Raw genomic sequence first — 72,089 nt, 5'->3', positions numbered from 1 at the left:
TTGCAAAGTGCTGCAGTACAGAGAGACCTGGGTGTCCTTGTGCATGAAACACAAAATGTCAGTATGCAGGTACAGCAAGTGATCAGGAAGGCAAATGGAATGTTGGCCTTTATTGCAAGGGGGATAGAGTATAAAAGCAGAGAAGTCCTGCTACAACTGTACAGGGTATTGGTGAGACCACACCTGGAGTACTGCATACAGTTTTGGTCTCCGTATTTTAGGAAGGAGAAACTTGCATTGGAGGCTGTTCAGAGAAGGTTCACCAGCTTGATTCCGGAGATGAGGGGGTTAACTTATGAAGATAGGTTGAGTAGGTTAGGCCTATATACATTGTTCAGAAGAATGAGAAGTGATCTTATCGAAACATATAAGATAATGAGGGGGCTCGGCAAGTTGGATGCAGAGAGGATATTTCCACTGATAGGGGAAACTAAAACTAGGGGACATAGTCTCAGAATAAGGGATCGCCCATTTAAAACTGAGTTGAGGAGGAATTTCTTCTCTCAGAGGGTTGTAAATCTGTGGAATTCTCTGCCTCACAGAGCTGTGGAAGCTGGGTCATTGAATATATTTAAGGTGGAGATAGACGGATTTTTAAGCAATAAGGGAGTAAAGGGTTTTAGGGAGCGGGCAGGGAAAAGGAGCTGAGTCCATGATCAGATCAGCCATGATCTTATTGAATGGCAGAGCAGGCTCGAAGAGCCAAATGGCCGACTCCTGCTCCTATTTCTTATGTTCTTATGAAAGCAAGAGGCGCATGTTTACACCTTGTACATCAGAAGTGATTGTGGGATTATGGGAAGTGGCATGTGAGACAGAGGATAATGTATGAGGATATAAGCATCTTATATTCTTTCAGCCCCACTGCTGGCCAAGGGCTCAGCCATGCCTCTGCCTAAAATAACCAGCACCATCTCCTCCAAGGGGGTGAGGTGAAGCGAGGAATATCAGGTGCCTCATATTTGGTGGGGATTGTTTGTCGGTGAGTGATGAAGGAGGGTTGTACATTGAGCAGAGGGTGAGGCTAGTGGTGCAGTTGGTAGGAGACGGCTTTTGAAGATGCATTTACTGACCTTGACCACTGGTCTGAGATCATGAAATCTCTTTGGGCATGAGAGCCAGGTTGTGGGAGTGACACTGGTGCCAGTGATAGCCTCGGTGATCCGATCCCACATCTTTCTTTTTGGAGGACCTCCTGCCCCCCTGTGTTGACCCCCAGCACAAAGCTTGAGTGCCGCTTCAGAGACCCTGGGTGCCATTTTTCCTGTCCTGTTAAGCCATTTGTGCTAGTGCTGAAGCATGTTTCGCAGTTTTTACATGCAGAAGGCTGTTCAGTTTTAAGAGCTGCAGACTGCCTAGTTCGGAGTGAATTTTTATTTTATTTTTTCAGAAGCCAGTTCAGCTTTTAGGGGTAGAGAATTCCTTGAAAAGGAGCAGCCTAGCTTTGATGAAAGGCAGTCTTGCTCCAGCGACATTAAATTGGACCCCCTGGTGAGCACAGCCAATCAGCAGTGTGATAGTCACTGGGCTGTGCACTACAATCTTTTAACTTAGCAGGGCAGCCCCACATTGAGATGCTGCAAGCGATTTCTGTACGGGCGTGGGCATATCTTATATTGCGGTCCATATTCTGGCCTTATCGAATTTCAACTCTCATAACTTTTGAAATAATTTTGTTAAAGATTTATTTAAATTTAGTTAGCTAGAGTAAGAAGTGATTTGAAAGATGAGAGATAATTTTTCAAATGTATGGAAAATCACGGTGAGCATTTCTGCAATTTCCTGTCCAGCAAGCAATGTTCAAAGTGGCAGTATGTCAGAGTTGGACAGGCATGTCACACAACGAAGGTTGTTTCCATGAAAAGTGAGTTAGCTTCACATCGATGAAACTATATCGAACAATTCAGCTGGTACCATCAGCAAAAATAGATTTACAGGAGCAACTCACAGTTATGTAGCATGTTTAATGTGGAAAATCTCCCAGGGAACATCACAGAGGCATAATTAGAAAAGAATGGATGTGGAGCCAAAGAAGGAGCTATTGACAAGAGTGCCCAAAAGCTTGTCAAAGAAGTAGAAAGATAGGCACAAAATTGCGGGGTGACAGCACAACGAAGAACCTTGGTGACGAAAGGGAGGTTGGAGTTCGGCAGCAGTTTACAATGTCAGAGAAAGTCCTGCTACAACTGTACAGGGTATTGGTGAGGCCACACCTGGAGTACTGCGTGTAGTTTTGATCTCCGTATTTAAGGAAAGATATACTTGCACTGGAGGCTGTTCAGAGAAGGTTCACTCGGTTGATAGAAACATAGAACCATAGAACCATAGAAAAGAGGTGCAGGAGTAGGCCATTCTGCCCTTCGAGCCTGCACCACCATTCAATGTGATCATGGCTGATCATTCCCTCAGTACCCCAGCCCCGCTTTCTCTCCATACCCCCTGATCCCTTTAGCCGTAAGGGCCACATCTAACTCCCTTTTGAATATGTCCAACAAACTGGAATCAACAATTTTCTGTGGTAGAGAATTCCACAGGTTCACAACTCTCTGAGTGAAACGTTTCTCCTCATCTCGGTCCTATATGGCTTACCCGTTATCTTCAGTCTGTGACCCCTGGTTCTGGACTTCCCCAACATCGGGAACACTCTTCCTGTATCTAACCTGTCCAATTCCCTTAAGAATTTTATAAGTTTCTATGAGATCCCCTCTCATTCTTCAAAATTCCAGTGAATATAAGCCTAGCCGATCCAATCTTTCCTCATATGTCAGTCCTGCCATCCCGGGAATCGTCTGGTGAACCTTTGCTGCACTCCCTTAATAGCAAGCATGTCCTTCCTCAGATTAGGAGACCAAAACTGAACACAATATTCCAGGTGTGGCCTCATCAAGGCCCTGTACAACTGCACTAAGACCTCCCTGCTCCTATACTCAAATCCCCTCGCTATGAAGGCCAACATGCCATTTGCTTTCTTTACCTCCTGCTGTACCTGCATGCCAACTTTCAATGACTGATGTACCATGACACCCAGGTCTCATTGCACTTCCTCTTTTACTGATCTGTCACCATTCAGATAATAATCTGCCTTCCTGTTTTTGCCATCAAAGTGGATAACCTCATATTTATCCACATTATATTGCATCTGCCATGCATTTGCCCATTGACCTAACCTGTCCAAGTCACCCTGCAGCCTCTTAGCATGCTCCTCGCAGCTCGCACTGCCACCCAACTCAGTATCATCTGCAAACTTGGAGATATTACATTCAATTCCTTCATCTAAATCATTAATGTATATTGTAAACAGCTGGGGTCCCAGCACTGAACCTTGCGGCACCCCACTAGTCACTGCCTGCCATTCTGAAAAGGACTCATTTATTCCCACTCTTTGCTTCCTGAGGTTATCCACTTTGGTGGTAAAAACAGAGAGACAGACTATTATCTGAATGGTGACAGATTAGGAAAAGGAGAGGTGCAACGAGCCCTGGGTGTCATGGTACATCAGTCATTGAAGGTTGGCATGTAGGTACAGCAGGCGGTTAAGAAAGCAAATGGCATGTTGGCCTTCATAGCGAGGGGATTTGAGTACAGGGGCAGGGAGGTGTTGCTACAGTTGTACAGGGCCTTGGTGAGGCCACACCTGGAGTATTGTGTACAGTTTTGGTCTCCTAACTTGAGGAAGGACATTCTTGCTATTGAGGGAGTGTAGCGAAGGTTCACCAGACTGATTCCCGGAATGGTGGGACTGGCCTATCAAGCAAGACTGGATCAACTGGGCTTGTATTCACTGGAGTTCATAAGAATGAGAGGGGACCTCATAGAAACGTTTAAAATTCTGATGGGTTTAGACAGGTTGGATGCACTTGGACCAAATCAAACTCAGATTCATGGACTACCTGAGCAACCCACCTTGGACCCTACCTTTTTTGATCCCCCAACACACACACCAGAGGCAACCGACACCACGGTTGACCACGAAGCAGAACCCAACATCCACAGCACCCCTGCAGGGCCCAACACACCAGGCAGCCCAGCAAGGCCAGTTGCATAGCAGCCCAGCGAGGGCCCAACAAATGGCTCAACAACACCAGCCTTCACACCGAGATGATCAACCAGGGCAAGAAGGGCCCCAGATTGACTCACATTGTAAATAGTTACACTATTGACTTTGGGAGTGGGAATGTTGTTATGTTTCTGGACTTGTATTTACTCTGTACAGCCACCAGAGGGCTCATTCCCTGGAGTCCCAAGGGATCTCTTGGGAGCACAGGTATTTAAGCAGGCTTCACAGGTTGGAGAGGCACTCTGGAGACCTGCAATAAAAGACTACGGTCACACTTTACTTTGAGCTCACATTGTTCAGTCTGACTCTTTCTCCATACACTACAGAATCATAGAACGGTTACAGCACAGAAGGAGGCCATTCAGCCCATCGAGCCCACGCCAGCTCTCTGCAAGAGCACCTCAGCCAGTCCCACTCCCCTGCCCTTTCCCCGTAGCCCTGCACATGTTTTTCCTTCAGGTACTTATCTAACTCACTGTAAGGTTTTTGCTTTCCTTGTCCTTACTACAGTTCTTTGACTCTGGGATTTGCAGGAACAAAATATGCACGACACAAAGGCTTAGGCTCAACCCAAACTTTTAGTTTATTAAAAGCAACAAAACGCGAACAAAACCCCTTAGAGATTTGGTTGCAACATGCAATCCCCCAATCCGGCTGGTCGTCACCGATGTGGATTGTAGGCCCTGAAGCTGGGAATGACCGGTCCCCGTCCATCTTCACCTGACTGCTGCAGTCCTCAAGAGCGAGAGAGTGTCTCCCTTTGTGTTTCCCTGTCGATGTCCTTCCATCTTAAACATCTTTTTGTCACAAAGGCGTCCCCCAACCATAGTTTCAGTTGCTGGGCTTCTGAATGGCCAACCTTCACACATCATCAACCGGGAATTCAAGCAGCAGACATATGCAGAGTCTGTCAGATTGACGATGACTCCTCATCATTGTTTCCTGCTCCCTGAAATACACATTTAGTGTGGTTTCCTCTTACTGTTGATGGGCGTGTCTGGTCGTCGGCTCGCGTATCGACGTTTTTCTGATTCCACCCATGAAGTTAATCTTGTTATGTATTTAACCCCTTGTAACCTATATTACACTATCACCAGAGGGCCTAGCTGTTGGAGTCTCAAGGGATCCCAGCAAGGGATCACAGTACTCAGTTTCATCCTTTATTGTGAACGTATCAATTGGCGACGAGGTAAAGAACAACCGCACGAAAATGCAAAGAACAATTGGTATCCTGAAGAAGTTCTCAGAAGGGGACAATTGGGAGGCCTTTGTGGAGAGACTCGACCAATACTTTGTGGCCAATGAGCTGGAAGGAGATGAAAACGCTGCCAAACAAAGGGTGATCCTCCTAACTGTCTGTGGGGCAACAACCTATGACCTCATGAAGAATCTCCTAGCTCCGGCATAACCAACAACAAAATCATATGAAGAATTGTATACGCTGGTCCGGGAGCACCTAAATCCTAAGGAAAGCATTTTGATGGCGAGATATCGGTTCTACACGTGTCAACAGTCGGAGGACCAGAAAGTGGCGAGCTATTTCGCCGAACTAAGGCGCCTTGCAGGACATTATGAATTTGAGGGATTCCTAGAACAAATGCTCAGAGACTTTTTTGTACTGGGCATTGGCCATGAGGTAATTCTTTGCAAACTGTTGATTGTTGAAACTCCGAATCTAAGTAAAGCCATAACAATAGCCCAGGCATTTATGTCCACCAGCGACAACACCAAGCAGATTTCACAGAGTAAAGATGTTTCGGCCAGTGCTGTGCTCAAAGTAACATCGTTTTCGAGCAGGAATATACATGGCAGAATGTACACACCGGCTGCTGCTGCCTGACCTCAGATGACCCAAAGTCCGCCATCAATCATTAATGCGAGGCAGTTAACATCTTGTTGGCGCTGTGGAGGTGATCATCGGCCCCATCAATGCCGCTTTAAGCACTATGCGTGCAACGGTTGCAAAACAATGGGACACCTCCAGCGAATGTGCAGGCGAGCTGTAAACCCTGCAAACCACCACGTTGCAGAGGAAGATGGTTCCACTGTGGATCAGGCTGAATTGGAGACTCGCACCGAGGAGGCAGAAGTGTACGGGGTACACACATTCATCACGAAATGTCCACCAATAATGTTGAAAGTTGAACTGAATGGAATTCCAGTATCTATGGAACTGGACACGTGTGCAAGTCAGTCCATAATGAGTAAATAAAAAGGCATTCGACAGGCTGTGGGGCAAAAAGGCACACAGGCCCAAGCTCAGTCCCATTCACACCAAACTAACGGCTTACACCAAGGAACTGATCCCTGTAATTGGCAGTGCAGAAGTCAAAGTCTCCTATGATGGAGCAATACACAAACTCCCACTATGGATCGTGCCAGGGGATGGGCCCACACTGTTTGGCAGAAGCTGGCTGGGAAAAATCTGCTGGAACTGGGACGATATCTGAGCGCTTTCGTCCATCGACGATGCCTTATGTACCCAAGTTCTGAGCAGGTTTCCATCGTTGTTCGAGCCAGGCATTGGAAGCTTCTTGGGGGCGAAAGTGCAGATCTATTTGGTTCCCGGTACACGACCCATCCACCACAAGGCACGTGCGGTACCATATATGATGTGAGAGAAAGTGGAAATTGAGCTGGACAGGCTGCAGCGAGAGGGCATCATCGCGCCGGTGGAATTCAACGAGTGGGCCAATCCGATTGTCCCGGTTCTTAAAGAGGATAGCACGGTCAGAATTTGCGGGGACTATAAAGTAACGATTAACCGTTTTTCGCTACAGGACCAGTACCCGCTACCCAAGGCAGTTGACCTATTTGCGACCCTGGCTGGAGGGAAGACATTCATCAAGTTGGACCTGACCTTGGCCGACATGACGCAGAGGCTGGAGGAGTCTTCGAAAGGCCTCACCTGCATCAACACGCACAAAGGTCTGTTTATCTATAACAGATGCCCGTTAGGGATTCTGTCGGCCGCGGCAATCTTCCAACGGAACATGGAGAGCCTGCTAAAGTCGGTTCCTCGCACCATGGTTTTCCAGGAAGACATACTGGTTACAGGTCGGGACACCATTGAGCACTTGAAGAATCTGGAAGAGGTTCTCAGTAGGTTGGATCGTGTGGGGCTCAGATTGAAATGCTCGAAGTGTGTTTTCCTGGCGCAGGAGGTCGAGTTCTCGGGAAGCAGAATCACAGCAGACAGCATCAGACCCACCGACGCCAAGATGGAGGTCATCAAGAACGCGCCGAGACCACAGAATGCAATGGAACTGCGGTCGTTCCTGGGACTCCTTAACTATTTCAGTAATTTCCTACCTGGATTAAGCACCCTGCTACAACCCCTACATGCGTTACTGTGCAAGGGTGACGACTGGGTATGGGGGAATTCACAAGAGGCTGCCTTTAAGAAAGCCAGAAATCTGTTGTGTTCAAACAAACTGCTTGTCCTATGTAACCCTTGTAAAAGATTAGTGCTAGCTTGTGATGCGTCGTCATACGGGGTCGGGTGTGTGTTACAACAGGCTAACGAATCGGGGATCTTGCAACCAGTCGCTTATGCGTCCAGGAGTTTGTCCAAGGTCGAAAGGGCCTACAGCATGATTGAAAATGAGGCTCTGGCGTGTGTTTATGAGGTAAAGAAAATGCACCAGTACTTATTTGGCCTCAAGTTTGAGCTTGAAACTGACCACAAGGCGTTCATATCGCTATTCTCTACGAGCAAAGGGATTAATACCAATGCCTCTGTCCGCATCCAAAGGTGGGCACTCAAGCTGTCGGCATACAACTATGTAATCCCCCACAGACCGGGCACAGAGAACTGCACAGATGCTCTCAGTCGCCTGCCATTGCCCACCACCGGGGTGGAAATGGCACAGCCAGCTGAATTGCTCATGGTAATGGATGCATTCGAAAATGAAAAGTCCCCCGTTACGATCCGCCAGATCAGGACCTGGACCAGTCAGGATCCTTTACTGTCCATGTAAAAAACTGTGTCCTCCATGGGAGCTGGTCCAGCATCCCAGCGGTGATGCAGGAGGCAATTAAGCCATTCCACAGGCGCAAAGATAAATTGTCCCTGCAGGCGGACAGTCTGTTGTGGGGCAATCGCGTGGTCTTGCCCAAGAAAGCAGAGATACGTTCATTTCTGAACTGCACAGTACCCACCCAGGTATTGTAATGATGAAAACCATAGCCAGATCCCATGTGCAGTGGCCCGGCATCGACTCAGATTTGGAGTCATGCGTGCACCAGTGCAACACTTGCGCTCAGCTGAGCAATGCACCCAGAGAGGTACCACTAAGTTTGTGGTAGTGGCCCTCCAAACCGTGGTCGAGGATCCATGTAGACTATGCGGGCCCATTTCTAGGCAAAATGTTTTTGGTTGTCGTGGGCGCTTACTCAAAATGGATTGAATGTGCAATAATGTCTGTAAGCACATCCACGGCCATTATTGAAAGCCTACAAGCCATGTTTGTCAGCACAGCCTGCCTGATGTCCTAGTCAGCGACAATGGGCCGTGCTTCACCAGTGCTGAATTCAAGGAATTCATGATCCGCAATGGGATCAAGCACGTCACTTCTGCCCCGTTCAAGCCCGCATCCAATGGTCAGGCAGAACGGGCAGTTCAGACCATCAAGCAAAGCCTGAAACATGTGTCGGAAGGCTCCCTGCAGACCCGACTATCCCGTGTGCTGCTCAGCTACCGCACCAGACCCCACTCATTTACCAGAGTTCCCTCAGCCGAGCTGCTCATGAAAAGGGCGCTTAAAACAAGGTTCTCTCTTGTCCATCCTTATCTCCATGATCACGTCGAGGGCAGGCAACATCAACAAAGTGTGTACCATGACCGCACAAATTGGTCACGCGATATTGAGATCAATGATCCTGTGTTTGTTCTCAATTATGGACATGGTCCCAAATGGCTCGCTGGCACGATCACAGCCAAAGAGGGGAGTAGGGTGTTTCAGGTCAAATTGGCCAATGGACTAACGTGCAGAAAACATTTGGACCAAATCAAATTGCGTTTCACCAACAGCTACGAAAAACCCGAAGAAGACACCACCAACTTTGACCCTCCAACACTCACACAAGTGGCAACTGACATCACAGTTGACCACAAAGCCGAACTCACCATCCCCAGCAGCCCAGCAAGGCCGGCTACCCAACAGCCCAGTGAAGAACGAACCAACTGACCCACACCCGCATTTGTACCGAGACGATCGACAAGGGAGCGAAAAGCCCCAGATCATCTCACCTTGTAAATAAGTGTACTATTCACGGGGGAGTGATGTTATGTATTTAACCCCTTGTAACCTGTATTATACTACCACTAGAGGGCCTACCTGTTGGAGTCCCAAGGGATCCCGAACGGGGCGATACACAACTTTATCCCCTTCGGATCCGTCTTCACGGTAGAAGATACAAATACATTCCGGAAATAGTGGGGAACCATGAGTCTAGTGAGAATGAGGAACTTAAAGAAATTAGTATTAGTAAAGAAATATAACTGGAGAATTCATGGGACTAAAAGCTGACGAATTCCATGGATCTGATGACCTACATCCTAGGGTTTTAAAAGAGGTAGCTATAGAGATAATAGATGCATTAATTTTGATCTTCCAAATTCCCTAGATTTTAGAATGATCCCTGTGGATTGGAAGGTAGCAAATGTAACCCCACTATTCAAGAAAGGAGGGAGAGAGAAAACAGAATTATAGGCCAGTTAGCCTGACGTTAGTAGGGAAAATGTGAGAATCTATTATTAGGGACATGATAACAGGGCACCGAGAAAACCATAGCATGATTGGGCAGAGTCAACATAGATTATGAAAGGGAAATGATGTTTGACAAATCTGTTGGAGGTTTTTGAGGTTGTAGAAACAGGGGAACCAATGGATGTAGTGTATTTGGATTTTCAAAAGGCATTCGATAAGGTGCCAGACAAGAGGTTATTACACAAAATTAGGGCTCATCCACATAACATATTAACATGGATTGAGGATTGGTTAACGGACAGAAGACAGAGAATAGGAATAAACAGATCATATCCGGGTTGTCAGGCTGTAACTAGTGGGGTGCCACAAGGATCGATGCTTGGGCCCCAGCTATTCACAATCTATATCAATGACGTAGATAAGGGGACTAATATATCCAAGTTTGCTGATGAAATAAAGCTAGGTGGGAAAGAAAATTGTGAGGTAGATGCAAAGGGGCTGCAAAGGGATAACGACAGGTTCAGTTCGTGGGCAAGAACGCGGCAGATGGAGTATTACGCGGAAAAATGTGAAGTTATCCACTTTGATCGGAAATATAGAAAAACAGAATATTTTTTAAATGGTGAGAGATTGGGAAATGTTGGTGTTCAGAGGGACCTTCGTGTCCTTGTACACCAATCGCAGAAAGTTCACATGCAGGTACAGCAAGCAATTAGGAAAGCAAATGGCATGTTGGCCTTGTTTACAAAAGTATTGGAGTATAAGAGTAAAGAAGTCTTACTACAATTGTATAGGGCCCTGGTGAGACCACACCTGGAGTACTGTGTACAATTTTGGTCTCCTTACCTAAGGAAGGATATACTTGCCTTCGAGGGAGTGAAACGAAGGTTCACTAGACTGATTCCTGGGATGGGGGGATTGTCCTATGAGGAGTGATTGAGTAGATTCAATTTATGTTCCCTGGAGTTTAGAAGAGTAAGAGGTGATCTCATTGAAAGGTATACATTCTGAAGGAGCTTAACAGGATAGATTTCCCCCCTAGAGATCTCAGACTAAGGGGTTGGCCATTTAGGACTTAGATGACGAGAAATTTCTTCACTCAAGGGGATATACTTCTTTGGAATTCTCTACTCCAGTTGGCTGTGGATGCTCAGTCGTTGAGTATATTCAAGACTAAGATCGGTAGATTTTTGGATATAAATGGTATCAAGGGATATGGGGATAGGACATGTAGGTGGAGTTGAGGTAGAAGATCAACCATGATCTCATTGAATGGCAGAGCAGGCTCGAGGGGCCGAATGGCCTACTCATGCTACTATTTCTTATGTTCTTATGAAGGAGTATAAAAGCAGGGAGCCTTGCTACAGTTATACAGGGTATTGGTGAGGCCACACCTGGAATACTGGGTACAGTTTCGGTTTCCATATTTAAGAAATTATATAATTGCTTTGGAGGCAGTTCAGAGAAGGTTCACAAGGTTGATTCCGGAGATGACGGGGTTGACTTATGAGGAAAGGTTGACTAGGTTGGGCCTCTACTCATTGGAATTCAGAAGAATGAGAGGTGATCTTATTGAAACGTATAAGATTATGAGGGGGCTTGACAAGGTGGATGCAGAGAGGATGTTTCCACTGATGGTGGAGACTAGAACTAGGGGGCATAATCTTCGAATAAGGGGCCTCCCATTTAAAACTGAGATGAGGAGGAATTTATACTCTCAGAGGGTTGTAAATCTGTGGAATTCGCTGCCTCAGAGAACTGTGGAACTGGGTCATTGAATAAATTTAAAACAGAGATAGACAGTTTTTTAAACGATCAGTGAATAAGGGGTTATGGGGAGCGGGCAGGGAAGTGGAGCTGAGTCCATGATCGGATCAGCCATGATCATATTGAATGGCGGAGCAGGCTCGAGGGGCAGTGTGGCCGACTCCTGCTCCTATTTCTTAAGTTCTTATTGTAAAGTCCTGGCCCCTCAGTACAGATTCACACGAGGCATGTAGTGAAGTCAAGGTCACTCTGGACCTGCACCTTTATTTCACAGCTCTGGAATGCTGCACTTGCCTGAGACCTGTCCTTATATACCTGTCTCTTGCAAGTGCACCCCTGGTGGTAAGGTATGCTGGTGGTTACAGGTCATATCTTATTACAGTCATGTATAGCATGTTAGGATACAGTTATATATAATAATGTAAGAAACATGACACTTATGTTCTTTTGTCCTGATGTCATCGCAACATTCCCCCCTCAACCCACACCATGAGAAAAATTCATTCAGTTTCATGCTGAGTATAAGAGGTGACTGGTGCAGAAAGCCGACCACTTTTGTCTATGTAACTGAAGTAATTCAAGGTACAAAGACACATTGAGACACTTCAGCATGTTAAAGCACAAGTACTTCCTCATTCATAAACCTGTACTCTGCTATTTCACGGCACAGAGCAGACTACTGTAAATTGTTCTGAAAATTGTGTGATTTTGAACAATTTCTTTATGAAATTGTTCAAATTTCCACTGGCTACAAACGACCCAGTAAATGTAACCTCAGAATAATTTCAGCCGCTAACTAGCTCCTATCAATTTGACAGCGTTTCCAAGAACAACAGATTGCGGCTTCCTCCACCAGCTCCAAACCGTGCTTATCGCAGCTTGTCCCTGCCCACGAGGGAGCTTTGGGCATGATTGCATTCAGTTTGGTCACATCAAATTTGTACCGGCAATGCAACGTACCACTGACCCCTTCCAGAATAAAATTAGCATTTTGGGAGCATATGTACAAGTTCGATTATTCTCAGGCCGAGAATTCTGGCTGCTGCACAGTTTTCATTTTAATATAATTGCTCATGCAGACATTTTACATTTTATACCAAGCCTAGTCCCTGTATTTTGCCCTTTAATTTATTTCCCTCTTTCCATGTTCTGTTGCTGTCCATAGGTTTAATTTACTTTTAAATTATTCCCTCAATTTCAGACATTTCATCCAAATCTCATTCCACCTTAGTCATTACAGCAACAACAACAACTTGAATTTATATCACACCTTTAATGTAGTAAAATGTCCCAGGGACGTTATCAAACACAATTTGACAACAAGACACATAAGGAAATATTAGGACAGATGACCAACAGCTTGGTCAAGAAGGAGGATCCCAAATGACACAAATAAAGACTTATGTTTATATAGCTCCATGACACCGGAAGTTCCAAAGCACTTTCCAATCAGTGAAGTACTTTTTGAAGTTTAGTCACTGTTGTAATGTAGGAAACGCGGCAGCCAATTTGTGCACAGCAAGCTCCCACAACAGCAATGTGATAATGACCCAGATTATCTGTTTAGTTATGTTGATTCAGAAATAAATACTGGCCAGGACACAGGGATTAACTCCCCTGCTCCTCTTCGAAATAGTGCCACAAGATCTTTAACTTCCACTCCCTCAGCACTGCACTGGAGTATCACCCGACATATTTGTGCTCAAGTCGCTGGAGTGGGACTTGAATCCACAACCAGGAGGAGGAAGAGGTAGAGAGGCGGAGAGGTTTAGTGAAGGAATTCTAGAGTTTAGGGCCTAGGCAGCTGAAAGCAAGGCCACCAATGGTGGAGCAATTAAAATAGGAGAGGCGCAAGAGACCACAATTTGAGGAGTGCAGAGATCTCAGAGGGTTGTTGGGCTGGAGGAGGCTACAAAGATATATAAAGGCGTAAAAATAGTAAATAAAATATAAAGTAGTAAGAGGAGGGGCGGGAACAATTAGGGACCAAAAAAAGACCTACACATGGAGGCAGAGGGTATGGCTGAGGTAGGCAGTGAGTACTTCGCATCTGTCTTCACCAAGGACGAAGATGCTGCCATCGACATAGTAAAGGAGGAGGTAGTAGCAATACTGGATGGGATAAGAATTGATGAAGATGAGGTACTAGAAAGACTGGCTGTACTTAAAGTAGATAAGTCACCAGGACCGGATGGGATGCATCCTAAGACGCTGAGGGAAGTGAAGGAAGAAATCATGGAGGTACTGTCCATAATCTACCAATCCTCCTTAGATACAGGGGTGGTGTCAGAGAACTGGCGAATTGCAAATGTTACACCTTTGTTCAAAAAACGGTGTAAGGATAAATCCAGCAACTACAGGCTGGTCAGTTTAATCTCGGAGTGGGGAAGCTTTTAGGAAAAGTCATCAGGTACAAAATTAACAGTCACTTGGATAAGTGCAGATTAATTAAGGAAAGTCATCACGGATTTGTTAAGGGCAAATTGTGTTTAACCCAGTTTTTTGACGAGGTAACATAGAGGGTTGATGAGGGCAACGCAGTTGACGTGGTGTACATGGATTTCCAAAAGGTGTTTGATAAAGTGCCACATAATAGGCCAACCAGCAAAGTTGGAGCCCATGGAATAAAAGGGCCAGTGGCAGCATGGATACAGAATTGGCTCAGTGACAGGAAACAGAGAGTAGTGGTGAACGGTTGTTTTTCGGACTAGTGGAAGGTATACAGTGGTGTTCCCCAGGGGTCGGTACTGGGCCCACTGCTTGATATATATTAATAACTTGGATGTGGGTGTAAAGGACACTTTTTCAAAATTTTCAAATGCCACAAAACTTGGAAGTAGTGTGAACAGTGAGGAGGGTAGTGATAGACAGGCTGGTGGAATGGGCGTGACAGATGAAATTTAACTCAGTAAAGTGTGAAGTGATACATTTTTGTAGAAAGAATGAGGAGAGGAAATATAAAGTAAAGGGTACAATCCTAAAGGGGGCGCACAACTCGTTGAAGGTGGCAGGGCAGGTTGAGAAATCGGTTAAAAAAGCTTACGGGATCCTGGGCTTCATAAATAGAGGCATAGAGTACAAAAGTATGGAAATTATGATGAACCTTTAGACCTTTAGAAAACACTGGTTTGGCCTCAACTGGCGTATTGTGTCCAATTCTGGGCACTGCACTTTAGGAAGGATGTGAAGGCCTTAGAGAGGGTGCAGAAACGATTTTGAGAATGATTCCAGGGATGAAGCACTTCAGTTACATTGTCGGACTGGAGAAGTTGGGGTTGTTCTCCTTGGAGCAGAGAAGGTTGAGAGGAGAATTGATCGTGGTGTTCAAAATCATGAGGGGTCTGGACAGAGTAGATCGAGAGAGAATGTTCCCATTGGCAGAAGGGTCGAGAACTAGAGGGCACAGATTTAAGGTGATTGGCAAAAGAACCAAAGGCGACATCAGAAAAACTTTTTTTACGCAGCGAGTGGTTAGGATCTGGAATGCACTGCCTGAAAGGATGGTGGAGGCGGATTAATTGTGGCTTTCAAAAGGGAGTTGGATAAGTAACTGAAAGAAAAAAACAGGTGCAGGGCTATGGGGAAAGGGCGGGGGAATGGGACTGGCTGAGGTGCTCTTGCAGAGAGCCGGCATGGGCTCGACGGGCCGAATGGCCTCCTTCTGTGCTGTAACCGTTCTATGATGCTATGATTCTAAGGCACATATGGAAAGCATAGGAATAACTGCTTGATTCAAACCAGACCACATCTATTTATATATAAAAATAGTGAACCTGTTTTGCTCAATAATTCTCTCCCTGTGCCATTGTCTCGTGGTTGTGTCTGAATCTGAATCAGGACTAATGTTTAAATGCAAATTGAGAGGAGCGAACCCTGATTTACTAATATGTGCTCCAAATGGGCACGGCTCTCTGGTGGGAGTGCACACTCATTAAATCATTCTTATATACCAAGAGCAGAGCTTCAACCTACATTTCAGTTATCTGTGGATTAAAATGGACTCCCTGCATGGATTAAAGATGTTTGCACCATTGACAGGAAAATAAAAACCTCCCAACATTATCAGCCACTTATTTATTGTTCTCCCTTTTGTGTTGTTTTTGGTAATCATGACATGATTTTTTGTTGTATTTATCTGTATAATTTATCTGGACATACTACAGGTAACATGCATGTACTTTTATTTCCCATTGCCATTCTGAGCCTTTTAGCTCACACAGTGTAAAATGGTTGTGATATATTTAAATTACTGAACAAAATAATTGTCTTTTCTCTATTTTACCTGACACAGCATAAAATGATGATATTTTTGTCTCCCGTTGGTCGCTGAATTGCTTAAAAATAATAGGATGTAGCAATAATCAGTGACATAATGAATAATGGACACGCGATTCTCGTTAGATATTTAGTTACACCTTGTGTTTAGGGTTCTCTCCCAGCAACTCATTGCTGAGAAACATTTTCTATAACCATAAACTGATTTGGACTTGGGTGTAAGGGGCACAATCTCAAAATATGTGACAGTTTAGCGAGCAACGATGAGTACTGTAAAAGACTTGAGGAAGACAGACAGGGTGGCGGAACGGGCAGAAGTTGTTGGAGGCAGTTTAATGTGAACAAGTGTGAGGTTATGGCCCAGAAATTCCTGTTTCTTCATCCCGCGGGCGATCGACTAAAAATAGGAGAAAAGATGGCACTTACCTTTTGGTCGAACGCCCGCCCGAGATCCCGGACTCGAGGCCTCCTCTTCTTGCGCAACGGAGCGCGTTCACGTCGGGACGTCCACAGGAGTCATGTGGGCCTGGACACCCAATCACGGTAAAGTATTTTCTCATTCATAGTAATCGGAGTTTCATTACTATGAATGAGAAACACCCCCAAATACACAAACACTACATAAAACATTTAAAAAACACCTCACATAAATACACTAATAGAAATTAAAGTTGTTAAAAATGTTTTTTTAAAAAAAAAATTTGCAGATTTTTAAAAAAAGTTTTAATTATAGTTAAAAATAAATGTAACGTATTGGGCAGGGTTTTAAAAAATAATATGTGTTTTTTACTTTAATTTATTTATATTTGTGTATGTTTTTAGACTCTTAAGCCTGTAACAGTAGGCTATGCGCCTGCTTTTATCAGGCGCAAGAGTTTTGAGGACATTTGCTGGGCAAGATGTGGATAAATCCCGCAATCTTGCCCGTGCAAATGTCCTCGCTCCCGAGATGCGGAGGATCTGTCAAGCCAGAAACTTGACAGATCGGAAAAGCCGCTTTTCAGCGCATGCGCATTGCGTGCTGAAAACCGGCTTTTGCGATGCCTCCCCGGGTCCGTACACACTCCGTACACACTCCGTACGGACCTGGGAGGCAGGAATTTCTGGGTCAATGTATTTTGGGAGAAAAATAAACAAGGAATGGGAAAATACACTCAATGGAAAGACCATGGGGCCAGAAATTGGTCAGGACATAAGGTCCGCCCATTTCTCGCCGGTATGTCGGCGGTGCGTACTTTCAAACCGCCAGCATACCGCCGAGACCGAAGAGCGCAATTTTGGTGGATTATTTTTCGGCGGTATGTCAGCGGTGTGCAGCAGGCAGAATGCGGCATTGTAGTCGGTCCAGATCGACTTTCTTGTCGATGGATGGTGCGGCACTGCACTGCGCATGCGCAAATTTTTTTTTTTCCTTTTTTTCAGAGATGCTTTTTACTGGCGATTTTGGGGTTCAAGGGTCACCTGCGCATGTGCAGTGAGTTGAAGTCAAGAGAGAGAGAGAGTGAGAAGGAGCAGCAAGCTATTCTAGGGTCAGTTGATTGAATCACAGATTGCAGAGTTAAAAAATATTAACAAATAATAATGATACAATATCAACAATAATAATACATATTTTGGAAATCAAAAATCATCATAATATAAATATAATGGAAATGCTGAAAACGAAGTCAAAGCGCAGGAACGTCGAGAGGGACGGGACGTTAAGGGCACCCGCCTTCGACGAGACGGAGTTACCTGCCCTGCTGGAGAATATCACAGAGAGGTTCTCCGAGCTAACGACGGGTGGTCATGGAAAGACCCCCCAAAGGAGTACAACAGAATATGGGACGAGATCGGGGAGGCTGTGTCCTCCACAAGTACCATGGTACTCACCAGGGAAAGGTGCCGTAAGGTGGAATGACCTGGTGAGGGTAGGAAAAGTAAGTAATGATTTTATTTATGCACTCCCCGTGTGCCATGTACCATGTAAATGTAGGTTCAGTGTCGCACAGATGATGTTATTTATCTTAAGGATTCGGTGATGTATTCGTGCTTTCAGGCCATGACAAGAGGTTCAACGCAGTGTTTTGGTGTGTGTGTGTGTGTGTGTGTGTGTGTGTGTGACCCTGGGTGTCTGCGATGTTAAATGGATTGAAGATTTTTACTTTCATTTACTTCACTTTCTGCAGAAGAAGACACCTGCAATAGCAGCGGATCAGCGGCGAACGGGGGGGAGGACCCACAACCCAAGAGCCATTGACGGAGATAGAGATCCGTGCCCTGTTGCTGGTCGGGGATAGCAACCGTGCCACCACTGGCATTGGAGCTGACCCACCCACACAGGATGGTCAGTTGAATACAATCCCCAGTCTGTGTTGCGGTCCTCTCGTCATGTAATGTAACTGTAATGTTGGCCTGATGTAATTAATGTAAGTTTATTGCATTGCATATGCATATATGTATTGTCTGTCTGTGATATGTAATGCAGTAATGCAGCAGTGGTGGACATTTAAGTAAGACTGCGTTAAGTCACTGTACTATGTACTCATGTAACCCTGACCCCTCCCCTGGTGCCAAGCATGTTTAAATGTTGTTTTGTACTTCCAGACTCAGACGATTCAGACCAGACCTCCACAGAGAGACCAGACGACAGACCCACTGCCTCCACCTCTGGTGTTACCCAGCCCTCTCCTGACTTCACCCCTGGCAGAGATGATGAAGAGGAAGAGGAAGAGCCGCTGATCCTGGAGCCAGTGGAGGAGGGGGTGGAGATGGAGGAGGATACACCAGCTCCATGTGGGCCAGCTGGAACATCCTCCACCACCGAGTCTATATTCAGGAGATTTCCGCATGCCTCCTCTGATTCTGCGGGACCAAGCGTTGCCCAGCAACACGCCCCCAGTGTTGCAGCGCCTTTCCTGCAGCGACGGAGATTGGTTCAGAAAAGGTTGGATGCTGCAAGACAGATAGGCGTGTACCAGGACATGGTGCGTCTGTTATAGGCCAGCATCGAAATAGGTCGAGAGCTGCTCAGGGCCATGGCTACGATAGCCGGAAACATCGCGGCGCTATCAGAACGACAATCAGAGGATATGTCGTGTCTGATCACCGTGATGGAGCGAACCGGCGACTTATCGATGCCGTGCAGCAATCGACAGAATTGGGGACATGGTGCGGAACCCCTCGTGCCACAGTGGACGGGTCGACAGCACCTGAGGGTGAGGAGCTGCCTGCATTGTTTAGCCCTGCAGCCATGCCTTTCACATCACGAGCTTCTCCTGAGGCTCCATTTAATGCGCCTGCAATGTCTGAGCCCCAACAACAACAACAGCACTCGGGGTGCAGTGCTACACGCCGGCTTGGTACCACCGCGGGGAGGTCCGGGCTCAGGGGCAGTGGGACAGGGAAGGGCAGGAGTAAGAAAAGGGGAGAATAGTCCCAAGGGTGGTGGAGCACGCAGTCGAGGTCAAGGACAAAAAAGGGTCTTTTGTTGCAGTTGTTCATTTAATAACTGAAGTTTGATTTTTTAAAGTGTATTCAAGTTGTTAAAGTTTTGCTAAAGTTGTTATTAAAGTTGTTAAAGTTGTTACAGTTGTTCAAAGCTATAGTTTACGAAGTTTTTAAATTGTTGTATATTGTTTACATTTATACATAAACATATGAATTGAATTTAAGCACTCTCTTGTACAGTATCAAACCTTTGGGGTAACAGTCATCAGGGTCCCAAAACACAGCTCTCCACATTCAAGCAAAGCGTTCATTTATGAGTAACAGTTTTGCAGTGGCATTCGCTCTGCGTGCCCTCCACTGTGGTGTTGGGGGGGGGTGGTGCCATGGGTTCATCGTCCTCCTCCCCCTCATCTTCCTCCTCCGTTTCCTGCACTCCCTCCTCAGGTGGTCCCGTAGCCTCCTGTAGTAATTCCTGTCCCCGCATGATTGTTAAAAATAATGCCAAAATGCAGCACACCACTGTGAACTGAACAACCTGCTCAGGGTGGTATTGCAGCCTGCCTTCCGAGTGGTCCAAGCATCGAAAGCGCTGCTTCAGCACGCCAATTGTCTTTTCGCTAATATTACGTCGCTATATGGCTCTTATTATATCGCCGTCTGTCTGAGGGTTCCGCAGCGGGTCAAGAGCCAGGTGGCGAGGCCGTACCCTTTGCCCCCCAGCATCCAGCATTTACCTGGTGGCTCAGACTTCAACAGGTCAGACACAGGTCTCTCACACAAGATGTGCGCATCATGGATGCTCCCTGGAAAGTTGGCATTCACTGCCATCATGCGCTGTGTGGAATCCCTTACGGGTTCAGTACGCCTCCGCCTCCTGTAATGGTGCTCGCAGGGCAATATGGGTAGAGTCAATAGCACCCTGCACCTTGGGGAAGCCGGCAATGCGTGCAAATCCCAAAGCCCTGTCACTCTGTACCTCCCTGGTCATTGGGAAGTTTATAAATTCCATCCGACGTGCAAACAGTGCTTTGGTTACCTGTCGAATGCAGCGATGAGTAGCATACTGAGAAATGCAGTATATGTCCCCAGCTGATGCCTGAAAAAAGCCGCATGCATAAAGGGAAAGTGTAATGACTCAAGAGTCTGGTTACTGTAAACTCACTCAGGTGCAACCTGATCCATTTTTATTCCAGCCCAAGAGTGCCAGCGTGACAAAGACACCCAGCTTATATACAGGTGACCAAGCACACATGCCACATGAGTACAGCCTGATGACCTCCGACTGCGGCGCCCTCTGGTGTCTGGTGACCTCCAAGTATTGCTACATAACAGAAAATGCCGCAGTCACCTTCATCTCGATAGAGAGTACAGTAATGTTGGTGGTACCGGCTGCAGGTCTGCCTTAATGAGCTGGCAAATCTCATTGATCACCTCTTTTCGGAAGCGCAGCCTTCGAACGCACTGTCGACCGGTCAGGTCCAAGTATGAGCGCCTCTCCCTGAAAATTCTTTGGGGGTAAGGCCTCCGCCTCCTCATCAGTCTGCAACCCTGATAATTCTGCTCAATAAACCTTCTCACATCTGGATCCTGCATTTGACAGGTACTCAACAATACAGGCTGAGATAGTACAGGCCCCATTATTTTTAAATCTCCAGAAGATTTTTCAATGAAAATAATATAACTAAAATGCTTTCTATCTTAATAATATATTCAGTACCAACAAAAGTACCTTTCCCACTGTAAATCGCACTGTAAATCGCACTGTGAATTGCACTGTAAACCGCACTGTGAATCGCACTGTGAGTCGCACTGTAAATCGCACTGTGAATCGCACTGTAAATCGCACTGTGAATTGCACTGTAAATCGCATTGTAAATCGCACTGTAAATCGCATTGTAAATCGCACTGTGAATCGCACTGTGAGTCGCACTGTAAATCGCACTGTGAATCGCACTGTAAATCACACTGTGAATTGCACTGTAAATCGCATTGTAAATCGCACTGTGAATCGCACTGTAAATCGCACTGTAAATCGCACTGTGAATTGCACTGTAAATCGCATTGTAAATCGCACTGTGAATCGCACTGTAAATCGCACTGTAAATCGCACTGTGAATTGCACTGTAAATCGCATTGTAAATCGCACTGTGAATCGCACTGTAAATCGCACTGTAAATCGCACTGTGAATCGCACTGTAAATCGCACTGTGAATTGCACTGTAAATCGCACTGTGAATCGCACTGTAAATCGCACTGTAAATCGCACTGTAAATCGCACTGTGAATCCCACTGTAAAGTCACTGTTCACCTCTGAAATACTAAGGTTGCTGCTTTTGCTGACTGTACCCGATTTCAAAATGGCGGCTCCGAGCACTGCCGTCCATTCCCGCCCACTGAACCTCATGTAAAACCACCTTTTCCAGGACGGTATGCAGCTCCAGACCACTTGCCACTGGACCAAGACCTAGCTCTGTCAAGCCCGTGTGGTGGCTGGTTAAAAAATCCACGCACAGGCATCCTCCACCCTCGAGGATGTAGTTCGGGTCCTTCACTGAAACACCTGTGAACTCATCCTTTTTTGGCGAGGAAGCAAGTCATGCTGACTTCGAGGGACGGCCTGTGATGCAGCTCCGGTGGTAGGTCGGTGGTATGTCATGAAACTTGCACTTTTTGGGCGGTATGTGGGCGGTTCTGCACGGCGGATGGTGTGCATACTGCTCGCCGGTATGTCAATGATGAATATTCTGCTGAGAGATATGTCGGCGGTATGTCGGTGTGTTTTCACCAAAAGTTAATTTTTGAGCGGTTAGCGGACGGTAAGCGGGCGGTGTGTTGATAAATTTCGGACCCAGAACTGAAGGGTGCACATGAACAGAGATACCTTGGGGGAAAAATTTGTGGCTACCACGAGAATTGCCGGTATCCCCGGAAACTTGGATTAATGGTCACTGGACATGGGCAAAGTGCTGCCAGGGGCAATTTCAGACTGAGGGCAAAAGAGTTTAGCCCAGCACTAACGTACCATGTAATGCCCCTACCGGTGGTGTTAGGGTAGGTATGGATGCAGAAGTTCCCGTCCTGAAGCAGTGTTCCAGCTTCAAACAGCCTCTGCAAGTGAGGTCATGCAGTTTGCTAGGAATTGTGGGAAATTAAAAAGGCAATGCATTAAAAGGGCAATGCCTTCTGGACGAACAGAAATTAAAATGAAGTGTAACAATTAGTTTTAACCATTACTGTTTTTTTAAAAATTAACATTAAAAAAAAGTCCTAAATGGGAGTCTTCAGCATTTAAAGCTCAATTCCCTACCTGTTATGTCTTGAATAAAGAGTCTGACCAGATACTGCAAGCTCAAAGTAAGTGTGACCAGAGTCCTTTATTACAGATCTCAGAGTGCCTCTCCAGCCTGGGAGCACTCTTTTCAAGCTCTGCTTGATTGTTTGAACAGCTCGTTCTGCCTGACTATTGGACGCTGGTTTAAACGGGGCAGATGTGACATGTTTGACCCCATTGCGGGTCATGAACTCCTTGAACTCGGCACTGGTAAAGCACGGCCCGCTGTCACTTACATGCCATGCATGGAAAACATGGCCCGTATGCTTTCAATGGTGGCAGCGGACGTGCTTGCCGACTATATCACACCTTCAATCCATTTGGAGTATGCATCTACAACCACTTGGGACTCCATGGGATAAGCCCTCTGGTGGTTAGACATGTTATTTACAGGTTTACATACATAACAACACTGCCCCCCCCCCCCGCAGGTCAATAATATAACTATTTAAAATGTGAGTCGATCTGGGGCCTTCCTTTCCCTGGTTGATTGTCTCAGTGCAAATGCTGGTTTTGATGAATCGATTGTTGGGCCCTCGCTGGGCTGCTGTGCAGCTGGTCTTGCTGGGCTGCTGGGGGTGGTGAGTCCTGCTGGGCTGCTGCGGGTGATGGGTTCTGCTTCGTGGTCAACCACTGGTCAGTTGCCACTTGTGTGTGTGTTGGAGGGTCGGAAAAGGTGGAGTCTATTGTGGGTTGTTCTGGATAGTCTGTAAATCTGAGCTTGGTTTGGTCCAAGTGTTTCTTGCAGGTGAGTCCATTTGAGAGTTTGACCACAAACACCCTACTCCCCTCTTTGGCCAAAACAGTGCCAGGAAGCCACTTGGGCCAGTGTCCATAGTTCAACACAAATAGAGGATCATTTATCTCAATTTCACGTGACACATTTGCGCGATCATGATATGTATTCTGTTGAAGCCACCTGCTCTCTACCTGTTCGTGTAGATCAGGGTGGACTAACGAGAGCCTTTTCTTAAGTGCCCTTTTCATGAGCAGTTCAGCGGGAGGGACCCCAGTGAGCGAGTGGAGTCTTGTGCGGTAACTAAGCAGGACTCGGGATAAACGAGTCTGCAGTGAGCCTTCAGTTACCCTTTTCAAGCTCTGCTTGATTGTTTGAACTGCTCGTTCTGCCTGACCGTTGGACGCTGGTTTAAACGGGGCAGATGTGACATGTTTGATCCCATTGCGGGTCATGAACTCCTTGAATTCGGCACCGGTAAAGCACGGCCTATTGTCACTTACAAGGACATCATGCAGGCCTTGCGTGGCAAACATGACACGCAGGCTTTCAATGGTGGCAGCGGACGTGCTTGCCGACATTATCACACATTCAATCCATTTGGAGTACGCATCTACAACCACTAAGAACATTTTTCCCAAGAATGGGCCTGCATAGTCGACATGGATCCTGGACCACGTTTTGGAGGGCCAGGACCATAAACTTAGTGGTGCCTCCCTGGGTGCATTGCTTAACTGTGAACATGTATTACATTTGTGCACGCTGGACTCTAAGTCTGCATTGATACCGGGCCACCACACGTGGGATCTGACTATCGCTTTCATCATTACGCTGCCTCGGTAGATGCTGTGGAGATCACTAATGAAAGTGTCCTGGCCTTTATTGGCACCACTAGTCGATTACCCCATAGGAGGCAGTCTGCCTGTATAGACATTTCATCTTTGTGCCGCTGGTCGGGCTTTATTTCCTCCTGCACCTCTAACGGGACACTAGACCAACTCCCATGGAACACACAGTTTTTTACTAAGGACAGTAAGGAGTCCTGGCTCGTCCAGGTTCTAATCTGTCGGGCGATAACAGGTGATTGCTCACTCTCGAATGCTTCCATTACCATAACTAAATCTGCGGGCTGTGCCATCTCCACCCCTGTGGTGGGCAATGGCAGCCTACTGAGAGCATCGGCACAGTTTTCTGTGCCTGGCCTGTGGCGGATGGTGTAGTTGTATGTGGACAACGTGAGCACCCATCTCTGGATGCGGGCCGATGCATTCGTATTTATCCCCTTGCTTTCAGAAAGGAGGGATATAAGCGGCTTATGGTCCGTTTGCAATTCAGATTTGAGCCCGAAAAAATATTGATGCATTTTCTTTACCCTGGAAACACATGCTAATGCTTCTTTTTCGATCATACTGTAGGCCCTCTCAGCCTCAGACAGACTTCTGGATGCATAAGCAACTAGTTGCAATTTCCCAAATTCATTAGCTTGTTGCAATAAACTCCCGACCCCGTACGACAACGCATCACATGCTAGTACCAAACGTTTACATGGATCGTACAACAGAAGCAAATTGTTTGAACATAACAGCATCCTAGCTTTCTCAAAGGCATTTTCTTGGCTTTTACCCCATACCCATTCATCTCCTTTATGCAGTAAAGAGTGCAGGGGTTCTAACAATGTGCTAAGACCCGGTAAGAAGTTACCAAAATAGTTCAGGAGTCCTAGAAACGACCGCAGCTCCGTCATGTTCTGTGGTCTCGGTGCGTTCTTGATTGCCTCCATCTTCGAATCGGTGGGCCTGATGCCATCCGCCGCGATTCTTCTCCCTAGGAACTCCACTTCAGGTGCCAGGAAAACACACTTCGAGTGTTTTAGCCTGAGCCCCTCACGATTAAGCCGACTAAGAACATCCTCCGGGTTCAGCAGGTGCTCGACGATGTCCCGACCTGTGACCAAGATGTCGTCCTGGAAGACCACGGTGCACAGGACCGACTTCAGCAAGCTTTCCAGAATATCGCCACGGTCAATCGAATCCCAAACAGGCATCTGTTGTGAATGAAGAGACCTTTGTGCGTGTTGATGCAGGTGAGGCCTTTCGATGATTCCTCCAGCTCCTGCGTCATGTAGGCCGAGGTCAAGTCCAGCTTCATGAACGTTTTCCCTCCCGCCAGCGTCACAAATAGGTCGTCTGCCTTTGGTAGTGGATATTGATCCTGCAGGGAGAAACGATTGATAGTTAATTTATAACCACCACAGATTCTGATGGTGCCATCTCTCTTGAGGACTGGAACAATCGGACTGGCCCACTCATTGAATTCAATCGGCGAAATGATGCCCTCTTGTTGCAGCCTGTCCAGTTCGAGTCCACCCTCTCTCTCTTCATGTAAGGTATCGCTCTCACCTTGTGATGGATGGGTCGCGCCCCTGGGATCAAATGGATCTGCACTTTTGCTCCTTGGAACTTCCCGATCCCTGGTTCGAACAGCAAGGGGAACTTGTTTAGGACCTGGGCACATGAGGTTTTATCGACGGAAGAGAGCGCTCGGACGTCATCCCAGTTCCAGCGTATCTTTCCCAGCCAACTTCTGCCGAACAGCGTAGGGCCATCACCTGGTACCACCCAGAGTGGTAACTCATGCACCGCTCCATCATAGGAGACCTTTATGGTAGCACTGCCGATTACGGGAATCAGTTCCATTGTGTACGTTCTCAGTTTAGTACGAATGGGAGTCAGGACTGGCCTTGAGGCCTTGCTGCACCACAATTTATCGAAAGTCTTTTTGCTCACAATGAACTGGCCCGTGCCCGTGTTCAGCTCCATGGACACCGGGAGTCCATTTAATTCAACCTTCAGCATTATTGGGGGACACTTTGTGGTAAATATGTGCACCCCATATACCGCTGCCTCCTCAGTCTGAGGCTCTGGTTCATCATGATCCACCATGGATCTGTCCTCCTTTGCAACATGGTGGTTTGCAGGATTAGCAGGGTTTGCAGCTCGCCTTCACATACGTTGGAGGTGTCCCATTGTTCCACAGCCCTTGCAAAGGTATCCTTTGAAGCGGCATGAATGGAACCGATGATCACCCCCGCAGTGCCAACAAGGTGTTAATGGCTTTGTATTCACCACCCTTGATGGTGGACTCTGAGACATCTGCAGACATGCAGCTGCAGGCATGTGAGTCCTGCCCTGTACATTTCGATTTGAAAACAACGTTACTTTGTTCACAGTACTTGCAGCAGCACTCATGTGCTGAGAAATGTATTTGGTATTGTCACTGGTGGCGATAAACGCCTGGGCTATTGCTATGGCTTTACTCAAGGTCGGGGTCACTACAGTCAAAAATTTGCGAAGTATTACTTCATGGTCAATGCCAAGTACAAAGAAGTCCCTGAGCATGGTGCTCCAAATGTTCTTCAAATTCACAATGTCCTGCAAGGTGCCTTAGCTCGGCAACATAGCTCGCCACTTCCTGGCCTTCAGATCTCTTGTACGTGTGGACCGGATACCTCGCCATCAGAACGCTTTCCTTCGGGTTTATATATTCCCAGACCAGTGGTCACAAATCATCGTAGGACTTGTCTGTGGGTTTCGCTGGAGTGAGCAGATTTTTCATGAGGCCTTACATTGGTGCCCCGCAAATGGTGAGGTGAATCGCCCTTCGTTTGGCAGCGTTCGCTTCTCCTTCCAGCTCGTTGGCCACGAAGTATTGGTCGAGTCGCTCCACGAAGGTTTCCCAATCATCTCCCTCTGAAAATTTCTCCAGGATGCCCACTGTTCTCTGCATTGTTGTGGTGGGGTTCATCATTTGTATCTTGCCGCCAGTTGTTATGTCTTGAATAAAGAGTCAGATCAGATACTGCAAGCGCAAAGTAAGGTGCAACCATAGTCCTTTATTACAGATCTCAGAGTGCCTCTCCAGCCTGTGAGGCCTCCTTATATACAGGTGCTCCCAAGGGATTGTGGGATTCCAGGGGATAAGCCCTCTGGTGGTTAGACATGGTATTTACAGGTTTACATGCATAGCATTACGGAACCTCAAAAAATGGTAAAAGTGCTTCAGCACTAACACAAATGGCTCAGCAAGCCAGGGAAGGGGCGACCAGGGTCTCGCACGCAACACTCCAGCTTTGTGTAGGGCGGCAACACTGCAAGAGAGGCCCTCTACCCACAGGGGCAGGAAGAAAATGTGGGACCTGATCACTGAGGCCATCACTGCCAGCAGTGTCGCACCCACCACCTGGCCCCAGTGCCCAAAGAAGCTTCATGACCTCAGATCACTGTTTAAGGTCAGTGAATGCACCTTCTCGGCCAAGAGGACGCTGTGATGGTCAGTAACAGAGGGAAGGGAAGGTGTGGGACTAATGCTGAAAGGGGAATTGGGCTTATGGTCATTGGGATCCTGGAAGGAAAAGGTGCTGTCTGGGTTACATCCTTCCTTCTGCTTCCTCCTCTTTGCTTCTTCCTCTTCTGCATCTTCCTCTTCCCTTTGCGAGCGGATGCTGTAAATCTGAAATTATAGCATAAAATCAGGACAGGCAGCATCTTGACTTGAGATGTGAACTCTGTATCTCCCTCCACAGATGTTGACTGACCTGTTGACTATTTGCAGCATTTTCTGTCTTCAGAGATACCTTCCTTTACCATCTGAGGCCTTGCAAGCACCCAGCAGACTTACATACTTACAATACTTTTAACATCTATTACAGCAAGCCACTACTTGCCACCCTCTTTTCGCAATGTTTTGATGGTACCAGGTGGTATAAAGTTTTCCCCCACCCCACAATTTTTAGCCCATTATTTCCTGAAAGTGAGTACGGTAGATAAGCCACATAAAATGCCAATAGAATTGTTAGTTTTATAAATAGAGGCATTGAGTAAAGACGGAATGATACATTTATATAACACATTCGTAAGGTCACAGTTAGATTACTGCGTGCTGTTTAATGTGCCCCATTTTAGAAAGTATATCAAAATCATAGCGAGTGTAAAGCGTAGATTCACCTCGATGACGAGGAATGGGAGTTATCGTTATACAGGAGAGACTTGTCATATTGGGACTATTTCCCCTGGAACAGAGAAAACTAGAAGGAGATTAAAAAGAGATTTGGTTAAAATGTTGAAGTTTCGATAGAGTGAATAGGGAAAGACCCATTCCTCTGGTTGCAATGTTAATGAGGGGTCACCAATTTAATATGATCACTAAGAAAGTAAGGACAGAGATTAGGGGCGACTTCTTTGCACAAAGAGTTGTTGGAGCATGGAATCCTTTGCTTGATGCAAGACTATAGCATCTTTTAAGGGAAAATTGGATAAATATTTGAAGCAGAGGAAAAGATAAGGCTTTGGGGAAATAGCAGGGCAGTTGGATTAGTTTTGGAATGCTGCAGCAAAGAGCTAGCACAGACAATGATGGTTGAATGTTCTCCTTCTGAAATATAAACTTATAAATTGTTTCCATGTTGCTTTCAGGAGAAAGGTGGCAAGACCACATTTCGAACAATGAGGGAGTAAAGGGTTATGGGGAGCGGGCAGGGAAGTGATCAGCTGAGCCCATGATCAGATCAGCCATGATCTTATTGAATGGTGAAGCAGGCTCAAGGGGCCAAATGGCCGACTCCTGTTCCTATTTCTTATGTTCTTATGTAATACGTACACATTTTATGGTGAGCTGTGCTGTTTATTATGTTACCAATGAAGAGCTCCGGGTACCTATTGTCCACATAGTGAGGGATGAAATTCATGTTTGTCCTTGGTCCAATGATCAGCGAATCATGATCCATCTTGGGAATAAGGTAAAACAAGGAGGTAATTTTAAATGAGTGCAGTAGTGTAAAAGGAGCAATATCGAATCAGCCACCCCATTGGTCACCTCTTCCCATTTTCACTTCCATTGACTTCAATGGGAACGAATATCGGGAAAGCTGTACAACAGGTGGCCAATCCCTATCGCCCATTCTCATCATCATCATAGGCAGTCCCTCGGAATCGAGGAAGACTTGCTTCCACTCTTAAAATGAGTTCTTAGATGGCAGGACCAGTCCAATACGAGAACCACAGTCCCTGTCACAGGTGGGACAGACAGTCGTTGTAGGAAGGGGTGGGTGGGACTGGTTTGCCGCATACTCCTTCCGCTGCCTGCGCTTGGTTTCTGCATGCTCTCGGCGATGGGACTCGAAGTGCTCAGTGCCCTCCTGGATGCTCTTCCTCCACTTAGGGTGGTCTTTGGCCAGCGACTCCCTGGTGTCAGTAGGGATGTTACACTTTATCAGGGAGGCTTTGAGGGTGTCCTTGTAACGTTTCCTCTGCCCACCTTTGGCTCGTTTGCCGTGAAGGAGTTCCGAGTACAGCACTTGCTTTTGGAGTCTCGTGTCTGGCATGCGGACAATGTGGCCTGCCCAGCGGAGCCCACCGGAGGCATGGCCCTGAACAACATGGATCATTTCCCATACCTCGGGAGCCTGTTATGAACAAGAGCAGACATTGAGGACGAAATTCAACACCGCCTCCAGTGCGCCAGTGTAGCCTTCGGCCGCCTGAGGAAAAGAGTGTTCGAAGACCAGGCCCTCAAATCTGCCGCCAATCGGCCATTCTGCACTATCGACAGGTCAAAATTATCCCTAAGGTCCCTCTAGGGCTCAAGTTGCATCAAGGTGACACACCTGGTGAAGGGAGTTTGGAGCCAAGTCAATCCTCTGCAGCACACTCAACCATGAAGTGAAGCCATTGAACAGTAAGAAGAATTAATTTCTTCAGTAGTGCACCCTATCATTTCTTTGACTCACTCCCTCCTCTCTCCAAAGTAACTTTGCATAAACATTTGTTATGTATTAATGCTTGGGGGTCACCAAACACCAGAGGGCGCTGCGGTCGGAGGTCATCGGGCTGTACGCATGTGGCATGTGTGCCTGGTCACCTGTATATAAGCTGGGTGTCTTTGTCACGCTGGCACTCTTGGGCTGGAATAAAGATGGATCAGGTTGCACCTGAGTGAGTTTACAGTAACCAGACTCTTGAGTCATTACAATTGGCGATGAGGTAATTTAAGAACCTTCGCATGCACAATGGGCACTGTTGGAATTCTGGAGAGATTCATGGATGGCAAGGATTGGGCGGATTTTGTCGACCGCCTGGATCAGTATTTTGTGGCCAACGGCATGGAGGCAGAGACCTACGCAGTTAAGCGCAGAGCAGTTCTCCTCACCGTTTGTTGTCCGAAAATTTATGGCCTCATGAAGAATCTTCTCTTGCCTGTACGTCCGGTGGAAAAAGGGTACGAGGAATTGTGTAATTTGGTGGGTAACCATCTGAAGCCAAAAGATGGAATCATATCACGTTACCGTTTCTACACGCATGTTCGTGCTGAGAGCCAGGACGTGTCGGGATTTGTCGCCGACCTGCGACATCTTGCTGAGCCGTGTAAGTTCGGGAACATGTTGGAAGACATGCTGCGTGATGTCTTCATGATAGGCATCAGCCATGATGCGATCCTCAGGAAGCTATTGGCTGCAGGGATGCTGGATTTGAAAAAGGCCATCTTGACAGCCCAGGCATGCATGACGATGGATGATAATTTAGAAACATAGAAAATAGGTGCAGGAGCAGGCCATTCAGCCCTTCTAGCCTGCACCGCCATTCAATGAGTTCATGGCTGAACATGAAACTTCAGTACCCCCTTATAGAAACATAGAAAATAGGTGCAGGAGCAGGCCATTCAGCCCTTCTAGCCTGCACCGCCATTCAATGAGGCAGATATCATCGGAGTTCCATGGCAAGTACTGTAAACAAGATGGTGTCGTCTTCGGGCAGAGCTGTTACGTGAAACTTGCCGCTGCTCAGAGCCCGCCAACTGGTTCAATACAGATTTCACCCTGTTGGCATTGTGGGGACAATCATCGGCCTCATCAGTGTTGGCTTAGACAATACTCATGCAATGGATGTTCGAAAGTGGGGCATCTTCATAGGATGTGTCCAGAATGGAGGAAGCGTGGTGCGGCTTACCACGTGGTTGATGAGGACCAGTTCAGTGCTGGCCCGGATACACAACCCGAGGAGGAAGTGAATGGACTGTATTCGTTCCTGAGCAAGAGCCAGCTGATAGTCGTTAATGTAAAGCTGAATGGCGTGCCTGTATCAATGGAGCTGGACATGGGCGCGAGCCAGTCGATAATGAGCCAAAGGACATTCGACAAGCTGTGGGACACTAAGGCTGTGAAACCGAAGCTGAGTCCAGTCAATGCCAGGTTGTATACTTACACTAAGGAACTCATACCGGTGCTCGGCAGTGCAGCAATCGAGGTATCATATGACGGTGTGGTTCACAAGCTACCATTATGGATCATCCCAGGTAATAGTCCAACACTGTTCGGCAGGAATTGGCTCGAGAAAATCAAGCTGAACTGGAATGATGTCAAGATGTTGTCCTCGTGGATGATACTTTGTGTACTCAAGTATTGAAAACGTTTCCTTCTTGAACCGGGCATTGGTAATTTTACGGGAGCCAAGGTGCAGATTCACCTGGACTCTAATGCAAGGCCTGTTTATCACAAAGCTCAGTCTGTTCTGTACATGATGAGGGAGAAGGTTGAAATTGAGCTTGACAGACTCCAACGTAAAGAGATCATATCACCAGTCGAGTTTAATGAGTGAGCTAGTCCCATTGTTCCTATGTCAAAGAGTGATGGCACTGTCAGGATTTTATGGAGACTACAAGGTTATGAATAACCGATTTCGAAACAGGATCAGTATCTGTTTCCGAAGGCTGATAACCTGTTTGCCATGCAGCTGGTGGAAAGTCGTCCACGAAACTGGATCTGACATCAGCCTATATGACCCAGGAGCTTGTCGACACTTCGAAGAAACTCACTTGCATCAACACCCATAAAGGACTGTTTGTCTACAACAGGTTTCCTTTTGGGATTCGTTTTGGCTACAGCCATATTTCAGAGGAATATGCAAAGTTTACTGAAGTCCGTTCCTAGAACTATCGTGTTTCAAGATGACATTCTGGTCACAGGTTGTGACACTGCTGAACATCTGAACAATCTTGAAGAAGTCCTACAGCGTCTGGACAAGTGGGACTCAAGCTGAAATGCTCAAAGTGTGTATTCATGGAACCTGAAGTCGAATTCCTCGGGAGGAAGATTGCTGCTGATGGTATCAGGCCCACTGATTCGAAAACCGAGGCCATCAAAAATGCACCCAGGCCTCAGAATGTGACGGAGCTGCATTCGTTCCTTGGGCTACTCAACTACTTTGGTCATTTCTTACCCAGATTGAACACTGTGCTAGAGCCACTGCATGTGTTACTAAGAAAAGGCAACAACTGGGTCTGGGGTGCATCTCAAGATAGAGCCTTTGAGATAGCCAAGAATCTGCTATGTTCAAACAAGTTGCTTGCTCATTATGATCCACGTAAGCATCTTGTATTGGCCTATGATACTTCATCATATGGGGTTGGCTGTGTGCTCCAACAAGCAAATGAATCGGGCAAACTACAACCTGTTGCGTATGCTTCGAGAAGTCTGTCTAAAGCGGAAAGAGCTTACAGTATGGTAGAGAAAGAAGCTTTGGCCTGTGTGTATGGGGTAAAAAAAATGCACCAATACCTGTTTGGTCTTTGTTTTGAACTAGAAATGGATCACAAGCCACTCATTTCATTGTTTGCGGAAAACAAGGTTATTAATACCAATGCATCGTCCCGCATTCAAAGGTGGGCGCTGACATTGTCTGCCTACGATTATGTCATCCATCATAGACCTGGTACTGAGAATTGTGCCGATGCACTGAATTGTCTGCCCTTACCCACAACTGAGATGGAGACGCCTCAACCTGCAGATCTACTCTTAGTAATGGATGCTTTTGAGAGTGAAGGAACCCCTGTCACTGCTCAACAAGTTAGGATCTGGACCAGCCATGACCCTATTTTATTGGTTGTGAAATGGTGTGTAATCAGTGGTGATTGGTCGGCCATACCTATGGAGATGCGTGAGGAGACCAAACCTTACAACCGTTGCAAGGATGAGCTGTCCGTTCAGTCAGACTGTTTACTGTGGGGTAATTGTGTAATCATGCCTAAGAAAGCGAGAGAAAGATTTGTACGTGAACTTCATAGCACTCAACCTGGTATTGTCATGATGAAGTCCATTCCTAGGTCTCATGTATGGTGGCCTGGAATTGACTCTGAACTGGAATCATGCGTGCATGCAGCTAAGTAATGTACCAGCGGAATCTCCGCTGAGTCCTTGGTTGTGGCCATCCAAACCATGGTTGAGGATGCACATTGATTTTGCAAGTCCGTTCCTAGGAAAGTTGTTTTTTGTCGTAGTAGATGCATATTCTAAGTGGATAGAGTGTGTTATTATGTCATCCAGCACATCTACAGCTACAATTGGGAGCCTTTGTATCTTGTTTGCTACTCATGGTTTGCCTGTCATTGTTGTAAGCGACAACGGATATTGCTTCACAAGTCTTGAGTTCCAGGAGTTCATGAAATTCCATGGCATCAGACATGTGAGATCAGCTCCAATCAAGCCTGCTTCTAATGGTCAAGCAGAGCGTGCTGTTCAAACAATCAAGCAAAGTTTGAAACGTGTAACTCAGGGCTCACTGCAGAGATGGTTGTCATGTATATTGCTCAGTTACAGGTCAAGACAGCACATGCTTATTGGGGTTCCTCCTGCTGAATTACTGATGAAGAGAAATCTCAAGACCAGAATTTCTCTTGTTCATCCTGATTTGAATAATCGTGTTGAAAACAGACATCAAAGTCAGCAATGGTGTCATGATCATGTTGCCGTATCACGTGACATCTCGGTCAACAATCCGGTTTATGTACTGAACTATGGTCCAAACTATGGTCAAGGTCCAAAGTAGATTGCCAGCACTATTGCAGCGAGGGAGGCTAACAGCGTGTTTATTGTCGTGCTCAAGAATGGGCAAACATGCAGGAAACACCTTGACCAGGTTAAACTGCGGCACACGGATGAACTGGAACCGAGTGAGGAAGATGCAGTCAGTGACCAACCAACCATTGTTCACTCATCAGAGGACTCTGCTGACATTACTGACTCTGAACCTTCAGTCTCTGATGTGGTCATGACCACTCCCATCAGATCGGCTACTCAGGCCTCAGTCTCAACGGACTCAGAACGCTCACCCAGAGCCAAAGTTGACCTGAGACGATCAACTCGTGAGAGAAAAGTCCCAGGCGTCTTAATTTGTAAAAAGGCTGTTGTTAAGATTTTAAAAGGGGGATGTTCTTATGTATTAATGCTTGGGGGTCACCAGACACCAGAGGGCGCCGCAGTCGGAGGTCATCGGGCTGTACGCATGTGGCGTGTGTGCTTGGTCACCTGTATATAAGCTGGGTGTCTTTGTCACACTGGCACTCTTGGGCTGGAATAAAGATGGATCAGGTTGCACCTGAGTGAGTTTACAGTAACCAGACTCGAGAGTCATTACAACATTGAACAAGCACAAGTTTTTATCTTCTTGTAATTAGAAAACATGTGACGGTATTATGAAATTCTGTGGGGCTCACCGGTTTCCACACCTAAATGCCCAATTGACCAAATGTTTGCGCCAAGAAACACGGATTCCGAGAAACTGCCCTGTAAAGTCAGTTCTTCAGTCTCAAGGGCTTTAAGCATATTTTTATTTAAACCTATTAATGCAACAATTAAATAAGGGAAAAAATCGGCTGACTTAGTTATATATCCTGCACTCTAATGAAAATTTACTGAAAATGCACATGGAGATTTGCAATAAAGCAAGATTCGAGCAAAGGTTGCATGGTTTTGGGTAACGGTCAAGGAAATAATTATAAAAATGTGTAATAATATATCCATTTGTAGTCCCATTTTCTTATAAATATATAATATTACATATTTTAACAAAGTGCTACATTTTTATTGCGACTATAATGCCTTTATGCACTGAAGTGTGACATCTAAAGAAGATGAATTTTCCTTGCAGTGGAAGTTTTACTTTCTGACCCACTGAGCATGTATATAAACCTCGCTGATATCATGTCATCCCACTCACAGCAACTTTGAAGAGAAAAGATGATTCTGTGACTGAGAGTCGTCCCTTTTATTTTTCACTAACGACATAAATGACAGAAATCATTACGTTGGGCTGCTAACAATTTTCCAGTGGAGCATTTTAATTTGCATGTGGAAGATGAGGTGCTGCTTTTCACGGTAATGCCACATTTATCCATCACAAGGTTTAGCCTAAACAATAAAAAGGAGGTCCACGTAGTTTTTCACTTGTGACATCTCATTTACTTTTTCTATGTGGTAACAGCTGAGCACTTCCATATGCAAGGTCATGGTTGATTCTTCATTAGTTGTATGTGAAGAGAGACTTTTGCTATGGGGATATTGCCTGTGATAGCTGTACGAAGGGAATGCTTTCGAAGTTCTCGCCACTAACTCAAACATAGAGAAGAGGGATTGTCGTCCAGGTTAATGAGAATGAAAAAAAATTAAATGAAAGATTCATTCATTCATTCATTTATATAGCACCTTTCACAACCACCGGATGGCTCAAAGCGCTTTACAGCCAATGAAGTACTTTTGAAGTGTAGTCACTGTGGCAATGTAGAAAACGAGACAGCACATTTTGCGCACAGCAAGCTCCCACAAATGTGATAATGACCAGATAGTCTGTTTTTGTTATGTTTATTGAGGGATAAATCAACATTGATCAGGACACTGGGGATAATTCCCCTGTTCTTCTTCGAAATATTGCCACAAGATTTTTCACCTCCACCTGAGAGGGCAGATTGGGCCTCGGTTTAACGTTTCATCCAAAAGACGGCAGCTCCAACAGCACTGCACTGGAGTGTCAGCCTGGATTTTTGCACTGCACTCAAGCCCCTGGATTGGACATGAAACCATAACCTCTGACTCAGAGGCAAGAGTGCTACCCACTGAGCCACAACTGACACTATAAGAGCACTTGACAGATTATTTTTGACGATACACACTGCAGCCACGGTGCGCCACTGCTGGAGGGAGTGAATGTTGAAGGTGGTGCATGGGGTGCCAATCAAGCGGGCAGCTTTGTCCTGGATGGTGTCGAGCTTCTTGAGTGTTGTTGGTGCTGCACTCATCCAGGCAAGTGGAAAGTATTCCATCACACGTTTGACTTATGCCTTGTAGATGGTGGAAAGACTTTGGGAGTCTCCTGCAGTGATGCCCTGGGCCTGAGATAATTGCCCTCTAACAACCACAACCATCTTCCCTTGTGTATGAATGTAGCCAGTGGAAAATAAGAACATAAGAAATAGGAACAGGAGTAGGCCATACGGCCCCTTGAGCCTGCCCAGCCATTTAATACGATCATGGCTGATCTGATCATAGATTGAGCTCCACTTCCCTGCCCGCTCCCCATAACCCCTTATTCCCTTATCGGTTAAGAAACTGTCTATTTCTGTCTTAAATTTATTCAATGTCCCAACTTCCATAGCTCTCTGAGGCAGTGAATTCCACAGATTCACAACCATCTGAGAGAAGAAATTCCTCCTCATTTCTGTTTTAAATGGGCAGCCCCTTATTCTAAGATTATGCCCCCTAGTTCTAGTCTAGTCTTCCCCATCAATGGAAACATCCTCTCTGCATCTACCTTGTCAAGCCCCCTCATAATCTTATACGTTTTGATAAGATCACCTCTCATTCTTCTGAATTCCAATGAGTAGAGGCCCAACCTTCTCAACCTTTCCTCATAAGTTAACCCCCTCATCTCCGGAGTCAACCTAGTGAACCTTCTCTGAACTGCCTCCAAAGCAAGTATATCCTTTCTTAGATATGGAAACCAAAACTGCACGCAGTGTTCCAGGTGTGGCCTCACCAATACCTTGTATAGCTGTAGCAAGACTTCCCTGCTTTTATACTCCATCCCCTTTTTCCCCTGATGCCCATTGACGTCAGTTTTACTCGGGCTCCTTGATGCTACACTCGATCAAATGATGCCTTGATGTTGAGGGCAGTCACTCTCACCTCACCTCTGGAATTCAGCTCTTTTGTCCATGTTTGGACCGAGGCTGTAATGAGGTCTGGAGCCGAGTGGTCCTGGCACAACCAAACTGAGCATCGGTGAGCAGGTTATTGGTGAGTAAGTGCTGCTTGATAGCACTGTCGATGATACCTTCCATCACTTTGCTGATGATTGAGAGTAGACTGATGGGGCGGTAATTGGCTGGATTGGATTTGTCCCACATTTTGTGGACAGGACATACCTGGGCAGTTTCCACATTGTCGGGTAGATGCCAGTGTTGTTGCTGTACTGGAACAGCTTGGCTAGAGGTGCTGCTAGTTCTGGAGAACAAGTCTTCAGCACCACAGCCGGGATGTTGTCGGGGCCCATAGCCTTTGCTGTATCCAGTGCGCTCAGCCGTTCCTTGATATCACGTGGAGTGAATCGAATTGCCTGAAGACAGGCTTCTGTGATGGTGGGGACCTCTGGAGGAGGCCGGTATGGATCATCCACTCGGCACTTCTGGCTGAAGATGGTTGCAAATGTTTCAGCCTTGTGTTTTACAATCACGTGCTGGGCTCCGCCATCATTGAGGATGGGGATATTCATGGACCCACCTCCTCCCGTTAGTTGGTTAATGGTCCACCATCATTCATGGCTGGATGTGGCAGGTCTGCAGAGCTTTGATCTGATCCGTTGGTTGTGGGGTTGCTTCGCTCTGTCTATAGCCTGCTGCTCCCGCTGTTTAGCATTGGACGATCGTAATGCATGAGGTCCTGTGTTGTAGATTCACCAGTTTGGCACCTCATTTCCAGCTACATCCTTCAGAACTCGGCCAGCTCAGTCAGTAGTGGTGCTACCGAGTCACTCTTGGTGATGGACATTGAAGTCCCCCACCCAGAGTACATTCTGTGCCCTTGCTACCCTCAGTGCTTCTTCCAAGTGGTGTTCAACATGGAGGATACTGGTTCATCAGCTACGGGAGGGCGGTAGGTGGTAATCAGCAGGAGGTTTCCTTGCCAATGGTTGACCTGAAGCCATGAGACTTCATGGGGTCCAGAGTCAATGTTGAGGACTCCCAGGGCCCCTCCCTCCTGACTGTATACCACTGAGCCCCCACCCCTGGTGGGTCTGTCCTGCCGGTGGGACAGGACATACCCAGGGATAGTGATGGAGGAGTCTGGGACATTGACTGAAAAATATAATTCTGTGAGTATGACTATGTCAGGCTGTTGCTTGACTAGTCTGTGGGACAGCTCTCCCGATTGTGGCACAAATCCTGAGATATTACTGAGGACTTTTCAGGGTTGACTGTTCCTTTGTCATGTCCGAATCTGGTGCTTACCTTGATGCTGGGTGGTCTGTCCAGTTTTATTATCATTATAGTTTTTCGTAGCGGTTTTTGATACAATTGAATGGCTTCATAGGGCATTCAGAGTTCAGAGTTACAACTATTTTAGTTGAACATTAATACAAGTGCCCCCTTATTAAAGGGGCACTAAACCGACAAATAAACAAATTAAACTTTAGACATTAAGTGGTTCAAATTAAAATTTGGTTGCCGGGGGTGATGATGCACTCCAGTCCCTCCGGCGCCCACCTCTGGCGGAAGGCCGCGAGCGTACCGGTGGACACCGCGTGCTCCATCTCCAGGGACACCCTGACTCGGAAGAAGAAGAGAGGCAGGCAGGCGGGCTGAATGACCCCCTCGACCGCCCGCTGCCTGGACCGGCTGATGGCCCCCTTGGCCGTGCCCAGGAGCAGTCCTACGAGGAGGTTCAGAGTTACATATCTGGTGTTACATATAGGCCATTGGTAAGGACAGCAGATTTCCTTCCCTAAAGGACATTAGTGAACCAGATGGATTTTACCGGTAGTTTGATGGTCACTATTACTGATACTCGCATTTTAAAACCAAGCCCAATTTGTTGACCTCCCACCTCCCCCACACTGCTGGAGTTAATCACCTTCTGGATTTCTTCTAGGGGCTGGAGCCTGTGAAAGTACTCATTCTTTTGAAGAGACTTTTGGTAAATTTTTTAACTAACTGTTTCTCCTCTAGGCAACCCCGAGATCTATAAGTCTGCACACTATTCCCTGAAGGCCTCATTAGATTCTGATGGGTTTGGATTCTGAGTCCTATCGTTATGTGAATACCTAATGCTAGGTTTGGCTTACTGCACCCTTCGCTGTTTAATTTAATGGTTTAATAATTGGCATAGCTTGTTTCTTTGCTTCAAGTATTTAACTTTAAATTTGAAGGGCTGGATTCCTATTTTTAGCTGGACGAATGCTGAGTTTTCTGTCATCTGCTGAAAGGACAACCGAGCATGTAGATCAGGTTTGGAAGAACATGTCATTTTCATGCTGATAATGTCACTGCCAGCTTCCCGACCACTATCCAATTGTAGTGGAGAGAATGAAACGTGCTTTCGCCCCCTGCAAATATGCTTTCCTCACTTGCCAAAGGTTTATTGGAGTGTAATAATCAATTTAGATGTTCTTTTCTATAACTGTAATGTATCCATGCAACTCAACACAAAGCCTAAATTACAGAAGGATTACTTTTGCATCATTGTGCATTTTCTCCCACTGCGTATTGCGTTCACTGTTCCTCGGACAGTTCCAAGGGGCGGGCATGGATCATCCATTGACAAGGTCACACTTCAACTGTTCACTGGGATTAGAGAATGGAAGTTCCCTCCCATGATTCCCCAGTTGGTAAGTTTCTGATGACAGCATCCAGGGAGGAGTCGCTCCACCACAATGAGCAAGAGAAATTGTAATGCAGGAAGGTTATGGAGCAGTACCAGCATAGTAAGGAAACATAACCATCATAGGCAGTCCCTCGGAATCGAGGAAGACTTGCTTCCACTCTTAAATTGAGTCCTTGGGTGGCTGAACAGTCCAATATGGGAGCCACAGTCCCTGTCACAGGTGGGACAGATAGTCGTTGAGGGTAACAGAGGGTGGGGCTGGTTTGCCTCATGCTCTTTCCGTTGCCTGCGCTTGATTTCTGCATGCACTCTGTTGTGTAGGTAAAACTGTAAATACCATGTCTCACCACCAGCGGGCTTCTACCCTGGAGTCCCAAGGGATCCCACAATCCCTTGGGAGCACCTGTATATAAGGAGGCCTCGTGTGCTGAGAAATTTGTTTGGTATTGTCACTGGTGGTGATAAACGCATGGGCTATCACTATGGCTTTACTCAAGGTTGGGATCTCTACAGTCAAAGGTTTGCGAAGTATTACTTCATGGCCAATGCCAACTGCAAAGAAGTCCCTGAGCATGTGCTCCAAGTGTCCTTCAACTTCGTAATGTCCTGCAAGGCGCCTTAGCTCGGCGACGTAGCTCGCCACTTCCTGGCCTTCAGACCCCTTGTACGTGTAGAACCGATACCTCGCCATCAGAACGCTTTCCTTCGGGTTTAGATGCTCCCAGACCAGTGTGCACAACTCATTGTACTAGTTGTCTATGGGTTTCGCTGGAGCGAGCAGATTTTTCATGAGGCCATATGTTGGTGCAAGTACTGCGAACAAAGTAACGTTGTTTCTGAATCGAAATGTACAGGGCAGGACTCACATGCCTGCAGCTGCACGTCCACAAATGAATCAGAGTCTACCATCAAGGGTGGTGAATACAAGGCCATTAACATCTTGTTGGCGCTGTGGGGGTGATCATCGTTGCTATTTATGCCGCTTAAAGGATACATTTGCAAAGGCTGTGGAACAAGGGGACACCTCCAATGTATGTGCAGGCAAACTGCAAACCCTGCTAATCCTGCAAACCACCATGCTGCAGAGCAGGACTGATCCACGGCAGATCATGATGAACCAGTGCCTCAGACCAAGGAGGCAGCCGTATATGAGGTGCACGCATTTACCACAAAGTGCCCCCCGATAATGCTGAACGTTGAATTAAATGGACTCCTGTTGTCCACGGAGCTGGACCCGGGCGCAAGCCAGTCCATATTGAGTGAAAAGACTTTCGGTAAATTGTGGTGCAGCAATGCCTCAAGGCCAGTCCTGAATCCCATTCGTACTAAACTGAGAATGTACACAATGGAACTGCTTCCTGTAATCAGCAGTGCTACTGTAAAGGTCTCCTACGATAGAGCGGTACACGAGTTACCACTCTGGGTGGTACCGGGCGATGGCCCCACGCTGTTTGGCAGGAGCTGGCTGGGAAAGATACGCTGGAACTGGGACGACATCCAAGCGCTTTCGTCCGTCGCGACACCTCATGTGCCCAGGTCCTAAACAAGTTCCCCTCGCTGTTCGAACCAGGCATCGGGAAGTTCCAAGGAGCAAAAGTGCAAATCCATTTGATCCCGGGGGCGCGAGCCATCCATTACAAGGCGAGAGCGGTACCATACATGATGAGAGAGAGGGTGGAGATCGAGATGGACAGGCTGCAACGAGAGGGCATCATTTCACCGATCGAATTTAATGAGTGGGCCAGTCCGATTGTTCCAGTCCTCAAGGGAGACAGCACCATCAGAATCTGTGCTGATTATAAAGTAACTATCAATCTTTTCTCACTGCAGGATCAATACCCGCTACCAAAGGCAGACGACCTATTTGCGACGCTGGCTGGAGGGAAAACGTTCACAAAGTTGGACTTGACCTCGGCCTACATGACGCAGGAGCTGGAGGAATCATCGAAAGGCTTCACCTGCATCAACACGCACAAAGGCCTCTTCATTTACAACAGATGCCCGTTTGGGATTCGATCGGCCGCGGCGATATTCCAGAGGAACATGGAAAGCTTGCTGAAGTCGGTCCTGCACACCATGGTCTTCCAGGATGACATCTTGGTTTCAGGTCGGGACACTGTCGAGCACCTGCAGAACCTGGAGGGGGTACTTAGTTGACTTAATCGTGTGGGGCTCAGGCTAAAATGCTCGAAGTGCATTTTCCTGGTGCCTGAAGTGGAGTTCCTATGGAGAAGAATCGCAGCCGACGGCATCAGGCTAACCGATTCGAAGACTGAGGCAATCGAGAACGCACCGAGACCACAGAACATATTGGAGCTGCGGTCATTTCTAGGATTCCTGAACTACTTTGGTAACTTCTTACCGGGTCTTAGCATGTTGTTAGAACCCCTGCACTCTTTACTGCATAAAGGAGATGAATGGATATGGGGTAAAAGCCAAGAAAATGCCTTTGAGAAAGCTAGGATGCTGTTATGTTCAAACAAATTGCTTGTGTTGTACAATCCATGTAAACGTTTGGTACTAGCATGTGATGCGACGTCTTATGGGGTCGGGTGTGTATTGCAACAAGCTAATGAATTTGTGAAATTGCAACCGGTTGCTTATGCATCCAGAAGTCTGTCTAAGGCCGAGAGGGCCTACAGTATGATTGAAACAGGTTAGCATGTGTTTACGGAGTCAAGAAAATGCATCAATATCTGTTCGGGCTCAAATCTGAATTGGAAACTGAATATAATCCGATTATATCCCTCTTTTTTGACAGCAAGGGGATAAATACCAATGCATCGGCCCGCATTCAGAGATGGGTGCTCACTTTTTTTTTAAATGTCCAATTTCTTTCCAGATCAACTTTAACGCCAAAGATCACTTTGCGCCAATATATTTGATCTTAGGCCAAAAGGCCGAGAGGCGAAGTTGCACCGTTCCTGGAAATATTGCCATACCAGTCGGTGCATGGAGTGGACGGGGCAAGCCCCTGATCCAGCTCCCTGTCCAAAAATCAATTCAATATCATGTCCCCATAGGGGATATTAAACTGATAAGAACAGATACTACTCTTGACCTTAGCCAAAAGGCCGAGAAGCGATAGTCACATTGTCCGCATACAACTACGCCATCCGCCACAAGCCAGACACAGAAAACTGTGCCAATGCTCTCAGTAGGCTGCCATTGCCCACCACAAGGTGGAGATGGCACAGCCTGCAGATTTAGTTATGGTAATGGAAGCATTCGAGAGTGAGTAATCACCTGATACCGCCCGACAGATTAGAACCTGGATGAGCCACGACCTCTTTCTGTCCTTAGTAAAAAACTGTGTGTTCCATTGGAGTTGGTCTCATCATCATAGGCAGACCCTCGGAATCAAGGAGCACTGGCTTCCACTCCCAAAGTGAGTTCTTTGATGGCTGAACAGTCCAATACAAGAGCCACAGACCCTGTTACAGGTGAGACAGACATTCGTCGGGGGAAGGGGTCGCTGGGGCTGGTTTGCCACACGCTCCTTCCGCTGCCTGCACTTGGCCTCTTCATGCTCTTTGCGTTGAGACTCGAAGAGCTCAACACTCTCCCGGATGGACTTTCTCCACCTCGGGCGGTCTGCGGCCAGGGTCTCCCAGGTGTCAGTGGTGATGTTGCACTTTACCAGGGAGGCTTTGAGGGTGTCCTTATAACGTTTCCACTGTCCTCCTTTGGCTCGTTTACCATGAAGGAGCTCCACATAAAGCATTTGCTCAGGGAGTCTCGTATCTGGCATGCGAACTATGTGGCCTGCCCAGCGAAGCTGATCGAGTGTGGTCAGTACTTCAATACTGGGGATGTTAGCCTGGTCGAGGACACTGATGTTGGTGCACCTGTCCTCCCAGGGGATTTGCAGGATCTTGCGGAGACATTGTTGGTAATATATCTCCAGCGACTTGAGGTACCTTCTGTACATTGTCCATGCCTCAGATCCATACAGGAGGGCTGGTATTACTACAGCCCTGTAGACCATGAGTTTGGTGGTAGATTTGAGGGCCTGGTCTTCAAACACTCTTTTCCTCAGGCGGCCGAAGGCTGCACTGGTGCACTGGAGGCAATGCTGAATCTCCGCATCAATGTCTGCCTTTGCTGATAAGAGGCTCCCGAGATATGGGAAATGGTCCACGTTGTCCAGGGCCGCGCCGTGGATCTTGATGACTGGGGGGCAGTGCTGTGCGGCGGTGACAGGCTGGTGGAGGACCTTTGTCTTACGGATGTTAAGCGTAAGGCCAATGCTTTCATATGCCTCAGTGAATATATTGACTATATCCAGGAGTTCAGCCTCTGAATGTGCACAGACGCAGGCATCGTCTGCATACTGTAGCTCAACGACAGAGGTTGGGGTGATCTTGGACCTGGCCTGGAGGCGGTGTAGGTTAAACAGCTTCCCACTGGTTCTGTAGTTTAGTTCCACTCCAGCGGGGAGCTTGTTGATTGTGAGGTGGAGCATGGCAGCGAGGAAGATTGAGAAGAGGGTTGGGGCGATAACGCAGCCCTGTTTCACCCCGGTCCCGATGTGGATTGGGTCTGTAATTTACCGTTGGTAAGGATCACAGCCTGCATGTCATCGTGAACCAGGCGAAGGATGTTGACCAACTTTTGAGGGCATCCAAAACGGAGGAGGACGTTCCATAGACCCTCACGGTTGACTGTGTCAAAGGTCGTTGTAAGTTCGAAGGCGGCCATGTATAAGGGCTGGCGCTGATCCCTGCATTTTTCCTGCAACTGTCGCGCTTCAAAGATCATGTCTGTTGTGTCCCGTAGGAGACGAAATCCGCATTGTGATTCCAGGAGGAGCTCCTCGGCCACAGGGAGAACACGATTAAGGAGAACTCTCGCGACAACTTTCCCAGTGGTTGATAGCAGGGAGATTCCCCTGTAGTTGCTGCAGTCGGACTTGTCCCATTTTTAAAGTTAGTCTATGTAAAGTGCTGTCCCCTCAGTACAGATTCACACGAGGCATGTAGTGAAGTCAAAGGCACTCTGGACCTGCACCTTTATTTCACAGCTCTGGAATGCTGCACTTGCCTGAGACCTGTCCTTATATACCTGTCTCTTGCAAGTGCACCCCTGGTGGTAAGAAGGTATGCTGGTGGTTACAGGTCATATCTTATTACAGTCCTGTATAGCAAGTAAGGATACAGTTATATATAATAATATAAGATACATGACAATCTAGTGTCCCGTTAGAGATGCAGGAAGAAATAAAGGCGTACCCGCGGCGCAAAGATGAAATGTCCATACAGGCAGACTGCCTCCTGTGGGGTAATCGGGTAGTGGTGCCAAAAAAGGCCAGGACACTTTCATTAGTGATCTCCACAGCACCCACCCAGGCATTGTAATGATGAAAGCGATAGCCAGATCCCACCTGTGGTGGCCCGGTATCGATGCGGACTTAGAGTCCAGCGTGCACAAATGTAATACATGTTCACAGTTAAGCAATGCACCCAGGGAGGCGCCACTAAATTTATGGCCCTGGCCCTCCAAACTGTGGTCTAGGGTACACGTCGACTATGCAGGCCCATTCTTGGGAAAAATGTTCTTAGGGATCCCACAATCTCTTAGTGGTTGTAGATGCGTACTCCAAATGGATTGAAGGTGTGATATAGTCGGCAAGCACGTCCACTGCCACCATTGAAAGCCTATGGGCCATGTTTGCCACTCATGGCCTGCCTGATGTCCTTTTAAGTGACAATGGGCCTTGCTTTACCAGTCCTGAGTTCAAGGAGTTCATGACCTGCAATGAATCAAACATGTCACATCTGCCCGGTTTAAACCAGCGTCCAATGGTCAGGCAGAATGAGCAGTTCAAACAATCAAGCAGAGCTTGAAAAGGGTAACTAAAGGCTCACTGCAGACTCGCTTATCACGAGTCCTGCTTAGCTACCGCACAAGACCCCACTCACTCACCGGGGTCGTGCCCGTTGAACTGCTCAAGAAAAGGGCACTTAAGACAAGGTTCTCGTTAGCACGAACAGATAGAGATCAGGCGGCTTCAACAGAATACATATCATGATCACGCAAATGTGTCATGCGAAATTGAGATCAATGATCCTGTAATGTGTTAAACTATGGACAAGGTCCCAAGTGGCTTCCTGGCACTGTTTTGTCCAAAGAGGGGAGTAGGGTGTTTGTGGTCAAACTCTCAAATGGACTCACCTGCAGGAAACACTTGGACCAAACCAAACTCAGATTTACGGACTATCCAGAACAACCCATAATAGACTCCACCTTTTTCGACCCCCCAACACACACCAGTGGTAACCGACCCAACGTTTGACCACAAAGCAGAACCCATCACCCGCAGCAGCCCAGCAGGACTCACCACCCCCAGCAGCCCAGCAAGGCCAGCTGCACAGCAGCCCAGCGAGGGCCCAACAAATGACTCACCAAAACCAGCATTTGCACTGAGATGATCAACCAGGGAAAGGAAGGCCCCAGATCGACTCACATTGTAAATAGTTACACTATTGACTTGGGGGGAGCATTGTTATGTATATAAACCTGTCTAACCACCAGAGGACTTATCCCCTGGAGTCCCAAGGGATTCCACAATCCCTTGGGATCACCTGTATATAAGGAGGCCTCACAGGTTGGAGAGGCACTCTGAGATCTGTAATAAGGGACTACGGTCACACCTTACTTTGAGCTTGCAGTATCTGGTCTGACTCTTTATTCAAGACATAACACACTCGGCGATGAGACTCGAGGTGCTCAGCACCCTCCCAGCTGCACTCTCTCTCATCTGGAGGGAGGAGAGCATGCCAGGAGATCTCAGAGATGCAGTGATTGTAACCATCTTTAAAAAGGGGACAAGTCCGACTCCGGCAACTAGAGAGGAATCTCCCTGCTATCAGCCACTGGGAAAGTCGTCGCTAGAGTCCTCCTCAACCGTCTTCTCCCTGTGGCTGAGGAGCTCCTCCCGGAGTCGCAGTGCGAATTTCGTCCCCTCCGGGGCACAACGGACATGATCTTTGCAATGTGACACATGCAGGAAAAATGTAGGGAGCAGCACCAGCCCTTATACATGGCCTTCATCGACCTGACAAAGGAAACAACAACAACAACAACAACTTGTATTTAAATAGCACCTTTAATGTAGTAAAACATCCCAAGGCGCTTCACAGGGGTGTTATGAGATAAAACATTTGACACTGATCCGCATAAGTAGAAATTAGCGCAGGTGACCAAAAGCTTGGTCAAAGAGGCACATTTTAAGGAGCATCTTGAAGGAGGAAAGAGAGGTAGAGAGGCAGAAAGGTTTAGGGAGGGAGTTCCACAGCTTGGGGCCCAGGCACCTGAAGGCACAGCCACCGATGGTTGAACGATTATAATCAGGGATGGTCAGGAGGGCAGAATTAGAGGAGCGCAGACATCTCGGAAGGGGTTGTGGGGCTGGAGGAAATTACAGGGATAGGGAGGGGTGAGGCCATGGGGGGGATTTGAGAACAAGGATAAGAATTTTGAAATCGAGGCGTTGATTAACTGGAAGCCAATATATGTCAGCAAGCACGGGGCATGATGGGAGAGCTGGACTTGGTGCGAGATAGGACATGGGCAGCCGAAATTTGTACCACCCCTAGAATGTCGGGGGCCAGCCAGTAGTGCGTTGGAATAATCAAGTCTGGAGGTAACAAAGGCCCGGATGAGGGCTTCAGCAGCTGATGAGCTGAGGCAGGGGCGGAGACGGGCGATGTTACGAAGGTGGAATTAGGCGGTCTTAGTTATGCTGCGGATATGTGGTCGAAAGCTCATTGCAGGGTCAAATATGACACCAAGGTTGCTAGGAGCCTGGTTCAGCCTCAGACAGAAGTTGGGGAGAGGGATGGAGTCAATGGCTAGGGAACGGAGTTTGTGGCGAGGACTGAAAACAAAGGTTTCGGTCTTCCCAATATTCAATTGGAGAAAATTTCTGCTCATCCAGAACTGGATGTCCTACTCGCAGTCTGACAATTTAGAGACCATGGAGGGGTCGAGAGAAGTGCTAGTGAAGTAGAGCTGGGTGGCATCAGCGTATCTCTGTCTTTGCTACACTCTAGCTCCCTATACTGGAAAACATTACATTCAAATTGTGAGCATTCATTGTCAAAGCCTTCTGCAGCCTTTCCCACCCTATCTCTGCATCATCATTTGACATATATCCCAGGCTTTGGTCCTGCTGATCCTGACTTCATCCATATTGGTTCGAGTCACTGGGGCTCCCTCCTTAAACCCTGCTGCTTTGCTAACATAGAAACACAGGGCCCAAGTTTCGATCCACGCCTAGAACAACGCAGTCCCGAACTGGACGCCCGTTTTTCGCGCCACAAAGTGCACCTAAAAAAACCTCCGTATTCTCCACCTCCCTGCAGGTCCTCTGGCCCTCGGCGCAGCGCAGTAGGAGCTGTGGGTGGACGGAGCCAGGTCCCTGCGCCGAAAACAGTGCCAGGACCTCTGCACATGCGCGCTACAGTGGGCGCGCAAGTGCAGTAGCTCCAGGCGCCCGAAACTGTGTGGGAGGGGCCCGAAGCACGCAGCCCCTAGCCCTGGCCCAATGGCCTCACTGGGGCTGCGTGAATAAGGCTCCTCCCACGGCCAGCTCCTGCTTCCTGCCGACCCGACTCGACTCCCGCTTCCCCGTCCCGGACCAGACCCGACACCTGCTCAACCCCGCCCCCACCCCCGGACCGGACCCGACCCGACTCCCGCTCCCGCACCCCCCCACCCGCCCCCGGATCCGACCCGACTCCCGCTCCCCCCCTCCCCCGACTGGACCGGACCCGACCCGACCCGACTCCCGCTCCCCCCTCCCCCGACTGGACCCGACCCGACTCCCGCTCCTCCCCCACCCCCCGCCCCCGGACTGGATCCGACCTGACCTCCCTCTCCCCGACCTGACCTTCCCCTCCCTCCCTCCCTCCCCCGACCCGACCTGAACCTCCCTCCCCCCGACCCGAACCGAACCTCCCTCCCCAACCCAACCCAACGCCACCTACCTGTAAATCTGGTGCTGGGGATGGGCCCTGCCCGAAGTTTCAGGCCCGGCCCATTCAGCCTTCGGTCCCGACGGCAAACCGCTGCCTGAAAGGCCTGCCTGAAGCACTTTCACACAGGTAGGAACATGGTTTATTTAATCTTTTCTTTGCTTATAAATTTTTATTCAGGTTGGATTTATTTGTATAATATTTGTATAAGTATAACTAAGGATTTATTGTAGAATTTAATGACTTCTCTTCTCCCTCCCACTCCCCCCTCATTCCCGACGCCTAATTTGTAACCTGCGCCTGATTTTTTTAATGTGTAGACAAGGTTTTTTCAAGCGTACAAAAATCTTCACTTACTCCATTCTAAGTTAGTTTGGAGTATGTTTTCACTGTGGAAACTTTTAAAATCAGGCATCAGTGGCCGGACACGCCCCCTTTTGAAAAAAAAATTCTGTTCCAAAGTGAAACTGTTCTACCTGACTAGAACTGCAGAAAACTAAATGTGGAGAATTCCGATTTCTAAGATACTCCGTTCTACACCAGTTGCTCCTAAAAATCAGGAGCAAATCATGTGGAAACTTGGGGCCATTGAAACATAGAAAATAGGTGCAGGAGTAGACCATTCGGCCCTTCGAGCCTGCACCACCATTCAATAAGACCATGGCTGATCATTCCCTCAGTACGCCTTTCCTGCTTTCTCTCCATACCCCTTGATCCCCTTAGCCGTAAGGGCCACATCAAACTCCCTCTTGAATATATCCAACAAACTGGCATCAACAACTCTCTGTGGTAGAGAATTCCACAGGTCAACAACTTTCTGAGTGAAGAAGTTTCTCCTCATCTCAGTCCTAAATGGCTTACCCCTTATCCTTAGACTGTGTCCCCTGGTTCTGGACTTCCCCAACATTGGGAACATTCTTCCTGCATCTAACCTGTCCAGTCCCGTCAGAATTTTATATGTTTCTATGAGATTCCCTCTCATCCTTCTGAACTCCAGTGAATAAAGGCCCAGTCGATCCAATCTCTCCTCATATGTCAGTCCAGCCATCCCGGGAATCAGTCTGGTGAACCTTTGCTGCACTCCCTTAATAGCAAGAACATCCTTCCTCAGATTAAGAGACCAAAACTGAACACAATATTTCAGATTAGGCCTCACCAAGGCCCTGTACAACTGCAGTAAGACCTCCCTGCTCCTATACTCAAATCCCCTAGCTATGAAGGCCAACATACCATTTACTTTCTTCACCGCCTGCTGTACCTGCATGTCAACTTTCAATGACTGATGTACCATGACACCCAGGTCTCGTTGCACCTCCCCTTTTCCTAATCTGCCGCCATTCAGATAATATTCTGCCTTTGTGTTTTTGCCCCCATAGTGGATAACCTCACATTTATCCACATTATACTGCATCTGCCATGCATTTACCCACTCACTTAACCTGTCCAATCACCCTGCAGCCTCTTAGCATCCTCCTCACAGCTCACACTGCCACCCAGCTTAGTGTCATCTGCAAACTTGGAGATATTACACTCAATTCCTTCATCTAAATCATTAATGTACATTGTAAATATCTGGGGTCCCAGCACTGAGCCCTGCGGCACCCCACTAGTCACTGCCTGTCATTCTGAAAAGGACCCGTTTATCCCAACTCTCTGCTTCCTGTCTGCCAACCAGTTCTCTCTCCACATCAGTATATTACCCCCACTACCATGTGCTTTAAATTTGCACACCAATCTCTTGTGTGGTGTGGTGTATGTAGGCACCTTTAGTAATGACTCCAGGAGCCAGGGTATGGTACTTAAACTGTGCAGACCTGCAGTCCTTTATTAGCAGCTCCTGAGTGACGACAACAAGCTGTGTGTTCCTTTTTATACTGGGTTACCTGCCATGTGCAGGCAACCCCTGGGTCTCAGCAACAGCACCCTCTGGTGTACCGGTAAGGTGTGTACAGTACAAGGGTACATTCAATGTTGCATAACAGTGTTACAGACATCACACAGTAAACAGGCATGCATACACAACAATACTCCCCCTGAGCATTTTTCATATCCTAGTTGTCATGACCAGGGGAGGTGATCAGTGGTGGGCTATGGGGGGTTGTGGTGAGGGTTGTGTGGTTGCCAGGTGTGACCCCTGTGCTTGAGGCTGGCCTCGTACGTTTCCCCTCCCTCACACACAAACCAAGTAACTGTTGTGGGATCCCTCGGAGAGGTAGCCACGGCAGCAGTAGGTGGTGTGTATACACTGTGATGTGGGTAGTTGTGGGGTGGTGGGCAGGGCCACAGGACTGGTTGGGCTCCTTGTCCACCAATTGGGATGAGGGTCAAGTCATCCCCGGTTTTGCCAGGGAAGCTGGAGGGTATTGGCCTCATGCTCCTGGTGTTGGCCCTGGTGGCCAGGGGCTGTAGGGCTGGTCTGGTGCAGGTTGCCGTTGGTGGTGCTGGGCTGCCCATTGACCACTGTCCCTGTAGTGGGTCTGCTCCCACTGGCTGTGTGTGTGTCCTGCAAGGGGCATCACATTCGTTCCAAAGGTCCAGGCTACACGGTGAGGTAGCCTGCTGGACCTGGGGGTCTCCCACAGGAGGATTCCATTGGCATCAGCATGGTCCCTGTAGGACCCAATGTACTTTGGCAGTGTTCAATCGGTATACATGACTCCTTGGCTCTGATCACACATAGTCGAGCCTGCATTATACATTCTAACACTTGCATCACTTTTGGGTGTCCTGGTTTCAACAGACATGGTTACTTTAGGCATTTCACAATCTCTATCTTTATTGTTAAACATAATAAACTTGTTCTTAACCTTACTGAACCTGCATTCATCTCATTAGTCACATTAGTTAAACCAGCATCACAATTCATGGTTGCATTGCATACATTTTCATACTTGCACCCTTTTATTGCATCTTTAGCTTTAAAGTCCGTGTACTCAAATAGTTGGAACTTCCCCTTTCAAAGTTTTTGGTTACCGGTCTCCTTTAAGGGAGACTTCAAATCCTATTGGCCGCTCAATGTCACATGATGCTCCTCCATGTTGACTCATGGCATGGAGGAGGCCATTTTGATTACAGGTTCTGCTGCTTGTGGAGCTGCAGCCATTTTATGGTGCTCTTTTCTTCCACATGCTTGTGGTGCTGCAGTCATTCTGTGGCCTTGGTGCAGGCAGGCTGTGGTGCTCTTTTCTTCCACAGCACCACTTCGCCTGATGTGGGCCTGGTTCATCCAATTCCTACCCAGCAGTGTGAGACCGTCGCCGGCTACAATCCACAGGGGGAGCTTGTGCAACACGCCGCCCTGGGAGACCTGGACGTCTACACAGCCAACGATTTGGATTTTACCTTTGGTATAGGTGAGCAACTTTGCCTGGACAGGAGACAGCTTTGGTCGAGTGGCAAGATTCCTCCAAACTTTTTCAAAGGTCTTTTGGCTCATCACAGACTGGCTCGTCCCTGTGTCGATCTCCATGGAGACTGGGACCCCGTCGATGTCCACTTCCATCATCCACGGAGAACTTCCAGTGGAACAGGTAAAGATTTCATACTCCTCTCCCAGGGTTTGAGCAGCTTCATCTTCATCTGTGTCAGAGCCCCGGTGATTAGTCAACTCATCAGAGACGCGGTGAGTACAGCCTTTTCTGCACATTCTCTGAAGGTGCCCTTTTACTTTGCAGCCTTTGCATGCATAGTCTTTGTAGCGGCACTAGTGGGCCCTGTGGTTTCCTCCACAGTGCCAGCACGGGGCCATCCGGTTTGCCACATGTGGCGGACTCAGGGTTGTGGGACTCGGGGCACCATTTCTGCCTTTAGAAGTATCCATGCGGTGCACTGCGCTAGCCGGTTTAGAGTCCTGGGTCAGTATTCGCCTGGAGTCGCTGGCCGAAACCATGTCGGCCTGGCTCACTTGAATTGCTTTCTGCAGGGTGACCGTGATGTCAGCCGAGAGCAATTTGTGTCGGAGGCCCTCGTGGCCGATTCCGATGACAAATATCTCCCTTAGTGCTTCACTAAGGTGGTCGCCAAACTCACACGGTGAAGCTAGTCTTCTTAAGTGTGCAGCATACTTGGCAATTTCTTGGCCCTCAGGTCGCCGGTAAGTGTAGAACCAGTGCCTGGCTGTGAGGATGCTTTCTTTTGGTTTTAGTTGTTACTGTATGATTGTTACAAATTGCTCATAGCTCTTGGTGGTTAGTAAGTCCCTGACGAGAGCGTAGATGGTGTGCCCACAACTACTAAGCAGGATGGCCCTGTGTTTGTTCGGTAGTGTGGCCGGTGTGTCCCTGTCCAGGTCATTGGCTACAAAGAAGTGTTCCAATCTTTCCACAAAAGCGTCCCAATCTTCCCCCTCTGTAAATTGCTGAAAGTTGCTGAGGTTAGACATGTTGAGCGTGTAGTTCGTGATCCCGTATTCCCGTCGCCAGTTGTGGTGTATGTAGGCACCTTTAGTAATGACTCCACGAGGCAGGGTATGATACTTAAACTATGCAGACCTGCAGTCCTTTATTAGCAGCTCCTGATTGATGACAACAAGCTGTGTGTTCCTTTTTATACTGGGTTACCTGCCGTGTGCAGGCAATCCCTGGGTCTCCAGCAACAGCACCCTCTAGTGTACCGGTAAAGTGTGTGCAGCACAAGGGTACATTCAATGTTGCATAACAGTGTTACAGACATCACACAGTGAACAGGCATGCCTACACAACATGTGGGACCTTGTCAAAGCCTTTTGAAAGTCCAAATACACCACATCCACTGGTTCTCCCTTGTCCACTCTACTAGTTACATCCTCAAAAAATTCTAGAAGATTTGTCAAGCATGATTTGCCTTTCATAAATCCATGCTGACTTGGACCGATCTTGTCACTGCTTTCCAAATGTGCTGCTATTTCATCTGTAATGATTGATTCCAACATTTTCCCCACTACTGATGTCAGGCTAACCGGTCTATAATTACCCGTTTTCTCTCTCCCTCCTTTTTTAAAAAGTGGTGTTACATTAGCTACCCTCCAGTCCATAGGAACTGGTCCAGAATTTGTCCTCATCCTCAGTAATTCACTGAAAGGCTAGAACTTCGGTTGGGCGCCTCTTAAGGTGATAATATCGACTGGGCGCTAAGTTTAGCACTGAAGATGTTTGGCACTGGGCCGGGCCAGATTCAGTTGTTGTGCTCTGAGAATGGAGTTGCACACCACACTCAGGGCGCTAGGCCGGGAGCGCGACCGAAGATCCGTCGGTGAAGAGCTGGCTTCGTAGCGCCAAAGAGAGACCTACGTGATAAAACAAAAATAAGGCCCAAACTTGCATAGAGCATTCCCCATGCATCACACAGCGCAAATAAAATTAAATCCTGACCAAATGGTGCAACAACAACCAATGGAACTTACTTTCCGGAGTCATTCCTTCCCTTAGCACCCCGGGACAGCTGTGATCGCCAGGGTTCAGCTGCCGCGGTTACCACGGGCCACTAATGCCGGTGAGCAAACTGAAGTTTGCTTCCGGGTCACTGAGGGTCGCTGCGGGTCATTGCCGGGGTATTGCCGGGGCGTTGCATACCGGCACAATGCTCCCGGGTGATACCCCTTACAACCGCCGGTTCTGGCGAACTAAATTTGGCGAGTGTCGCTACTGTCGTCATTGTCGGGCACTAACTCCCTCGCACCTCTGTCGCGCCCATGACAGGGGGTGACTCCCAACCCAATTTTTACTGAGTGCTTTTCATTATCTCCCCTAACGCTCATATAACTGCTAACTGCCTACTCTATTAGCTTGATCAGCTCCGCTGGGCGGGCCACATTTTCCGCATGCCAGACTCGAGACTCCCAAAGCAAGCGCTCTACTCGGAACTCCTACACGGCAAGCGAGCTCCAGGTGGGCCAAGGAAACCTTACAGGGACACCCTCAAAGCCTCCCTGATAAAGTGCAACATCCCCACTGGCACCTGGGAGTCCCTGGCCAAAGATCGCCCTTAGTGGAGGAAGTGCATCCGGGAGGGTGCTGTGTACATAAGAACATAAGAACACAACAATTAGGAACAGGAGTAGGCCAGCTAGCTCCTCGAGCCTGCTCTGCCATTCAACAAGAACATGGCTGATCTGGCCGTGGACTCAGCTCCACTTACCCGCCCGCTCCCCGTAACCCTTAATTCCCTTATTAGTTAAAAATCTATCTATCTGTGACTTGAATACATTCAATGAGCTAGCCTCAACTGCTTCCTTGGGCAGAGAATTCCACAGATTCACAACCCTCTGGGAGAAGAAATTCCTTCTCAATTCGGTTTTAAATTGGCTCCCCCGTATTTTGAGGCTGTGCCCCCTAGTTCTAGTCTCCCCGACCAGTGGAAACAACCTCTCTGCCTCTATCCCTTTCAGTACCTCGTCGCCGAGAGCATGCAGAAAGCAAGCGCAGGCAGCGGAAGGAGCGTGCGGCAAACCAGACTCCCCACCCTCCCTTTCCTTCAACCACTGTCTGTCCCACCTGTGACAGACTGTAATTCCCGTATTGGACCGTTCAGTCACCTAATGACTCATATTTAGAGTGGAAGCAAGTCTTCCTCGATTTTGAGGGACTGTCTATGATGATAACGACTCCTTGGGACATCTACTATATTAAACATTATCAAAGATAAATGGACAGAGTTATGAAATGAAATCCCTCAAACACCAGTAAAAAATGTAGATTCTCAAGCAATTAAAAGCAGAATTTATCTTACTCAGCTACCAAAAACTAGTGGTCTTTATTCCAGGGAACAGCGTATTACAGGCAAGAGCACTAAGGTCATGCCACAGAATATGATCCGTATGATAAAATCTCACAACTCAATGTAATAAAAACAAAATTTGAATCAATTAGTTACTGTAAACCAGCGCCCTAGATAATAAAACAGATGTACCTGCAATCTCTCTAACAGCACTCTCACCTAATATTAGGTTAGAATAGAGCTGTGACCTAATAATGAGAGTTTCATGCAGTGCCACCCTCACCAGCACAGTTCACATACCTGTGCATAAAACAGCTGACCTCATGTTATTGAGTGAGGTCATCTCGTCTATCCAATGGAGCAGCATTCTGGCTCCTCTCTCTAAATGCACCAGGAGCAACAGGTCTGCATTATCAGCAGCAGTACTCAATGAGGAGCTGGTAGCAACTCACTACGCATTTCCCAGTATGGGAGTAGGATTACCAACACTCCAGGATTGTCTTGGTATCTCTAGTGTCAGCTGTGGCTCAGTGGGCAGCCTCTAGGTCAGAAGGTTGTGGGTTCATAATCTCACTCCAGGAACTTAAGCACATAATCGAGGCTGATGTACCAGTGCAGTGCTGAGGGAGTGCCGCACTGTCAGAGGGGCCTTCTTTCAGATGAGACATTAAACCAAGGCTCCAGTTGCTCTCTCAGATGGATGTAAAAGATCCCACGGCACTATTGCGAAGAAGAGCAGGGGAGTTATCCCCGGTGACCTGGCCAATATTTATCTCTCAATCAACATAACAAAATCAGAGTATCTGGTCATTATCATATTACTTTTTGTGGAAGCTTGTTGTACACAATACAGCTGCCATGTTTCCTACATTACAACAGTGACTACACTCCAAAAGTACTTCATTGACTGTAAACGCTTTGCGACATACAGTGGTCATGAAAGGTGCTATATCAATCCAAGTATTTCTTTCCAGGAAGTAAAGATTAATGTCCTCATCACTGCAGTAACCCAGGAGAGAATCATTGGGGCAGATTTAAAAATTGTGTTTTTTTAAATTGTCTTTGAACACTTACATTTATCAGTTATAAAAATATTGGAGATGTACCAAGTATACCATGGAGGGAGGGGGTGAGGTGTCCTTTTTTAAAGGTAAAGGTGGCCTCCACTTACAACCAAGTGCTGTGTGGCTGGGGAGCCACTTGGGTATTGTGGAGCATTATGGGGCAGGTGTCTCATTTAAATGGAAGTTTGAGGCTTAATGAGCTTAGCAGCCAATATTTGCATTGAATCTTGTCTGACTAAATAGCTGAGGTGCACTGTGGGCCTCAGTACTCCGTGCCCAATTTTCCAGGGAATAAAAAGCATGTTAAAGTTAATCATCTTTAATCCATTATCATCATCATCATAGGCAGGCCCTCGGAATCGAGGAAGACTTGCGTCCACTCCTGAAGTGAGTTCTTTGGTGGCTGAACAGTCCAATACGAGAGCCACAGACTCTGTCGCAGGTGGGACAAATAGTCGTTGAGGGAAAGGGTGGGTGGGGAGTCTGGTTTGCCGCACGCTCTTTCCCGCTGCCTGCGCTTGTTTTCTGCATGCTCTCGGCGTTGAGACTCGAGATGCTCAGCGTCCTCTCGGATGCACTTCTTCCACTTAGGGCGGTCTTGGGCCAGGCACTCCCAGGTGTCGGTGGGGATGTTGCACTTTGTCAGGAAGGCTTTGAGGTTGTCCTTGTAGCATTTCCGCTGCTCACCTTTGGCTCGTTTGCCGTGAAGGAGTTCCGAGTAGAGCACTTGCTTTGAGAGTTTCGTGTCTGGCCTGTGGACAATGTGGCCTGCCCAACGGAGCTGATCGAGTGTGGTCAGTCCTTCAATGCTGGGGATGTTAGCCTGGATGAGGATACTGATGTCAGTGCGCCTGTCCTCCCAGGGGATTTGTAGGATCTTGCGGAGACATCGTTGGTGATATTTCTCCATCAACATGAGGTGTCTACTATACATGGTCCATGTCTCTGAGCCATACAGGACGGTGGGTATTACTACAGCCCAGTAGACCATGAGCTTGGTATCAGTTTTGAGGGCCTGGTCTACAAACACTCTTTTCCTCAGGCGGCCGAAGGCTGCACTAGCGCACTGGAGGTGGCGTTGGATCTTGTCGTCGATGCTTGCTCTTGTTGACAGGAGGCTCCCAAGTTATGGGAAATGGTTCATGGTGTCCAGGGCTGCGCCATGGATCTTGATGACTGGGGGGCAGTGCTGTGCAGTGAGGACAGGCTGGTGGAGGACCTTTGTCTTACGGATGTTTAGCGTAAGGCCCATGATTTTGTACGCCTCAGTAAATACGTCGACGATGTCGTGGAGTTCAGTCTCCGAATGTGCGCAGATGCAGGCGTTGTCCGCGTGCTGTAGCTCAACGACAGAGGTTGGGGTGGTCTTGGACCTGGCCTGGCGACGGTGCAGGTTGAACAGGTTCCCACTGGTTCTGCAGTTTGCTCTATTGTGTTCCTAACACAGATGAGGCTGCACACAGGGAGGTTAAAGTAACAGTGACCTCAGTCTTTATTAAAACACTCCAGAGTGAGGAACAGGCCTTAGGGGCCGGCTTATATACAGTGCTCCCAAGGGATGCTGGGATCCCTTGGGACTTCAGGGTATGTGCTCCCTGGTGGCGGAACATGGGAGTGCATGCTTTACAGATACACAACATCACTCCCCCGCCAAAGTCAAAGTGAAAACTATTTACAAGGTGAGGCGGTCGGGAGCCTTTCTTTCCCTGGTGGACCGCCTCGGTACTAATGTCTGTTCTGGTGTGTTGGCGGTGCCCTCGCTGGGCTGGCGTGTTGTTGGCCATGCAGGGCTGCTGGGGGAGCCTAGCCTTGCTGGGCTGTTGGGCGTGATGGGTTTGATTTCCTGGTCCGGTGTGGTGTCATTGATCCTTTGGGTGTGTGTTGTGGACTCGAAAAAGGTGGTGTCTGCTGTGGGTTGTTCAGGGCAGTCTGTGAACCGCAGCCTCGTTTGGTCCAGGTGCTTTCTGCAAATTTGTCCATTGTCTAGTTTGACTACAAACACCCTACTCCCTTCTTTAGCTATCACCATGTCTGCGATCCACTTGGGACCATGTCCATAGTTTAGCACATACACAGAGTCATTCAGATCAATTTCCCGTGACACAGTGGCGCGACCATCGTTTACATTTGTTGCTGCTGCCTGCTCTCTGCCTGATCATGCAGGTTGGGGCGAAAGTCTGGTTTTAAGTGTCCTTTTCATGAGTAGCTCAGCCGGGGGCACCCCTGTGAGTGAGTGGGGTCTCGTGTGGTTGCTGAGCAGTATTCGGGACAGACGGGTTTGGAGTGAGCCTTCTGTGACTCGTTTAAGGCTCTGTTTGATTGTTTGTACTGCCCGCTCTGCCTGCCCATTGGAGGCTGGTTTAAAAAGGGCCGAGGTGGCATGTTTGATCCCATTGCGGATCATGAATTCTTTAAATTCAGCACTGGTGAAACATGGCCCGTTGTCACTGACCAGTATGTCAGGCAGGCCGTGGGTGGCAAACATGGCCCTCAGGCTTTCAATGGTGGCGGTGGCGGTGCTTCCCGACATTATTTCACATTCAATCCATTTTGAAAAAGCATCCACCACCACCAGGAACATTTTACCAAGAAACGGGTCCGCATAGTCGATATGGACCCTTGACCATGGTCTGGAGGGCCAGGACCACAAACTTAGTGGTGCCTCTCTGGGCGCGTTGCTCAACTGAGCACATACGCTGCATTGCCGTACACAGGACTCTAAGTCAGAGTCGATACCGGGCCACCACACGTGGGATCTGGCTATCGCTTTCATCATTACTATACCCGGGTGTGTGCTGTGGAGATCCGAGATGAACATCTCCCTGCCCTTTTTGGGTAACACTACGCGGTTACCCCACAACAGGCAGTCTGCCTGAATGGACAGCTCGTCCTTTCGCCGCTGGAATGGCTTGATTTGCTCTTGCATTTTAATGGGGATGCAGGCCCAGCTCCCATGCAGCACACAGTTTTTTACTAGGGACAGCAAAGGATCTTGGCTGGTTCAAGTCCTAATCTGGCAGGCCGTGACAGGTGATTTATCATTTTCAAACGCTTCCATGACCATCAACAAGTCTGCGGGCTGCGCCACCATCAACAAGTTTGCAGGCTGCGCCATTTCCACCCCCGTGGTGGGCAATGATAGCCGACTGAGAGCATCCGCACAGGTGCCTGGCCTGTGGCGGATGGTATCGTTATATGCTGATAGCTCGAGTGCCCACCTTTGTATGCGGGCTGAGGCATTAGTATTTATCCCCTTGTTTTCAGCAAACAGAGATATGAGGGGCTTGTGATTGGTTTCCAGCTCAAATTTGAGGCCAAACAGGTACTGATGCATTTTCTTTACCCTGAACACACATGCTAATGCCTCTTTCTCAATTATGCTGTAGGCCCTCTCGGCCTTAGACAAGCTCCTGGAACCATAGGTGACAGGTTGCAACTTCCCTACAACGTTAGCTTGTTGTAATACACACCCGACTCCGTACGACAATGCATCACATGCTAGTACAAGTCTTTTACACGGATTATACAATACAAGCAGCTTGTTGGAGCATAAAATGTTTCTGGCTTTCTCAAAAGCAATTACTTGGTTTTTTTTCCCCATACCCAGTTCTCACCTTTGCGCAATAACACATGTAGGGCCTCTAAGAGGGTGCTTAACCCCGGTAGGAAGTTACCAAAATAGTTGAGGAGTCCCAGGAATGACCACAGCTCCGTGACGTTCTGTGGCCTGGACGTGTTCCTGATAGCCTCTGACTTGGCATCTGTGGGCCGAATGCCGTCCGCTGCGATCTTTCTCCCCAAAAACTCCACTTCTGTTGCTATGAAGACGCATTTCAACCTCTTCAGCCGCAGCCCTACGCGATCCAGTCGCTGGAGGACCTCCCCCAGGTTTTGTAGGTGCTCGGCGGTGTCCCGACCCGTGACCACTGTTTGCAGTACCGACTTGAGTCGGCTCTCCATGTTTCTCTAGAAGATCGCTGCAGCCGACCGAATTCCAAACGGGCATCAGTTGTAGATGAACAGTCCCTTGTGCGTGTTGATGCAGGTGAGGTCCTTCGAAGACTCCTCCAGCTCTTGCATCATGTAGGCCGAAGTCAGGTCGAGCTTGGTGAACGTCTTGCCTCCTGCCAGCATCGCAAATAGGTCGTCTGCTTTAGGTAGCGGTTATTGGTCCTGTAGCGAGAAACGATTAATAGTTACTTTATAATCGCCGCAAATCCTGACCGTGCCATCACTTTTGAGTACTGGAACAATCGGACTGGCCCAGTCGCTGAATTCCACTGGGGCGATTATGTCCTCGCGTTGTACCCTGTCCAGCTCGATTTCCACTCTCTCCCTCATCATGTGATAAATGGGTCATGCCTCTGGGGCCAAGTGAATCCGCACCTTCGCCCTGGAAAAGTTTTCAATGCCTGGCTCAAAAAGGGAAGGAAATTTGTTAAGAACCTGGGTACATGAGGCCTCATCGACATGTGATAGCGCTCGGATGTCATCCCAGTTCCAGCGGATTTTGCCCAGCCAGCTCCTTCCAAGAGTGTGGGGCCATCGCCCGGGACAATCCAGAGTGGCAGTTCGTGCACCGTGCCCTCATAGGTGACCTTGACTATGGTGCTGCCCAGGACAGTGAGAAGCTCTTTGGTGTATGTTCTCAGTCTCGTGTGGATGGGGCTCAGGGCTGTTCTGAATGCCTTGTTGCACCACAGTCTCTCAAACATCTTTTTCCTCATGATGGATAGGCTAGCGCCAGTGTCCAGTTCCATGGCTATGGGTAAGCCATTCAAATTTACATTTAGCATTATAGGTGGACATTTCATCGAAAATGTGTGCACCCCGTGTACTTCAGCATCTGCCTCCTCTCTCTGAGGCTCGAAATTGCTTTGATCCATCATGGACCGATCTTCCTCTGCCACGTGGTGGTTAGCAGGTTTTGCAGAGCTTGCAACTCGTTTGCAAGCTCGCTGGAGGTGCCCCATTGTTCCACAGCTCTTGCAAACATACCCTTTGAAGCGGCATGTATAGGCTGAAAGGAAGCCTCCACAACGCCAACAAGGTGTGAATTGCCTTGCATTCATCCTTTGTTGGGGACTCTGAGTCATCTGGGTCACCTGAGGCCTGCTAGCAGTTGCAGACTCGTGGGTTCTGCCCTGTACATTTCTGCTCGCAAACACAGTTCCAGTTAATTTATGAACATTGCTAGCACTTGTGTGCTGAGAGATTTGTTTGGTGTTATCACTGGTGGATATAAACGCCTGTGCTATCGCAATGGCCTTACTGAGGGTCGGTGTCTCTACAGTCAAATGTTTTCGTAGGATGGTCTCATGGCCAATGCCCAGTACAAAAAAGTCTCTGAGCATCTGCTCCAGGTAGCCATCAAACTCACATTGTCCTGCAAGTCGCCTTAGCTCGGCGACGTAGCTCGCCACTTCCTTACCCTCAGATCGCTGGCACGTGTAGCATCGATACCTCGCCACCAGCACGCTCTCCCTCGGGTTAAAATGCTCCTGAAACAGTGTACACAGCTCCTCATACGACTTATCTGTGGGTTTCACCGGAGCCAGAAAATTCTTCATGAGGCTGTAGGTCGGTGCCCCGCAGACTGTGAGGAGGACCGCCCTCCTTTTTGCAGTGCTTCCTTCTCCGTCCAGCTCATTGGCTACAAAGTACTGGTCTAGCTGTTCGACATAGGCTTCCCAGTCCTCACCCTCTGAGAACTTCTCCAGGATGCCCACAGTTTGCTGCATCTTTGCGTTGGATTCGTATTCTCGTCACCAGTTATTGTGTTCCTAACACAGATGAGACTGCACACAAGGAGGTTAAAGTAACAGTGACCTAAGTCTTTAATAAGACACTCCTTAGTGGCCGGCTTATATACAGTGCTCCCAAGGGATGCTGGGATCCCTTGGGACTTCAGGAGATGAGCTCCCTGGTGGCGGAACATGGGAGTGCATGCTTTACAGATACACAACAAGTTCCACTCCAGCGGGGAGCTTGTTGTCTGTGAGGTGGAACATGGTGGCGAGAAAGATTGAGAAGAGGGTTGGGGCAATGACGCAGCCCTGTTTGACCCCGGTCCGGACGTGGATTGGGCCTGTAATGGATCCGTTGGTAAGAATCACGGCCTGCCTGTCGTTGTGGAGCAGGCGGAGGATGGTGCCGAACTTTTGGGGACATCCGAAACTGAGGAGGACGTTCCATAGACCCTCGCGATTGACAATGTCAAAGGCCTTTGTAAGTTCGAAGAAGGCCATGAATAAGGGTTGGTGCTGCTCCCTGCATTTTTCCTGTTGCTGTCGCCATGTCTGTTGTGCCCCGTAGGGGACGAAATCCACACTGTGACTCCGGGAGGAGCTCCTCGGCCACAGGGAGAAGATGGTTGAGGAGGACTCTAGCGACGACTTTCCCAGTGGCTGATCGCAGGGAGATTCCTCTGTAGTTGCCGCAGTCGGACTTTTTAAAAGATGGTCACGATTACTACATCCCCCGGCATGCTCTCCTCTCTCCAGATGAGAGAGATGAGGTCATGTACCCACGCCAACAGCGCCTCTCCGCCAAAGTTCAATGCCTCAGCAGGGATTCCGTCCGCACCCGTAGCCTTCTAGTTTTTAAGCTGCCTTATGGCTTTTTCTACCTCGTGCAGTGCTGGGGTTTTACTGAGTTGGTGGCGGGTAGCATGCTGCGGGATGGAGTCGAGAACACTCGAGTCAAAGGCAGAGTCTCGATTGAGGAGATCTTCGAAGTGTTCCTTCCAGCGGGCCCTGACTGCCTCGGTGTCCTTGATGAGTGTTTCCCCGTTCTTGGCCAGCAGTGGGGTGGGGCCTTGAGTGTTTGGCCCGTAGGTGGCCTTGACTGCGATGAAGAATCCTCGCACAGCATGGCTGCAAGCCAGCTGTTGTATTCCTTATAATATCTAGGTAAATGGATCTGGGTTGTAATGATTCATCTCATCGTAGTTGGTCCCACTTTCACTCGCATTGCTGGAGCTAAAAATCCATCAAGGTTAATGAGATGTACAGAATGAGAATACCTGCCCGTATGAAGACTGGACCCTGTTAGCCTTTACTAATGAGATGTACAGAAATGTCTATCGTGCTTCATGTATGAAGGTTGAACCCTGACAGATTTTACTAATTCCATGATTTGATGGAGCAGCTGAAGCTAATGTTCTCAGATTTCACAACTCTCAAGAAAAATATATTCCAGTGAGGAGGAAAGGGTGTAAGAGAAGAGATAGCCATCTGTGGCTAACTAAAGAAATAAAGGACGGTATCCAATTAAAAACAAGGGCATACAAAATAGACTATGAAAGTAAACTAGCACAAAATATAAAAACAGATAGCAAGAGTTTCTATAGATATATAAAAATGAAAAGGGTGGCTAAAGTAAATGTTGGTCCTTTAGAAGACGAGACCGGGGAATTAGTAATGGGGAACATGGAGGTGGCAGAAACTCTGAACAAATATTTTGTATCTTTAGGTGGAGGACACTAACAATATCCCAACAGTGGATAGTCTAAGGGCTATAGGGGGGGAGGAACTTAACACAATCACAATCACTAAGGAGGTGGTACTCAGTAAGATAATGGGACGAAAGGCAGATAAATCCACTGGACCTGATGATTTGCATCCTAGGGTCTTAAGAGAAGTAGCAGTAGGGGTTGTAGATGTATTGGTTGTAATTTACCAAAATTCCCTGGATTCTGGGGAGGTCCCAGCAGATTGGAAAACTGCAAATGTAATGCCCCTATTTAAACAAGGAGTCAGGCAAAAAGGAGGAAACTATAGGCCAGTTAGCCTAACATCTGTGGTTGGAAAAATGTTGCCGTTCATTATTAAAGAAGCAGTAGCAGGACATTTGGAAAAGCAAAATTCGGTCAGGCAGAGTCAGCATGGATTTATGAAGGAGAAGTCATGTTTGACAAATTTGCTGGAGTTCTTTGAGGATGTAACGAACAGGGTGGATAAAGGGGAACCAGTGGATGTGGTGTATTTGGACTTCCAGAAGGCATTTGACAAGGTGCCACATAAAAGGTTACTGCACAAGATAAAAGTTCACGAGGTTGGGGGTAATATATTAGCATGGATAGAGGATTGGCTAACTAACAGAGAACTGAGAGTTGGGATAAATGGTTCATTCTCTAGTTGGCAACCAGTAACTAGTGGGGTGCCGCAGGGATCAGTGCTGGGACCCCAACTATTTACAATCTATATTAACGATTTGGAAGAAGGGCTTGAGTGTAACGTGGCCAAGTTTGCTAACGATACAAAGATGGGAGTAAAAGCAATGTGTGAGGAGGACACAAAAAATCTGCAAAAGGACGTAGACAGGCTATGTGAGTGGGCAAAAATTTGGCAGATGGAGTATAATGTTGGAAAGTGTGAGATCACGCACTTTGGCAGAAAAAATCAAAGAGCAAGTTATTTTTTAAATGGAGAAAGATTGCAAAGTGCCGCAGTACAGCGGGACCTGGGGGTACTTGTGCATGATACACAAAAGGTTTGTATGCAGGTACAGCAAGTGATCAAGAAGGCAAGTGGTATCTTGGCCTTTATTGCAAAGGGGATGGAGGATAAAAGCAGGGAAATCTTACTACAGCTATATAAGGTTTTGGTGAGGCCACACTTGGAATACTGCGTGCAGTTTTGGTTTCCATATTTACGAAAGGATATACTTGCTTTGGAGGCAGTTCAGTAGGTTGATTCTGGAGATGAGGGGGTTGACTTCTGAGGAAAGATTGAGGAGGTTGGGCCTCTACTCATTGGAATTCAGAAGAATGAGAGATGATCTTATCGAAACGTTTAAGATTAGGACGGGGCTTGACAAGGTGGATGCAGAGAGGATGTTTCCACTGATGGGGGAGACTAGAACTACAGGGCTCAATCTTAGAATAAGGGACCGCCCATTTAATACAGAGATGAGGAGAAATGTCTTCTCTCAGAGGGTTGTAAATCTGTAGAATTCGCTGCCTCAGAGAGCTGTGGAAGCTGGGACATTAAATAAATTTAAGACAGAAATAGACAGTTTCTTAACCGATAAGGGGATAAGGGGTTATGGGGAGCGGGCAGGGAAGTGGAGCTGAGTCCATGATCAGATCAGCCATGATCTTATTAAATGGCGGAGCAGGCTTGAAGGGCCGTATGGCCTACTCCTGTTCCTATTTCTTCTGTTCTTATTATGTTCTTATTAGGCTTTGCCCGATTCCTTAGCATTGCTCACAAATCAGAGCAAAATGAATATGAACATTGTCAGGCAATCTGACTTTTTAAATAAGTCAATCACACAGACTTCACAAAAGTCAGTTGAGGCCAGAATGGTAAACACGGTAAATCTTGATGAAAAACAAACTGAGTTATAATCACCATGATTGTGGAGAGAAACAGTAATGGAAGTAGAGATGTGAGACATGGAAATAGCTTTTCTGACACTGTCTGATTGTGTGGTGTCCTGCAGTTTCATGGAGAGCTTTCTCTAGGTTCAGTAAAACGAGATATTGATTTGTAAGCTGCATGCCAGCCAACGAAAGTCACATATTACAGCTCCCTGAGGCTGTACTTACATATGATAATTATAGGAAAGGAAGTATACTCACCCCTTCCTAAACTTATGGCGGCAGATTTCCCTTGTCCCTCCCTGTTGTGTGTGCAATAACTGTTCGACTGAGTACTGTTTAACTGCAAGAGGTATGACCTTGGCTCTGCTTTATTAAGGCCCAAAGTGACTCGTATACCAAATGGCTGGCCTTTTGTATTTGGGCTGCACACACGTGCGTGCAGCCCAATGGCCTCTAACTGTGACGCCATCTAGTGGCTAATGATCCCAAAGGTACATACATGACAATACTCCCCTCTGAGATATTAACACAGTCTTTTACAAATTGAGATGGTCCGGTGTTTTACGTTCCCGGGTTGACCATCTCAGTTCAACTCCAGCCTTGGGTGAGTGTTCAGAGTCTGTTGTGACTGGTGGCTGGGTGGCTGACCTGGTGGGAGTGGCAATGGCCATGTCAGGGATTGAAAGTCCATTTTCATTGAACATGTCAGTGATTGAAAGTCCCGATTCACTGATGACCACTGAGTCCTCTGATGACTGGGGGTGGGTTGGTTGGTTGTCGCTTGTCTCTTCCTCCGACTGTTCCGGTTCGTCTGTGTGCCGCTGCTTTGTCTGATCCATATGTTTCCTGCATGTTTGCCCATTTTTGAGTTTGACAATAAATACTCTGTTGCCTTCTTTGGCCATGACAGTACCAGCAATCCACTTGGCACCCTGACCATAATTCAGAACATATACAGGTCATTTACAGAAATATCGCGTGACACAGCTGCGCGATCGTGATACCCTTGCTGACTTTGTCTTCTACATTCAACATGATTATTCAAGTCAGGGTGTACAAGAGATAGCTTGATCTTAAGACTCTCTTCATCATTAGTTCAGCAGGCAACACTCAGGTAAGCATGTGTGGTCTTGTCCTGTAACTAAGCAGTATGCATTACTCGCTTCATACTCTGCTTTACGATTTGGACAGCACGTTCTGCTTGACCATTGGATGCAGGTTTGAATGGTGCTGACCTTACATGTTTGATACCATTGAATTTCATGAACTCTGGAAACTCCTGACCGGTGAAACATGATCCATTGTCGCTAACAACGATGTCAGGCAGACCATGTGTCGCGAATATGACACTGAGATTCTCAATGGTAGCTGTGGATATGCTGGATGACATGATTATACACTCTATCCACTTCAAATATGCATCCACCACAACAAAAACATCTTCCCCAGGAAGGGACCTGCAAAGTCGATGTGGATCCTGGACCATGGTTTGGACGGCCACGACCACAGACTCAGTGACGATTTCACTAGTGCTTTGCAGAGCTGCATGCAATTGTTGCACTGATGCACACATGATTCCAGCTCAGAGTCAATTCCCGGCCACCAGACATGAGACCTGGTGATGGCTTTCGTCATTACAATGCCAGGATGTGTGCTATGTAGCTCACGTACAAATTTCTCTCTCCCTGTCTTGGGCACAACAACACGATTGCCCCACAGTTTACAATTCGACTGAATAGACAGTTCGTCTTTGCGACGAATGTAAGGTTTGGTCTCCTCGCACATTTGCTTGGATACGGCAGACCAATCACCTTTGAGGATGCAACTCTTCACCACCGATAAAATCAGGTCCTGTGGTCCAGGTCTTAACTTGTTGAGCCGTGACAGGGGTTCCTTCACACTGAAAACCATCCATAACTAACAATAGGTCCGCCGGTTGTGGCGTTTCCACCTCCGGTGTGGGCAACGGCAGAGGGCTCAAAGCATCGGCACAATTCTCGGTGCCAGGTCTATGGCGAATGACATAATCATAAGCGGATAATGTCAGCGCCCACCTCTGGATGCGGGATGAAGTATTGGTATTGATACCTTTGTTTTCAGAGAACAGTGAGATGAGCGGCTTGTGATCTGTCTCCAGTTCAAACCGAAGACCAAACAGGTACTGATGCATCTTTTTAAGCCCATACACACAGGCTAGTGCTTCTTTCTCTACCATGCTGTAGGCTCTTTCCGCTTTAGACAAACTTCTTGAAGCATACGGTTGAAGTTTACCCGACTCATTAGCTTGTTGGAAAACACAACCGATTCCATATGACGAAGCATCACAAGCCAATACTTGGGTCATTACATGGGTCATAATGTACCAGCAGCTTGTTAGAGCAAAGCAGATTAGTGGCTTTCTCAAAAGCTCTGTTGTGAGACGCACCCCACACCCAGTTGTCGCCTTTCTTTAGCAGCAGGTGCAGTGGTTCTAATAAGGTGCTCAATTTAGGTAGGAAGTTATCGAAGTAGTTGAGTAGACCCAGGAACAAATGCAGCTCCGTCACATTCTGCGGCTTGGGTGCATTCTTGATGGCCCTGGTTTTCACATCCGTGGGCCTGATGCCGTCAGCAGCAACTTTCCACCCCAGGAATTCAACCTCTGGTGCCATGAAGATGCACTTCGAGCGTTTCAGTCTGAGTCCCACTTTGTCCAGACGATGTCGAACCTCTTTCAGGTTGTTCTGATGTTCCTCGTAGTCACGACCTGTGATCAGGATTTCATCTTGGAAAACGACGGTTCTGGGGACGGACTTCAGTAGACTCTCCATGTTCCTCTGAAATATTGCTGCAGCCGAGCGAATTCCAAAAGGGCACCTGTGATAAATAAACAGTCCTTTATGTGTGTTAATGCACATAAGTCTCTTTGACGTCTCGACCAGCTCCTGTCACGTAGGCTGACGTCAAGTCCAGTTTGGTGAATGACTTCCCCCCCCGGCTAGCGTTGCAAACAAGTCATCAGCTTTCGGTAATGGGTATTGATCCTGTTTCAAAACCCTGTTGATTGTAGCTTTGTAGTCTCCACAGATTCTGACTGTGCCATCACTTTTCAGCACAGGAACGATGGGGATGGCCCATTCATTAAATTCAACCGGTGATATGATCCCTTCTTGCTGGAGTCTGTTCAGTTCGATTTTGACCTTCTCCCTCATCATGTACGGAACTGCCTGAGCTTTATGATGGACGGGTCTTGCATCTGAGTCCGCGTGGATCTGCACCTTGGCTCCCGTGAAGTTGCTGATACCTGGTTCTTGGGCACATGTATCTTTCTCCGACGACAATGCCTTAATGTCGTTCCAATCGCATCTGATTTTTTTCAAGCCAGTTCCTGCCGAACAGCATTGGGCCATTGCCTGGGACAATCCATAGCGGTAACTCGTGAACTGCACCATCATACGACAATTTAATTGTGGCACTGCAAATCACCGTTATGAGTTCTTTGGTGTACGTGCGCAACTTGGCATTGACTGGACTCAGCCTGGGCCTCACAGCCTAAGTATCCCACAGCTTGTCGAATGCCCTCTGGCTCATTATCGATTGACTTGCCCTCATGTCCAGTTCCATCGATACCGGCACCCAATTAAATTTCACGTTGATCATTATCGGTTTGCTCTTACTTAAGAACGAGTACAGTCCATACACGTTCTCCTCTGGTATCTCGGATTGCGTATCCATGTCTGGCTAGTCTGACCATCATCCTCCACGTGGTATGTCGCAACACGCTTGCTCATCTGTGGACACTTGCAGTGGAGATGCCCCTCTCTCAGACAGCCTTTGCAACTATATTGCTTAAATCAGCATTGCTGGTGCCGGTGATTTCCCCCACAACGCCAACACGGAGAAATCGGATGCATTCTCGCTGGCGGACTTTGGGCAGCCACAGGTTTCGCGTACACAGTCGGGTAGGCCCTGCCATGTGCCGCTCTGCTGAACGGCGAATCAATTATATTTACAGTACTTGCCCAAGTTTCGATTTTTCACTGATATCTGCTTTAGACTTCTATCTGTCGTCATGCATGACTAAGCGATCGTGATGGCCCTGTTCAAGTCCAATGTCTCCAACGCCAATAGTTTACGCAGGATCGCCTCATGGTTGATGCTGATCACAAAGAAGTCCCACAGCATGTCTGCCAACACAGCCCCGAACTTACACGGTTCCGCTAGATGTCTCAGTTCGGCAACGAATTCTGCCGCATTCAGGCCCTCTGAGCGAACGTGCATGTAAAATCTGTATCTCGAGATGATGATGCCTTCGTCTGGCTTAAGGTGGTCCTGTACCAGTGTACACAATTCTTCATACGGCTTCTCTGCTGGACTCACAGGCAGGAGTAGATTCTTTATCAGACCATAAATTTTTGGACCGCAAACTGTGAGGAACACCGCCCAACTGGAGGGGTAGGGGAGTGTCATGTATGTATCTTTGGGATCACTGACCACTAGATGGCGTCACTGTTGGAGGCCATTGGGCTGCACGCACGTATGTGCAGCCCAAGTATAAAAGGCCAGCTATTTTGTATATTAGTCACTTTGGGCCTTAATAAAGCAGAGCCAATCTGTGTCGCCGACCTCCTCCATTTTGTTGGCCACGAAGAATTGGCTCAAACAGCTCACAAAGTCTGCCCAATCTTCTCCTTCCACAAATCGCTCCAACAGTCCAATTGTGCTCATTTTTACATGCAAGGGTTCTTGTTGCCTCGTCACCAAGTGTTGTGTATGCAATAACTGTTAGACTGAGTACTGTTTAACTCCAAGAGGTATAACCTTGGCTCTACTTTATTAAGGCCCAAAGTGACTAATATACAAAATGGCTGGCCTTTTATACTTGGGCTGCACACACATGCGTGCAGCCCAATAGCCTCCAACAGTGACGCCATCTAGTGGCTAGTGATCCCAAAGATACATACATGACACTCCCCTACCCTTCCAGTCTGGCGGCTAATTAGACTGACTGCCTCTCCTTGTTCTTCCAACCAAAATGTATCACTTTGCACTTTTCTGCGTTAAATTTCATCTGTCACGTGTCCGCCCATTCCTGTCTATGGCCTCTTGAAGTCTATCACTATCCTCCTCACTGTACACTGTACTTCCAAGTTTTGTGTCATCTGCTAACTTTGACATTTTGCCCTGTACTCCCCCGCCTAAGTCATTTATATATCACAAAAAGCAGAGGTCCTAGTACTGACCAAGTACATCACTGTGTACCTTCCTGCAGTCCGAAAGAAAAACATTCCCCAAGATGCTCCAGGGGCAAAATTCCCCAACGCCCCACTTGGGGACGGTAACCCAGTGGGGGAGGGACTTGCCGATCCAGCGTGGAAGTCCTGCCTCAGCCGTGAAATTGGATTTACCGCCCCTCACAGGAAGTGGAGCGTAATGTCGCTGTTCCACTTCCTGTTGGGGCAGTATCTGGGGCCCTACATGGCTTCTCCGTGGAGCGCTGACGCATCTCAACACCGCTCCCCTTCCGGTAAAGGTGAGGGCCACTGTGCACTCTGCCGGGCCTCTGATGGCCTCTACTGGGCCCCCCAGGACGGCGTGGTGACGTGGCCATGGCCAGTCACCCAAACGGAGTGCCGGGCTGCATGATTGGCGGCCCGGACTACGGCGCGGAGACTGAAGACGGTCCGACCGGTGAGTCAGTCAAAACGCTAAAATGGTGACCCGCGGCAAAGCGCACCCTCCCCTTTAACTTCCACCAACCCAGCGGATGTCGGCCCGGTTCGTGATCCGGAAAGCTGGCGCTGACCCTGCTTGCGGCAACCTCGCAGGGCGCTGGGCAATTTCCGGCACGGGAATGGGATCGCCATGGGGTTGCCGTCCATGCCGATGATGTCATTGCCAGTCACACGGTGGCCTGCGGAGCTACTAGTGGGGCGCGGCACTACCGTGTCAGTGCTTCCGTTAACTCCTGCATAACTTTCACGGTAGCCGGTAGTGTCCCCCCCCACCCCGGCAAAAACAGCTTTGCCCGTTGATGATAAC

General features: G+C 47.8%; 1 pseudogene; it reads right to left on the bottom strand.

Moving 5' to 3' along the window:
• Positions 1 to 42,913: 42,913 nt before the first annotated feature.
• On the bottom strand, positions 42,914 to 43,091 carry LOC139275471 (U2 spliceosomal RNA; annotated as a pseudogene).
• Positions 43,092 to 72,089: the final 28,998 nt, after the last annotated feature.

Source organism: Pristiophorus japonicus, chromosome 10 (assembly GCF_044704955.1).
Source record: "Pristiophorus japonicus isolate sPriJap1 chromosome 10, sPriJap1.hap1, whole genome shotgun sequence".
Taxonomy (NCBI): Eukaryota; Metazoa; Chordata; class Chondrichthyes; family Pristiophoridae; genus Pristiophorus; species Pristiophorus japonicus.
This window is presented reverse-complemented; position numbering and strand designations above follow the sequence as displayed.